This window comes from Thalassophryne amazonica, chromosome 15 (assembly GCF_902500255.1).
Source record: "Thalassophryne amazonica chromosome 15, fThaAma1.1, whole genome shotgun sequence".
NCBI classification, from domain to species: domain Eukaryota; kingdom Metazoa; phylum Chordata; class Actinopteri; order Batrachoidiformes; family Batrachoididae; genus Thalassophryne; species Thalassophryne amazonica.
The window spans coordinates 7,338,097-7,410,185 of NC_047117.1; positions in this window are offsets into that span (position 1 = coordinate 7,338,097).

Genomic DNA, 72,089 nt, shown 5'->3' on the forward strand with positions numbered 1-72,089 from the left:
TTATTAAAAATAAATAAATAAATAAACCCCCTAAGAAATCACATGTACATAAGTATTCACATCCTTTGCCATGAAGCTCAAAATTGAGGTCAGGTGCCTCCTGTTTCCACTGATCATCCTTGAGATGCTTCTACAGCTTAATTGGAGTCCACCTGGGGTAAATTCCATTGATTGGACATGATTTGGAAAGACACACACCTGTCTACATGTAAGGTCCCACAGCTGACAGTGGATGTCAGAGCACAACCCAAGCATGAAGTCAAAGGAATTGTCTGTAGACCTCAGAGACAGAATTGTCTCGAGGCACAAATCTGGGGAAGGGTAGAGCAATATTTCTGCTGCTTTGAAGGTCTCAATGAGCACAGTGGCCTCCATCATCTATAAACAGATGAAGTTCAGATCTTCCTAGAGCTGGCCGCCCATCTAAACTGAGCGATCAGGGGAGAAGGGCCTTAGTCAGGGAGATAACCAAGAACCCAATGGTCAGTCTGTCAGAGCTTCAGCATTCCTCTGTGGAGAGAGAAGAACCTTCCAGAAGGACAACCATCTCTGCAGCAATCCACTAATCAGGCCTGCATAGTAGAGTGGCCAGTTGGAAGGCACTCCTTAGTAAAAGGCACATGGCAGCCCACCTGGAGTTTGCCAAAAGGCACCTGAAGGACTCTCAGACCATGAGCAACAAAACTCTCTGGTCTGATGAGACATAGACTGAACTCTTTGGTGTGAATGCCAGGCATCATGTTTGGAGGAAACCAGGCACCATCCCTACAGTGAAGCATGGTGGTGGCAGCATCATGCTGTGGGGATATTTTTCAGCAGCAGGAACTGGGAGACTAGTCAGGATTGAGGGAAAGATGAATGCAGCAATGTACAGAGACATCCAGGATGAAAACCTGCTCCAGAGCACTCTTGACCTCAGACTGGGGTGATGGTTCATCTTTCAGCAGGACAATGACCCTAAACACACAGCCAAGATATCCAAGGAGTGGCTTCAGGACAACTCTGTGAATGTCCTTGAGTGGCCCAGCCAGAGCCCAGACCTGAATTGGATTAAACATCTCTGGAAAGATCTGAAAATGGCTGTGCGCTGACGCTCCCCATCCAACCTGATGAAGCTTGGTGGGTAAAATCATACATTTGTTCCTTTTGGAGTCTATACCCCCAATACAGTAAGTGACACATTGTGCAAAAGCAACCAAAGTCACATCGAGGAGATGAAGGAGCACAAGGACAAGCCAGACTAAATGTATTATGACATATTATTTTCCATGTCCAATTGTCCATTATTTTCCAGTTCCAGAAGTGTCCACTTTGCCATACTGTACCCTTCAAAGTAGCTAGTAGCTACCTTACTTGCTAATGTAACTTAAATAAGAAATTCTCATCTTACCTTATAAATTCACTTATGTATATCTCTATGGTACTGCAGTGTGGCAGGTGGCTGTTTTTAGGGAGGTTGGGATATCATGGTTGTGTGCCTGGGTGGTGGCCAGTCAGGACTGTGAGTAGTTCTGTAGTGTGGTGCATTTGGCAATGTGCTACACCAGTGCAGATCATATTATTTTCATTGCTTGGGTTGTAGTAGATGTGTCTATCCCCAAGCTATTGGAGATAGACACGGTCATTTCAATGAACTTTATTTGGTATACTGTATTTTCAACTCTTGATCATCCTCTGGATGACCATTACTTGTTGATGCACTCAGATCATGTTTAGAAGACAAAACCTGACATTCTAGCAACATCCTCAAATGCTCCATCTTCCTCGCTAACCATCATCTCTTCGAGCTTCCTTACTCTATTTATCTCTTCACAACTCTTCCCCTCCTCCTCTCTGCATCATGCCATTTCTACTCATTGCTTTGTGATCCATTCCCCTCTTCTCATATTTTGTGTCTCAAGCGAGCTCTATCAACTTTTAATATGACTGTCAGTGTTGGACTTGTCATCTGCCTTTTATTGGCCCTCGCCATAAAATTCTGTTGGTTTTTGCACTTCATCGTGGAGTAGTTATCTGATCAAAATATTAATATGCGACAGTTTTAAGATATATTGAATCAGAATAGATCAGGAGACATTTGATACAACCAGTGTAACAACCTTAAACATGAAGCGGGGTAGGGTGTAGGATCATTGACAATTATATCCCAGAACACAGACAAGTATCCTGAAGCACACTCCTGGATTCAAACCCTGGTCTGTACATTGATAGTCCAAACCTGATGCCATAGAGCCACCTGCCCAGCAACCAACAAACATGCTGAAGGATGGCATTTGGTAGAAGTAGTAGCAAGTCCATTCTAGGCCCTGAGGCCCATTGGATTTATATTCTGTATTGTGAAGCAGATGAGTGTACAACTAACCCTTCATGCGACGCCAAGGTCAGTACCCATTTACAGCCGGGTGGGTTAGGACCATGCAGATAAAAGGTCTTATCCCTGGGCACAGACAAGTAACATGACTGGAAATCAAACCCAGGTCTACACATTGGTAGCCCAACTGAGCAAACTGCTGTAGTTGGTAGAAATAAAATATACTACAGATTAAGTAACTTTTCTTATGGAGTGTTTCATAATTTTAGAGATTATCAAGTACTTGAAAGCACAAAAAAGCACAGCAATGGAATAATTGTACTTTAGAGTTCCCCACTTCTTTGGTTTCTTGGTTTCAGTGTTATTCTTGTTATTCTGGTTGTTCAAGTTCTGATGTTTTACAGTTTATATGAGACAATAAAAATGGCTGCCACAAAGCATTATTGGTGTTCTTTTAAACACTGGCCTCTTGTGCTGGTGTATCTCCTCCTTTTGGCCAATACAATGAATGTTTACAACCATGCATAAACCTTGCTGTGTGTGTGTGAAGATACTGCCACAAGCCCATCCATCTTTAAGACAAAACCATCTCCTGAGGGTGATGTTTTCTCCCTGACTCGCAGTTGGTAATAATGTTTGGGTCAGGGACTGTGTGATCTGTGCGATGCCTAGCTAATGAGCCTAGCTTCAGTCACACACGTAGTTTGGGAATTTAGCATGTAGCTTGCTCAAATGTGGTTGTTTCCAAATGATGACATTGATTATTACTGGAAAGACTTGGTGTCAAACGAATGGTTACTTTGGGAGGCTCAGATGAGGAGTATCGCTTGCATTCAAGTAGGTTAACCTAGGTCAACTGGATTTGCAGCGTGATGGTTATGACAATGTGTGGTACCAGCACATGTTCCCAGACCTGATCGGATCTGGTCGTAGGGCTGCTGACTAGTTACTCTATGCTCGGAACCCGTCAAAATCACATTTTTAGCATATTCAGATTGTATCCAAGATTGATATTTGAAAGTCTATAAGGCACCATGAAATCCTGTTTTTGCAAATCTGAATCAAGCTGCATTTGGAGGTGGTTTGAAATCTGATTCTCGTTGGATTTCTGTGGAAAAAGATGGAAAAAGCTAGATGTAAATGGACAACCACTGTGCGTAACTGAGACAAAGACTGATTGTGAAAACAAACATGATATTAATGACAAACCCAAACAAATTAAAGAATTGTAAATTTCGTGGTTAAGATAGTAATGACTGACAACAATCAGCCATTAATCAATAACTTAAATTTAAAACAATTAAATCCAAATTAAAGCTGAAAAGCTTAAATACCATTACATATTCTTTAATTTTAAGTCCATTGTGATGGTGTAGAAAGGCAAAATTACAAAAGTGATCCCTTTCCAATGGCTTATGGCCCTCATCCAACCATAACAATTAAACTTATTTGATTAAAAAAACCCTCCCAAATCTAACCTGTTTTCCCAAATATTGGAAGCAGTTCCCTAAACATGGACAGTGTCAGCAGCCACAGTGTGTTCACTTTTTGGCTGTGACCTTGGCCATGTTTGTCATGGCACGGCTGTGCAGACAATCTGTTGTTGGTTGATTATTGCTTTTGTTTGGCTGCTTCTTCCTAGTTTAGTGAAAGTCAACAAAATTTCAGATTGTGGGGTTGAGCACATGGAGGTGACTGCCTGTTGACGTGGTTACTGTTATCCACCAGTTCGTTATTGTTCAAAGGGTTGTGGCAACTGTGTTTCATGCATGTATGTTGGAACTCTGAAGTGGTCAAAGTATGTGAGGGTGGTGCAGGATATGTACAAGGACAGTGTGACAGCTTGAGATGTGCTGTAGGAATGATGGATGTATTCATGGTGGAGGTGAGATTACATCAAAGATGGGATTTGACCCTTTTCTTGTTTGCAATGATGATGGGCAGGTTGATGGATAAGATCAGACAGGAGTCTCCAAAGACTATGGTGTCTGTAGATGACATTGTGATCTGTAGTGAAAGCAGAGAGCAGGTTGAGTAAAGCCTGGAGAGCTGGCGATATACTCTGGAGGGAAGGGGAATGAAAGTCAGTTGGAGGAAAATGGAGTAGGTATGTGAAGGAGGGAGAGCCCAGTGGAATAGTGAGGGGCAGAGGTGGAGAAGGTTGATAAGTTTAAATACTTGGGGCCAAATATTCAAAATAAAGGGGAGAGTGGTGGAGAGGTGAAGAAAGGAGTGCAGGCAGGGTGGAGTGGGTGAAGGAATGTGCAGGAGTGATTTGTGACAAATGCATTTACAAAAGTGAACGTTCTGAAGATGGCACTGAGCTCAGGTCTGCTTCACGGCTTAGAGGTGGTGGCACTAACAGAGAAGTGACATTGAGATGGTTTGGACATGTACAGAGGAGGGACCCAGGGTATATAGGGAGCAGGATGAAGGATGCTGAGGATGGAGACACCATACAGGAGAAGAGGGAGGTCAAAGAGGAGGTTTATGAATGAGCTGAAGGAGGACATGTAGGTGGTTGGTGTGACAGAGGAAGATACAGAGGACAGGGTGAGATGGAAACAGACAATGTGCTGTGGTGCCCCTAATGGGAGCAGCTGAAAGAAAATGATGTGGAGCTACTCTGACTCTGACTCTGCTGCTGGAGTGCATCTTCCAACTCTCCTGCTCCACCTACTGCTAATGAACTGTCAGGTGAGCCAGTCGAGTGCTGAGAAACACCAGACTTGATGACCTGCTTGTGGCTACATGAGGTACACATGAAAAACATGCAAGGCAGGTGAACTCTAGGAGCAGGGTCGTGACCTCTGCACTAAACGTTGCAGTCATGCTACCGGGTGCGTGTGGATAAACCAATGTCCGACACTGATGCAGGTGATCATTTCAGTGCATCCTGGTAGAAATCCTTCAGTCTTTGCGTTCCGGAGGTTTAAGGTTTTCTTTATTTTGGTAAGTTGTTTATGCACCTCTGCAGACATCATGGCTTAAATCTGTCTCCGTCTCATGCGAGCCACCCAGATTCTGACACTTTTCTTCGAGGTTCAGCAAGAGCTGCCTACCGCAGACACACACACACGCACACACACACTGCATTTACATATAGCTGTTACTTTTATTTACACTGGCTTAGTATAATGAGTGCGCACACACACACACACACACACACACACACACACACACACACACACACACACACACACACACACACACACACACACACACACACACACACACACACACCTGTGAATGCATAAAGCAAACATCAGAAATGGCTGCAAGCTGGGCGGGAAGACGGCCCCCTCTGCAGCTGGCATGTGAGTGTGTGTGTGCGTGTGTGTGTGTGTGTGATTTATGGAGCCACATGATTCTGCAGTCAGGTGCACGTGTGTGTCACCGAAGAAAAGGCTGTGAAAGAAGTAAACCACAAGAATAGAAAGAGTCATCAGACCCATAGGTCGTCTTATTTTTGGTGCTTTCATGGTGCTATTTATAAAAGGGGTAAAACTTATTTTTTTTCTGTACCAGCTGACTTCGGTAATCACAAAAAAAAAACAAAACCTTGCACAACACTTGATGCAGAATGGCAAAAAAGTCTGAAGCACAGATGAAATTCGAAGTGGTCATGGGGGGCTGTTCTTGGTCCTGAGTGTCCATCTGTGTGTGAACAAAGTTCACTCAAAAAACTGACTCATTGGATTGGATTTCCAGCTAATAAATATATGTAGTCCCAACTCAATTAAATTACATTATCTTGAATGGACATGCTTTTTTTTGTTGGGACTACATATATTTATTAGATGGAAATCCTGCTCATAATTGAATTGAGTTCATCCAATGAGTCATTTTTTGAGGATAACTCCATGACTTTTGATCTGATTTGGAACAGACTTAAAGGAGTCTAAGGTCCAATCCCTGTACACTTCTTTTGCCCTACCACTTTGCCCTTTCCCTTCATTTTACACATTAACGGAAATGTGTAAAATGAAAGAAAAGGGTGAAGGGAGAGTATTGGAAGCAGGCCAAAGTGATCTGAGCTGGAGAAAATTGGTTACAAGTCAATGTCACAGGCCAACATCAAACATGGATCCTATACTGGGGGTTATTTCAATTGGCTATTCTGAAGTATTGATTGCAGATAGACTGCAGACAGACCAAAAAACAAAAAAAAAAAAAACTGATTCATTGGACTGGATTTTTATGTAATAAATATTTGTAATCCCAACTAAATTCAATTCAATTATCTTGCATGGACGTGCTTTTTTTGAGTTGGGGCTACATATATTTATTAGATGAAATCCTGCACATAATTGAATTGAGTTCATCCAATGAGTATTTTTTTTTTGAGTGTAGGCCTGTTGTACAAACCGCAAACTGTCTCAGTGGGCGTGTCTCAGACTAATCATGAGTCTACAAATGTTGCAATGGTGTAAAATGAGCTGTTTCAAGTTTAAAGTTTGCTTTGAGTTTCTGCATTCACAGACATCAAATTGTGCCACAGTGAAAATGATTAACATAAAATCATAAGTATATCTATCTATAAAAGGCGGCTCAAAACTTGATTTTTGCAGTATGTGCAAAACATTTTCTTTAAGAAACCTGTGCTTGCTGAAGTGTCAAGCTGAGGGAATGTTTGCTCAGCGTGCCTTCTCTGCAGAGCAAAAGGGCAGACGTGTGACGCAACTTAATGCAATACATTGCCACGCAGCGCAGAGGTGATTGTGCACTGCAGGGCGACATCATTGATGTCAAATACAGTGAAGAGGTGGAACAATGAGAAATACTTTGCATGTCCAAGTGTGCAGGAGAATGAAAGCATGTGGTTGCTTCTAACTCACAGATGCACTTTGCTTTAAAAAGGACCACATGAAGATGAGTACTTTTCCTCTGAGTTTACACCCGAATCATCCAACGACAGATTGTTAAATGCTTGACTGGATTGTTCGTCTCACCTATAGGGAAGCTTCTCTGCTCAGTGACTGGCTAAGACGGTGTTCCATCCTGCACTTTCAGTGCAACGTGCAAAAATAGTCAAAACTACAAGCAAGAATTTTCTCTTGCATGACGGCAACAAGTCAAATTCAACATTTTAACATTTTAATTAACTCCAAACAGAATGTAAAATCCGGTGCAGCAGCTCCGTCAGTCATGTTCTCTTGTACAACACGGCATGTGCGGAAAAATACAAATTCAGCTAAAACAGTGTGCGTGAGCTTTGTGTCCATCAGATAAGAAAAGATAAACTTAATTGATCCTACAATGGGGCAAGTCACTTGTTGCAGCAGCAAAAGACATACAGTCGTAGAGAAAAAAATATTTAGCGTATATTGCAATGTTTGCTGGTAAATGCGTAAATACTGGTGTGAACAGACTGTAAAAATAGAATATAAGTAAATATGTATAGATATAGTCAAATTATTTCACAGGATAAATTGCACAGATGTGCATGTAATAAAGAACAAAAAAGTGGCGGTAGAAGTGATTAGTAGTGAAAAATCAGCAGGTGGTTATAGTGCTAAAAACATGAGGTATACTTATCCAGGTGACCTATGATCAGGTTGTTCTGGTTTTGTCAGCAAAGGCTGACAGGAATCAAAACATTTATAATAGCACAGCTCCAATTTCACCCCCTACAAATCTCTTCTGTTAATCCCCCACACGCTTTCAAATGCAGTTTATAGACTCTAATATAAAAGCAGACAAGGTGTCCAGGATGATATTAAATGTGTTATCTGCCATAGTATAGTATATCACTTTATCACTATATATATATATATATATATATATATGAGGTCTGTTATAAAAGTATCTGACCTTTTTATTTTTTTTTTTCAAAAACCATATGGATTTGAATCACGTGTGATTGCATCAGCCAAGCTTGAACCGTCGTGCGCACGCGTGAGTTTTTTCACGCCTGTCGGTTGCATCATTCGCCTGTGAGCAGGCTTTGTGTGAGCAGTGGTCCGCCCCTCTCGTCTGATTTTTATTGCGAATAAATGTCTGAACGATTTGGAGCTTTGCTGCATCAATTTTTTCCAGAAACTGTGAGAGACCTCCAAGTGGACACCATTCGGAAAATTCAGATGGCTTTCAGGGACGATTTTATGGGGATCACACAGATTAAGGAGTGCTCCAGCCGGTTTAAAGACTGCCCACAGCTGCTGAGAGCGCGCCGCGCTCCGAGCGCCGGTTGACAGGCTGAAACCCCGCTGAAACAACCAGATCATTTCCAACGTGAAGGCTGTGTTGATCCGGGATGTCGTCTGACTTACACAAAAATGGCAGGAGACGTGGACATCAGTATTTTGTTGACACATTCCACTGTTACAGGAGTTTTTTTCATGGAAAGAAAAGCGGACGGATGTGCCACGGAGCCGTTCATGGTGCGGCACAAAACCACCTCCGTGTTGGTCTCACAGGACGGCTTGAGATGGCTGTCGGTGGGTTTTCAGTGACTAACCGAGAAATTGTGGATAAGCCTGGACATGCCAGAACATGTCCTGTGAGGCTTCATCATGGCGTTGCTTTGTGCCATGCGGCACTGCCGCGATGCGCGGAATTCCTCCGCTCCTCTTTCCATGACAAAAACTCCTGTAACAGTGGAATGTGCCGTTCATTTCCAAACTGGACGCTGTGTTTTATCCGGGACGTTGTCTGACTAGCACAGGAATTGCGGAAGACATGGACATCAGCACTTTTTCGGCACACTGAGACAGACGGGCAGAGGCACGCTCTCAGCAGAAATCCTGAATGTATCATCTGCCAGAGATATCGTTCAGATGAAGCGACTGACTTTTCTATTTATTTTCAGATATTTCGTGCAGTAAACAGCTGCAGAGTAAATTACTGCAGTTCATCCTGATGAAGCCACTGCTTTAAAGCGTTTGGAATGTGCACTGATGCATGTGCACATGGGAAGGAGACTGTGGAAACTCTCTCGTTCAGCTTTATCATTTTAGTTTAACACATGTGCTGTTGCTGCTTGTATTTGACAGCAAGCATTCAATGCAGATGAGCTATGGGAAGAGAGGAAACAAAGAAATGGCCTCATAAAAGCCTCAAAGCAACAGAGGTGTTTATTAGCAGGAATGTAATACAGCATTTAATATCATCTGTTCATTAAATTACTGAATCAATGTGTTTTCATGAGCTTAGAAGGAGTCCATCATATCTACATGGCAGCCGGCCACCCTCATGGAGGCGGCCATGTTGATACGGTAGCCCAAAAGGGCCATACTTTGCTCATCTCAAGAGAAGATAATAAAGCATGAATCCCCTTTGCCAAAAAATGAAAATGTGAAGGAGAACAAAATCATGATCAGTGACGATATAATACAGTGTGCAAACCTCATTAATGACAGAAGACCCTCCACCCTGTAGCTTTAAGACCTCTATATGACAGTCCCGGGGCTTTTTCTATTTGCATGACTGCTAAAACCTTTTGTTAATCAACATAAATTTTGTTAATCAACATAAATTTTTTGCATACTGTTCTCTTAATAAATACTAGGGCATTGCATGTAGGGATCCATGAGCTACCAGGACTATCCAAGACCTACCAGGCTCATGCAGCTATGTATGCAGACATAAAATCTTCTGCAACGGTACAGCTGCAACACGGACGTCATCTGTTGATCAGTAATCTACTTATGTTTTTTTTGCTCTTGCTCAAGTTTGCTGTCATCTGTCTTGGTGCATGTTGTTGTTGTTGCTGTTGTTGTTGTCTTCTTCTCCTATGTGAATTATTGACCAACCACCATCAAGATCTGACCAAAGTATTTTCAGGTCCACTCAGAAGTACTTACCTGAAAAAAGCCCTAAAAAAACCCCCACCATCCTGGGTCGTCACTGCAGTGGGGTCACATGCAAAGATGTTGGTCAGACCCTCTAAAATGTCTTGAGTTCCTGTGGTGGAAACAGGCCTTTTGTTCTGAATGTATATAAACAAATAAATGCTGTTCATAGAAGATGACTCTCTCCGTACAGTTGGGTTCTGCTTGAGATTTCTTCCTGTTAGAAAGGACTTTTTCCTTTCTGTTGTCACCATTGCTTTGTTGTTAGGGGAATCTTGTGTTTCTGTGAGTGCTATAGTAGATACAGATGGTCTCTGCCTTCTTTCTGAGTATCTTGAGGTGATTTTTTTTTTTTTCTGATTTAACATTGGTTTTAAGTTGAATGTTGGCCTTTGGGGCAGCAGTGTGTTTTGAACACTTCTTTCGTCACTGATTGGTTAGAAGGGGGGAAAAATCCAAAACACTATAGCTGTTGCGCTGAACTCTACTGGTGGATCCCATCATCATGTGACATGCTGATAATGGGCGAGGGCTCTGTCACAACAACAGAAGAGAATCTCTGCGTGAGACGACCCCATTAATTAGTCGAAGGTCATCCTCATCAAAGACTGAATGTGGAACGGCCAATCAGCACACATTCAACTCTTTTACATGGGTATTATGCAAATGAAGGCATAAAAACTGCTTCCTGTGGTGACACTGAGTAGAGTGCATGTAAATGTTGGCATGACTAACTCATTGCATAACAGGAACTGCTGAAAAGAGCCATTGTACTTCAGCCCCGGTGTGCTGTGGTTTATTTCACATCATACAATAGGCAGTACAGTATGAGAGAAGGGCCAACTGCAATCACCAAACACACACTGTGCGGAATCACAAAAGAACTTTCTATTCTTTTCACTGCATCATAACACAAAAATAGCAAATCCAAACACTTCAGGTTTTTTGCCCAATGTAACAGGATCGACATCACTTTCCGTTCATCAGTCTGTTGGACATCATGCCCAAAGGCTTTAGATTCATCATGGTCAATCTAGGCAAACATGAGCTGAGCCTTCATTTTTCTCCAAGAGGTTTCCACCTTGTAACTCTTGCACAGATATCATGTTTGCTTAAGCCCCTTTCACACACGGCCAACGTAGAGTTGAGTAATGTAGTGTACCACTACGCTGACTTTATGCAGCCCTACGTCGAGTTTATGCAGCACTACGTGGCAATACAGTGAGGGATGCAACGGGGTTGGCGAAATGGACTCAAACAATTAAACATGTTTTTCAGGATTTTCTTAAAAAGACCTGAAAGTTCACATTCTAAGAAATAAAATGTTGAATTTAATGGATAAAGTTAAGGTAACTTTTTCCACATAACTTTATCAATTAAGTGCAAAACAATATTGGGATTTAAGTAATAATGTTTAATTTAATTTAATTAATTTCAACTACAGTGTTGTTTTGCACTTAATTAACAATGTTATGTGGAAAAAGTTACCTTAAATTTTCAATTAAATTCTTTGCCAGAAAGTACATCTGGGATTCCAGCCTAGATTTAATGTTTTGGTTAAAGAAAACTCTCCTCTATACCACTTTATCATGAAGCTGTTTAACTGGTGATACAAAATGCACAACACACGCTATGCACAATTTAACCAATCACAGCCAGAGAAGCCTGTAACTTCTTTCAGGTTGTCTGGGTGTCTTGGTGGCTTTCCTCACTCTTCTCCTTCTTGCACAGTCACTCGCTTTTTGAGAACTGTCTACCCCTCACAGATTTACCACAGAGTGCCAAACTGTTTGTATTTCTTCATAACTGATGTAAATATAGTCCAAGACATATTCAGTAACTAGGAAATGTTTATGTATCCATCCCCTGACTTGTCTGAATAAAACTGGCAGTTAAACTGATTATTTACAGGTATTTTACCAAAGGGGTTGATTACATATGCAACCCATCATCTTGGCTTTTATTTTTAATTAATTTATATCAAGTTGTAGAGATTTACTTTCAGTTTGAGTCTAAGGAAGGAAATTTCTAAATGTTTTATACTGAAAAGCCTGATTTACTTTTTGTATTTGAAATGCCATAAACAAATTAAAATGCCTGAAACACCAAGGGGCTGAATACTTTTGCAAGGCATTGTCAGTCAATGCAATACTGCATTACTGTAAATCAAGCCTCCGCAATTGTACACGACTTTCTGCTAATAAATAAATAAATAAATAAATAAATAAATCAAGGTTAAAATACACATTACTTAACCATGCATGCTATTTTTATTTATTTTTGCCATTTTGTGTATTGTTCCAACTTTCCCTGTTTGTTTGTTTTTTCTGGCCCCGCCTCCCCACTTCCCCCAAAGAAGCCCCATCAGCCCTTTTCCAGCCATCTTGGAGGACAACCATGTCACACATTAATAATTTATTCTGCCCACTGACTTCTCTCTTAGCAACACACTAACCAGACGTAAGTGGTTCCCGTTTCTGTAATGTGCTGCCTCTGTTGTTCAGCATATGCAGATATGCTTTTTGGATTTTGTGTTCAAAGTCATGTACAGTAAATACTGAAAATTTAACATGACTGGCTAAGAGAAAACCTTCTCCTCAGAATTCCCCAGAGATTCTTGGTTACATCCCGCCTCCAGACTGTGTTGTGCTCTCCCATGTGGGTTCCACCTCCTCTGCACTGCAGACCTACCATATGCTTTCTGATTGTGTTTAGATTTATGACTTTGTTGTTGTTTTCATACAATGTGTTTTTTCCGCTCTGATCGCCCGTCGTGTCTTGCCCCCCCACCAACACCTTGGCCTGTCATGCGGTGTTTCCATGCCAACTCCCACCCCAGGCAGCAGTTCTAATTGGCCAGCAACCATGCCGTGAGGATTTATGAGCAAACAAACAATACAAGATGAATAGCCAAAATGAACAGCTTTGCTCACTCAGTTTGGTCTAATTAGTTACAACAGAAAATTGTGTTTTGAAGTAGTTTAATTTGTCGAGATTATTCGTTTAACCTCTTTGCTGGTCATTAATTTATCTCATTATGATAATTCGTGGGCACTCTGTTTTGTTTTTCTATTTTATTTTGCTTTTGATATTGCGTTTTTTGTGTGAGAAGACTTTTAATCAGTATGTTAGTTTCCATACACAAGTCCTAGGCCTTTTAAGAGCCAGTTGCATTCAGTTTATTTACATAGAAACAAATCACAACATAGATCACCCCAAGGTGCTTCACAAGGGTAAGACCTATCTTTACTGATCCCTCAGAGCAAGCACATGGGCAACAGTGATCAGCAAGAAACCTCAAATATACCAGACTCAGAAGGGTGAACATCTGTATAAACATGTTGCCACCAAGTCTATTACGAGACCAGGAAGAATAATTATATGAATTTGTTTGAGTTACCAAGTTTAAAAGTTTTTTTTTTAAAGTGTCCACTGTCCTGGTGCTTCTGGTTCAACTGAATCTAAATCTGCTTCCATTCTAACTGGATGGCAAAATGTGAGGCATCATTGCTAACTGCTGAGCTAAGATGAAGGCAGGATGCCATTGGTAAGAAATCTCTCTGAAGAATCCATGGGAATGGCTAGAATCACCATCAAAAATAGTGATTACTTAAAGTAGCTTCTTTTGGTGTAACTGAACTGGACTCACCAAGGGTTAGAAGACCTTGATGCTAACCACTGAACTAAGATGAACACAGGATGCACTTAGTAAGATGTTTCTCTAGAGAAGTCTTGAGTGTCACTAGAATCACTTTATCAAATTAGCAATTACTGTAGGACGCTGGTTGACTGGAATGGCCCAAAGTTGTGAGATCTAGATGTGAGCCTTTGAGAAATGATGATGGCAGGAATCCTTGGGTGTTGATAAACTTACTTGATAAAATGAATGGTTACTTGACATGCAAACCTGAGGACTCGGTGAGTGGACAGGGTCAAGGCAAAGCCAATGCACCTCCTGGGTTTGGCATATTGATATCTAAGTTGAATGTTCTCAGTCAAGCAGATGGGTACGGGACAACCCCCAGGCATTAAACAGGTGTAAGAATGACTACACTAGACCTTTTCGTGACTAAAGTACATGCAACCTGAAGTCTAATCCTGGGTTTTGCTAATTTGTGCAGTTACTCCGTTTGTGGTAAATACGTCAGGTTTTATTCACCAAAACACCTTAAGCCAGGCTCACTGCTCTGATGCTTGTGCTTCCAAGAATGTTCTTCCCTCTGGGCACTCATACAGGGCACTTTGGATTTCTACCTGTTTGGACTCATATTCTGCAATTATTAAACAGTAATTATGATATGATAGGTGGATCTGTTTTAGTCATGCTTATAAAGCAAGTAGCTGGTGAACATTCTCCAAAATGTCTGTCTGGTAGATATATTAATTTGAAGTCTTTCCAAATATCACTGACTGGAGTGAAAATATATGTATATTGTACAATTGTACAAATATTTGACTCTTGGATTCTATTCACTAATATTTTCATATTTTTGAATAAATAGCCTATATTGTTTTAAAATAATAACCTACTAAGACACAGTCATCAGCTGTGATGAGGCTGCAAAACAAAGTATGAATTCAAGCTGTGAATGCATTACTTGTTATATTGACAGACAGGCGTGGTCACACTGATCCATTAGTTTAGTTCCAATATAGAGTCAGGCTGATTTAATGTGAGGTCACAGAAACCTCAGATTGTGTTGTCAATGTGCCGAGCACACAGACTAACCTTATGGAAATGTGTGATTAAAATAAGGCAGAGAAGTGACACAATACATAAAAAAAGATTGAACTTTTATTAGGAAACCGTAGTTCAAAAGCAAGAACAAAGAGGAAAAAAACACCAAGAAGAAAAAGAAGGGCCTTTATTGTCATTGCACATTCATGCACAGAGTGAAATGTGTCCTCTGCATTTAACCCATCCTGATTACAGTTACACACATTCCAACCACTAGGAGCAGTGGGCAGCCACAGTCTTGCACCAGGGGTCCAACTCCAGATGTAAAGATGCTACCTTGATCATTGTGGGAGGAAACCGGCATGCCCGGAGAAAACCCACGCAGACATGAGTAGACATGCAAACTCCACAGAGAAAGGACCAGGTGGGACGTGATCCCAGGACCTTACTTGCTGTGAGGCAACAATATCACTAAGCCACTGTGCCGTAGAAGAGATGATGTTTCATGGATGATATCTGAAAAAAAATCATAGAACACTAGAGAAAAAAATTAAACACAAGTTGAATCATTTCTTGCCCAACCCCCACGGGTCTCAATCAGCCAGTAAGGGCTCATTCTCTTCATTGAACCAGCAGGCGGCAGTAATTGCCAACATAAAAATTTATCATATGAGGAATTCTTTCAGGTTATATCTTTATCACTTGGGTGGCATGTTGATTTGACAAAGGTTTTACACTGGATGGCCTTTCTGGTACAAATCCAGGTTATATGGAGAGTGGGCACCAGTGGTCTTGAACCAGGAACCTTCTACTCTGAAAACAAGTGCACTAACCACTTGGCCACCACACTACAGCAGTATGACTTTTAAATGATTTATGTTCAAAGACTCGCATTGACAGTGTTTATAATGTCCATCATGGCACTGATGCCTCTTAATGTCATACGAGGTCTGTCCGAAAAGTAACGGACCTTTTTAATTTTTTTCAAAAACTATATGGATTTGAATCATGTGCACTTGCATCAGCCAAGCTTGAACCTTCGTGCGCATGCGTGAGTTTTTTCACGCCTGTCGGTTGCGTCATTCGCCTCTGGGCAGACTTTGTGTGAGCACTGGTGCACCCCCCCCGTCAGATTTTCATTGTCAGGGAAATGGCTGAGCGACTGCTGCTTTGCTCCATGAAAATGTTTTCAGAAACTGTGTGAGACAGCCAGGTGGAAACCATTCGGAAAATTCAGATGGCTTTCGGTGAAGATTCTATCGGCGTCACAGAGATTAAGGACCATTACAACCGGATTAAAAACGGCCCACACCGGCGGAGGGCGCGCCGCGCTCCGAGCGGCCATTGACAGACTGAAATGACCAGAAACAACAAACACCTCCGTGTTGGAAACCATTCGGAAGATTCAGATGGCTTTCGGTGGCTTTTCAGTCGAGTGAGTATCCGAGAAATTGTGTAACCGCTGGGCATGCCACAACATATCCTGTGAGACTTCCAACACGGAAGTGTTTGTTGTGTGCCATGAGCGGCTCCATCCCGACGCGCGAATTTCTCCGCACGTCTTTCATTATAAAATCTCCTGTAACAGTGGAATGTGGCGCAAAAGTGCTGATGTCCACATTTTCTGCGATTTTTCTGGTAGTCACACCACGTGCCGGATCAACACAGCCTTCACTTTGGAAATGATCTGGTCGTTTCAGCCTCTCGATGGCCGCTCGGAGCGTGGCGCACCCTCTGCCGGTGTGGGCCGTCTTTAATCCAGTTGTAATGGTCCTTAATCTGTGTGACGCCAATAGAATCTTCACCGAAAGCCATCTGAATTTTCCGAATGGTTTCCACCTGCCTGGCTGTCTCTCACAGTTTCTGAAAACATTTTCATGGAGCAAAGCAGCAGTCGCTCAGCCATTTCCCCCGACGAGGGGGCTGGACCAGTGCTCACTCAAAGCCTGCCCACAGGCGAATGACGCAACCGACAGGCGTGAAAAAAACTCACGCATGCGCACGAAGGTTCAAGCTTGGCTGATGCAAGCGCACATGATTCAAATCCATATAGTTTTTGAAAAAAATAAAAAGGTCCGTTACTTTTTGGACAGACCTCGTACTAAATGTAAAGAAAGTCAATCCAACATTGGTCAGAGGGTTAAAAAATACAAAGTTGTATGTCAATGAAAGTGGAAGGGTAAGGTCCAAATTTTGATAGACGTTCAGTGTCCAGTGCACTCATAATAAGAAATATGAATGAAGTTTATTGCAATAGACTTCCTTAATGGTTACTTGGCATGCAAACCTGGGGACTCGGTGAGTGGACAGGGCCAAGGAGAAGCCAGTGCACATCCTGGGTGTGGCAAATGGATATCTATGTTGAATGTTCCAAGTCAATCAGATGGGTATGGGATGCCCCCCCCCCCCCGGCATTAAGCAGGTGCAGGAATGGCTACACTAGACCTTTTTGTGACTAACGTACATGCAACCTGAAGTTGAATCACTTCCTTTTGTGCACATCTCTGTCTCATCACCTGAGCAGGTTTTGAGATTGAGCTACAGAGCTGGCTCTGGACGGTTGGCCAGCCGGAGCCAGCCGGAGCCAGCCCCGGAACAAATAAATAAAGAGACCTGCAAAATGGGAATCAGTGAGAAAACAATCAATGTTGGTGTTGAATTCAAAGTGAAATAGACCAAATGTTTAATCGATGAGGTTGTAGATTTTGGCTTTCTGCTATTTGTAAAAAGGATGAGAGAGGGTGAATAGAAGTGGGGGGGTTTAAACACGGCAAAGATATAGAGACATAAGTCAAGTGAAGTAGAAGCGGTGGTTAATCTAAAGCGAACACGCTGGTAGTCTTCTTGTTGATGTGCTGTTTAGGAACAGTGACCTGCTGAGAAAACAGGATGGAGGAGAGAAAATTCAAACATGATGAAAACATGACTCACAGTGAAAATAAAAGACTGGTGGAGAAGTAAATAGGTGGGAAAGAGGAAGAGGCCTTGTCTTTCTTATCTCTGAATTATACTGTCTCCATCTATGTTTCCATGAGAACTCTGATTGGTTAGTGAGGATGCTTCACAGAAAACATCTCTGATCGTTCTCTCTGTGTCTTTGTCAACATGTATGAATTGGGTGCATTCAGACCGTCTCTTTATCCCGCTAAGTGATCTGTTTTGATGCACTGCAAGGTCGCCACTCCTCATCGCCCTACGCTCTCTGTTGTCTCTGTCACTCCTCCATCTCTCTATCCTTACTGAGGCACAAATCTCACTTTTTTCCTGCCTCCTTTGCCATCAATCCTGCCTGTCACCGGCTGAGCCTGTGTCCATGAGCCAGCATTTAAATAGGCGATGATGGCGTGGCGGTTAATGGAGTTGCAATGGTGAAGGTGCGGTGGTGGTGGTGGTGGTGGGGGGGTTAAACAAGGGGCAGAGATGTGCACAAAAGGAAGTGATTTGGCTCTTTTAAATGTAATGTGCAAACAGAGATTTAATAAAGCACTTCATCAATGTGTATTTGTCTATTAGATATGTTAATGGACCCTTAGGGGGCAGTCATGTAGAAATTATGCAGTAGCCATCCTCATATGTGTCTAATCAACGTTCAGTGTGTATTATTATTTCCACTTTTCCAAACTCAATGGTGTCTTTTTAATACCAAAGAAATGCTTGAGTGCAAACCCCCAGTAGCTGTAAAGGTGATATGAGGTTTGTAATACACCATTAAAATATGTCCTTCACTTGGCAACATCTTACCAGCTGAGAAAAAAAGATCACACACTGAGATGTTTTCAGGTTAATGACTTGTAGAAAATTGATCCATTGGCATAATTACTAAGTGAAGGAAAAATGACTGCAGCGGTGTTTCTTTAGTTTTGGAAAAGCGATACATTTCACAGAAAAGGTGTCTTGAAGTATTTATAGTTGTGTAAGAAAAAAGCTGCAATGGACCATCGTCCATTGCAGTTGGCGTCAAAGCAAACTGTTGACTTTGACTGCAAAGCTAACACAGATACCATTGACAACCTTCCCAGCCAGCAGAACACATGTGGCACATCTGTCTAAAAGACTACTTGGTCTTCAGGATTGTCCCCATCATTACCAGATAAGACTAAATATTCAGTGCACAATTAAATCTCCAGTCAGGGTCTCCCAGGCCACACAAGATGTGGTATGTATCCAAACAGGATCTGTCAAAGGTCACTGTCTGTGCCCCTGAATTATTGTTCATGATCCAGTATTTTCCACAACATCAATGAGTATTCTTATTGGTAGTGTTCAGACCACACAATTCATAAGGACGTGTGCCTAGAGGCTCAAGCATCTTGTAGTAGTGGAACATACCAGTGATGAGTGGAGGTAGGGAGTCCTGTTGAAGGAAGAAGGTAGTCAGTGCACCACATAGGTTGGTCACTACTACTACCCAGGGTGGTGAAATGTTTGTGATTTTTGTCACTTAACTATAGGGACTTAAAACAGTAGGATAGCCATCCCAAGGTGGCCGCTGTAGCCAGGAAGGGGTCAGTAAAGCTTTACATCAGTGTCAAAATTTAAACATGCTTTAAATATATTAAGAAGTATATCACATTATTTGTCTGATCATATGGATTTCAAAAAGGTATAGTTTGGACTATCTAATATTGAATGTTTTGAAGTTATGGGGTAAAAACAGTAGGGGTGTAGGGGTCAAAAGTTAAGGTTGATTCAGTTTTTTTTTTTGTAAAAAGTGATGCAAATGATTGGTTAAGCTTATATAGGATTAATAAATGGAATTGTATGGACTGTGTTGAATGTTTGGTCTTTAAAGTCCAAACAAGAGCAACGCTCATTGGATTCTATAATATATGATGTATGTTACCCAGTAAGGTGATAACTAAGCATGACACACGGTACAGCCCATTCCTTTTTAGAACCCCATTAACTCAACCAATAATTTACACAATTTTTATTTTTATCAGAATTGGAAGCATTTAAACTTTTAACCCCTCCATAAACTAACATTGACCTTTGTCACCATTTTGCCCATTACCCATAACTCCATTACATCATACATAGTCCAGACTTGTTGGGAAAGTGTAGTGACACGGACCCACAACAGGGGGCGTAAATGAACGGACAATGGATGAGCCAAAAAGATAACAATTTACTGTTGTGAATGCGCACAACGGAATACAGACAATCACAGATTTAGAATCCAGTCAAATATACAAAGGTGACGTGTGGGCAGGCTCGAGGATAGAAGACGTCTGTCCAGAGAAGAGCCGGGTCCCACACGATTTCCACTGCCGACCGATCTGGAGCACACTGGAGCCGCCAAGTCCTGAGTCCCCAGGTGGCCACCGTTTCCTAGCTGTTAGACCTGGTACTGCTGGCAGGAAGCAGAAACAGTTTATGGTGGGTGTGTGCACACCCAGTAAAACAGTCAGCAAACAGTTCGGTTCCTTTTGAGGGTAAATCTCCACCTCCAACACAGGAACACAGTTCGTGCAGAGCCTGAAAGTGCTACTTATCTGATTTGGAGTGAGGGGTGAAGAGCGTCACTCCTCTACTAACCACAAACCCAGCTCCCAGCTGAAAGTAGGCAACAGGTACTTCTGCAAAAAATTCGGAGAAAAAACACGTGCGTTCGGCACAGAAAAACGGCTGAGGGTTTTACCTGACGGGTAGAACGATATCTCGGCAGGGAAGTGGAGTTGCTGTCCGGCTTTTATGGATGGATGGAATGATGAGATGATGAGTGGCACCTGCCACTCCCGGCTGTTTCCTTGAGGCGGCTGCGCCCTCTCGCGCCTGAAGCCCGCACTTCCGGCAGGGCGCCCTCTGGTGGTGGACCAGCAGTACCTCCTCTTCAGTGGCCCACACAACAAGACTATCGCTATAAATTATGTGGTATACTTCTCAATATGACTGAAGCATTTTTAAATCTTGACCACTGTTCAATCCTTCATTCAGTAGTTATTTAAAATATCTTGGATATACAATATAAGCATTGGGACAAAAGTTGGACCTTGGCTGATAATCAATTTTTCTCAATAGTAAACCACTTTGTCATTGTTCACAACCAATCCACTCAGTTAGGTCCAACTCGGATCAAACACCTGAGTTATGTTGCAGACTCACAAACGTACAAGATTGAAAAACGATACAAAATATTAGCCAATATTGTATTGACAGCATCCAGACAATATTGCAGATGCACTGGACAGGAGAAGACTAAACAACCATAGTATACTTCGTCATTAAATCTTAGGAGCAACAAGTGGAGAAAACAAAATAAAACAAAAACAAACAAACAAACAAACAAAAAAGCATCCTAGGAACTTTTACTGTAATAACTCGATATTTGGAAAAAAATACCTGCAAATGAAAGTGTTTTAATTTTGCAAAATACATAAAATATTTTTCCAAAACTACATAGCTTCTATGCAAAATGCGCTTTTGCTGTAGTAGAGCTACATACTGTGGGCAAGTTTAAATTCTGGTCACTGTAGTAATTTGTAACACTTCTTCATGTCTGTGACAGCTAAAACGGTCTGCAACGACCTTCTCACCGCTGTGCTGTCCCATTCTCCAGCATGAACCCACAACACTTTTTTTCCTCACTGGATCGTGTTTGTTTCACAGAGATCCACTTACTGTTGCATTTAAGTGAGCTTGTTTTCTTCACCGTGTCTGCTTGTGTCAGCTGTGTCTGGCGCATTCCAGCACCGAGCTGCACATATGAAAAAAAGTGTAGGTTGGTGTTTTTGTGCATGCAGATTTGCATTTGTGCATACGTTGCTGTTTAATCACACATGGGCGAGTGAACACGGCGCAGTCAGGCTGAATGGATTTGCAGCAGGTGGGCTTGAGTGGTGCACTATGGAGAGTGGCACGATCGACGGGTTCTGGCTGCCAGGTGGTTCTGTTGAGTTTTATGGACACGCCCACTCAGGCTGAGATGATGGGATTATGTTTAAGAACAGGGAATGAAAGAGAGGTTTGATCACATTTTGAAGAAACTCAGGAAAAATGGCAACATGTGATGGGGAGGGGGTGTGGGAGCAGGGTAGGAGGGGCTTGGCAGCCAGGGAGGAGGGGAAAAGATGGTCATTAACAGGATGCCAGTAACACCTGATAAAACATATTGAGAGGAATAATAAATAAAGCCAGGTGTAGAATAAACAGGAGTGAGCAGAAATATGAGTTGTTGTGGCCTGAAGATGGGATAAAGCATAAATATGGTTGTGAGGGACAACAGCCTCATGGGGACCATGCAGACTTCCGCTCATTGAGTAGATCCATTTGATCCTCCTTCACCTTTAACGTCTCCCTCTCGTCCTTCTCCTTCTCCTCACAGCATTCTTTCTTATCTTTTAATGCTCCCATTATCCGCGTCTGCCTGCATTCACGTGTACGCTCACACGGTGTGTTTGGGAAGGTGTTTTTGAGGTTGTTTGTTTACCTCGTCCAATCATAGCCACGTCTCTGCATGACCTGCTGTTTGGTCTATATCAGCTTTTCTCCTTTTTCTCATCTTCCTCTGGTCCTCCTCCTCTATCGCTCTTTCTTTGTCACTGCTGCATTTTCCGTTTTCTCCTTTGTGATCTGCGGGGACAGAACTGAAGTATAAAAGTAAGACCGTTCGGCTGCTCCCTTGTTTTGCACTCGAGGTCGCCACAGCAAATCCCAGGTGGATCTGCAGGTTGAATTGGCACAGGTTTTACGTCGGGTGCTCTTCCTGACACAACTCCACATTTCATGGAGAAATGTGGTAGAAATGGGATTTGAACCAGGAACCTTCTGCACTGAAGACATTGTGCAAACATTGTGCAGGTTTCAGACTTTAACGAGTACATTGTTTCAAATATAAGATGACCCCGATCATAAGATGGCCAGATTTTTTCAAGATATTTGTGGAAAATTTTATTCTTTTTTTTTTACATGAAGAAAATGCTTTTGTGTGAAATCAGTGGGAATGAAAGCACTCTGTCTGATATAAACAAACAAACAAAAAACACAATTAGTCACCTGTCAGTCCCTTGGAAATGGCCCCATTTAGGGCTATGGTGAACTTTTCAGACTGTTAGCATTTTTAAGATTATCCTTTTGTGCTTGTCATCTTCTAAATTTACAGTCTGTTACACCACTACTTGGCTGCTTGAGAGTTGTTTGATGACTTTGCTGCATTTATCATCATGAGTTTAACGTTTGCATCATAATTTCCTCTCAGTTGTGTTAGAAATACTACAGCTAGTACAATTGCACTCTTACAGTGGGCAGTAAAACTAATTTGATGTCACCTGCAGAAAAGTTGACCAATAAGAGAGAACTGGAGAGGCTACAAATTTACCTAACATAATTCTGTTCATCAACAGATTTTTCATAATTTGTAATTGCTCAAAATGTGGTGAACGGGTTTTGTCAATTTTTTTGTGGAGAGATGGTCAATCAGTTTTTTTTTTTTTTAGGTGATCTGAATTTGCCCCAAATTAACATGAGCACCCAGTAAAAATACAATGCCATCTTTGATCATGGTAAACATTCCCTCTGAACTTGATGGATTTTGCCAGTTTTAACAGCTGAACAGATATTAACATAAGAACTGGAATAGTATCTTCACAAATTTACACCCAACCAATTGAATTCAAATGAAAATTTCAGTAACTGGGCTTGAGGATTTTTATTTGTGTTATTCAAATTGGTCTTCTCACCATGACTGAAAAAACATTAGCCTTCCACGTTAATTATCAGCTTTCAGAAGTTTAGATGTGACCACTTTGAGCTGCCTAACATCTAATTAGGAGGCTGGTAAATACTGAGCCACTGATTTGTTTTCACTTGGTTTGCTGGCAGAATGTCTGACAGCCAGATGGACCCAAGTCTAAGAAGATGTCGGTACATGAAACAAAGAAATGCAACATAAAAAAAAAAAAAAAAATCCTCTTACCCATCAAGGAAATGGCTGACATTTTGTGCTTGAGTGTTGCTAATATCACAACTTCAGCACTTCCTTTCTGGTGTCACTTAGTGGATATTTTTACTTTTATGTGTAGCCATGTCTCTTTTTGGGTGAGTAATTTAATAGCTCTCTGCTGATCGATCTTCATTCCATCACATCTAGCAGAATGCCCTCACTTCCACATTCTCCTGATCTTTATTCATCCCCAGGTGGCATTTACCTTTTTCCTCTTGCTGTCCTCCCTCTGTTCACTCCCTCTATACATCACCAATTTCTCTCACTCTGGATCTCTTTCCCTTGATATATTACCCTTAAGCAGTGCATGAAAACAAAATAGTTGCTCATTTATTTCAAGGTGGATCTACAGTGTCCCTCTTTGTTCAGCTCAGTGAAAATATGCCCGTTTTCCCACGTTTATCACCAGTTTTTATTCACATAACAACACATGCTAACGTTCTCCTTCAGTTTAAAATACGTGATTTAATGACAGCTCAGTGGAGTTAAATTCTCTTATCTCAGTCAGTGACAGCACGAAAGGGCAGTAACCTGCTGATTTCTTTTTCACCTTTGAGGTACAAAGCAAAAATGCATTTTGATGGCCCAGGAAGGCACACAATGCTTTGAGATTTGGCATGTAATGGGACTTAATGGGAATGGGAATATTATAGCTCAGGAGATGAAGAAACATTAAAACAAAACTAACCTGCAGGCTTCTTTTTCACCACTGGGATAGAAAGCCGAACTGCAAATTGAGGACTTGGGAATAAGGCTTTATGAGAACTGGCAAAAAATATCTGTGTAGGTGAAGGGCAGCAGTAAGAGAACTAACATAGTGACTTCTTTTTCACTTGTGGCATCCAAATCATAAATGCCTTTTGAGGACTCAGAAAGGTATAAAAGGCTTTATGAGAACAGGCAGGTAAGAGAGCATTCAGTATCTAAGTCTGCAAAGGGGCATGATAACTGAACTAACCAGGTGACCTCTTTTTCACCCATGTCATATAAATTCAAAGTGTTTTTGATGACTTTGGAAGGCACATAAAACTTTGTGAAATCCAGTAAAGAACAATCCATGTAACTCTTCTGTATCTCTGCACGCAAACATGGAAGATAAAATAAGTAACCAGCAGACTTCTTTTTCACATGTGGTGCAGAAAGCTTAATTTTTAAGATGTACAAAGGTGTATAAATCTTTGAGATTTGGTAGATGACATGAAAAGTATCCTACTGACGTCTTTTTCACCTGTGGCACATAAAGCCTAATGTAATTTTGACAGCTTAAGCAGGCACATAAGGATTTATGATATCTGGTAGAACAGAGGGCTTGTGACTATTTATTACACTCTAAAAACAGATTGGTTCAAACAACCAAAGATTGTTGGACACATTTCAACCAATCTTTGGTTGTTTGAACCAATCTGTTTTTAGAGTGTATATGCTGCCAACAGAAGCTTTAAGTGTGGTCTCATATTTTTAGGAAACCAATAAAGTGAGACAAGTACAGGCAGCATGGTGGCTCAGTAGTTAGCACTCTTACCTCACAGCCAGAAGGTTAAGAATATTAGATATTACAACAATAAATTTTGGATGAAACAATCAATCTCTGTTTATCCCTTTATTGTGAAACATAGTGAGCTTTTTCCCACTGGATCATTAATATGATACTCTTCAATTGTTCTTTAGAGTTTTCTTTTTTCATGCTACCATTTCCTTCTTCCTACTTTGACTTCCCTCTGGCTACTGTCTTCATGAGGTTATAGTTGGTAACATCTTGATTCTGACGTTTAACTTTTTCACTTTCTCCATCCACCAGGCTGATCTCCTCTCATACTCCCTGCCTTTCTTCTTTTTGCTTTCTCACATGCAGCATGTAACCTTCACTCAAAGCTAAAGAATCAGATGCAGGAAAAAAAAGATATTCAGCACCATTTTCTCCTGAAACCACTTATCTTTCACATGCCAGTGGCCGCACCTCTTTTAGACCAAAGCAGTTGCTGCTGACCTGTATGAATGTGCTCTGACATTTGAGTGGGCCAAGAGAATTTCTTCTTATTTAACCATATATATGTGTACTTATGTAAAAGCCAAGTGGCCTCTCTGTACGTGTATGCATGTGTGTGTGTGTGTGTGTGTATGGCTTTGATCACAGAGACACTGGGGACAGCTGTCCTTTTACAATACTCTTATTGGTCTGGTTCCGACCTATTTATCTGGTTTACTTCAGAGATCTGAAAGCCATAATGCTCTGCGTTCGAATGACATGTTATGTTTTCATGTACCTCGTGTCCGCGCTGAAGCGGGAAAGAATGCCTTCAGTTTTTCAGCTCCTATTCAAAGTAAAACTGCCCAGACTGACTTCTTTGAACACCTTCCAGTCTATTTTACGAAATCACAAATGGGATTCTTTTACTCAATGCCCATGTTTCTAATCCAAATCTGCTTGAGACTTGACTTCATGTGTAATGTTATTATGACCAAGTTGATTGTGTTTTATTCACCACCAACGTTCTCATGTTGATGTTAAACTGTCCATTATGACGTGTGCTGCTGCCTTTCTTGGCCAGGTCATGCTTGTAAAAGAGGTTTCAGTCTCGGTGGAATTCTACCTTGGAATACCTACCTTGTTGTTGTTGTTGTTGTTGTTGTTGTATTTTGGGTCAAGAATGAATGCCACAAAAATGGAAAGTTGATACGACTAATATCTTTGGAGAAGTTAGGGATATGAGGTAACAACAGTGAACAATGAATGTTGATAATTTTAAAATTTCTAGTCTCACACACCATTCCAGCAGGGGGCAGTAAATCATTTATATATTAAAAGCCAAGTGGCCTATGTGTGTGTGTGTGTGTGTGTGTGTGTGTGTGTGTGTGTGTGTGTGTGTGTGTGTATAACTTTGATCATGGACAAACTGGAGAGAGCTGACATGTGCCATTTATGCTTATGTATTTTGGGTTAAGGATGAACATCGCCAAAACAGAATGTCGATAGCTAACAACAGTGAACAATGGATGTTAATTATATTCTGAACTTACACACCATTCCAGCAGGGGGCGGTAAATCATCTGGATATTAAAAGGAAAGTGGCCTCTGTGTACCTGCATGTGTACAACAGTGAACAATGGACATAGATAGTTAATTCTGGACTCACACACCATTCCAAATCATTGTAGAAATTTTGCAAAATTTATTATCACCCTTCAAAAATGTCAGCTACCTGTTTTATAAACACTACCCAATCTAGAGCCCTTGGATCCCCACGGGCAACGCACTAGTTTGTATGAACTGTCATTTATTGTTTGTTCTTCTGCAGGCATGGAGAGTCCACGAGAACATTGTGTACATTATGCACATTTCAAAACCATGTGATTGGATCATTCTTGCATTCCTCATATGTATGTCTGGTCTCATTTTATTCATGTCTTCTGCTGCCAAGATATGAATGTTCGGTAACACTTTACTTGAAGGTATTGTCATAATAGTGACATGACTGTCATAACTGTTACATGACACAGTCAGTGTTAATGTTATAAACATGTATGACTGCTGTCATTAAGTGTCATTCAGTTTTTATAATGACAAGTTGACATTTTTTGGGTTGTCTTGATTATAACAACTTGACTTTAATCAAAGTGACATGACCAGAAGTGTCTTAGTTTTTTTGGTCTTCAGCTGTATGCCAACTGGTCATCTTGTCATTGCAAAAACCAAATGACACTTCATGACAGCAGTCATAAACGTTTATGACATTGACATGATGTTTAGGACATGTTCATGACTGTGTCATGTAACAGTTATGACAGGGGCATGTCAATATTATGACGATACCTTCAAGTAAAGTATTATCGAATGTTCCTAATGCCACAGAGCTCAATGCAGTGTCTACATGATGCAAACATACTTGATGTTACCAGTATCCTTGGTTCGCATTCTGGGGTCCGAGCACCCCTTAGTGGGGTGGGTTTGCAAAAAGTCACAGGGGCTGAGCTCTAAGTTTAGAACTGGTGCACATATTGCATTGTCATAATATCACACTTACTGTACTATCAAAATAAATTTCAAATATCTTTTCTTAGGATGAACAAAAGTTGGGAGGATCATACTGGGTCAGCTATAAATAATTTTTGCAGAAAAGAGTTTTATAGTGAATCACTTTGTTCTTTTGGGATGTGTGTACTTTCCTGTGTGTTGAGGGCTCTGCCTTTCTAAGATGAGTAGGGGGCGCTCTAATAATAAAGGTTGTAAACTACTGATTTTTGTGACTATAATGCCACATGCATCCTATTTCAAGTTTAAATGTTCTTTATTACTTTCCACCAAAACTGATGCATCATAACTGGGACTCATAATATCTGTCTGGAAGTATAATGACGATAAACTCAAAGAAGCTGAAAGCAGGATCACCAACAAAACAAAAATGTCTGAATATAAGTTTGTCCAAAGGGATGCCCCATCGCGGTTCTCTACCAGTAAATAGGTGAGAAGAGTGGGAATGAGATCATCAACAAGACAAAGAAGATATTATGTCAGAAATAATTTATAACTTATATATCTCAGTTAGATATACTTAATTATTCTGGTTCATGGACAGTGTAGACAACAAAAATACTAGAATAATATAATGATGCACTATGTGACTGCACATCCGTTAATACTGATATCCAACTACATGGACACAAAATCTGGTTGAGGAAGGTGACCTCATCACCACCATGAACATGCCTTCAAACAAGGTCTCTAACCTTAAAGTTGCCCCAAAGTGTCTCGTGTGGGAAGACCTGGCAGAACTGTGTAAAAATGGATTAGTGTGAGGAATCATAAAGCGGGAATAGAATAGTCCATGGGCCAAACCAGTTCTTGGCACCACCTAAGGGGCCTGAACAACACTTACAATCCAACCTCAGTATATCAATGCCTATACAAGAATGTATAAGGTGTAGTTTGGACTGACAACGATTTAATGTTACAGAGGTTTGGGGTAAACACAGTGCAAATAATGACACTGGTCAATTTCAAGTTGCTCCACTTTTGTTAAAGAGTGATGCAAATTATTGCTTGAGCTAACAGCATTTTTAAAAGGAAAAGTTTTATGCCGAGTTAAAATGTTACGGGGTAACATAGGCCATATGTCATAGAATCCAATGGCTGTTGACCTTGTGTAGGCATTACTTTGGAGCCCAAACATTCGACACGGTCAAAACGATTCCATTTATTATTTCTATTAACCAATAATTTGCATAAATTTTTACCAAAATTGGAGCAGCTTTAACTTTTGACTTGACAAACTGAAATCAACCTTTTGCCATTTTGACTACATAACTCCATTACATTCGATCACAGGTAGTCTAAACTTCACCTTTTTGGAATCCCTATAATCAATCATATGTTGGGGTATACATTTCAGTGATTGGAGCATTTCTAAATTTTGAATCTTGTATAATCCTTCATTGAGTCCTATCTGGCTATATCTACCACCTTGGGATGGCAACCGTATATTTTTTGGAGGCCACTGTATACTGAGGCTGGGTTGTAAGTGTTGTTTAGCCCCTCAGTGGTACCACTTAAGTGAAAATTGTTTTGTGGTTCATGTACCAGAAAAGCTATATGGAAATCTTGTCCATGTGGTGACAAATATGCAATACTGTCGATAATTTCAGTGTACTTGTCATTGTAGTTACATTTGACATCTTGTTTTTGCAGTTTATTAGAAGCTCAGTCTTTCCCAAGTTAGCTTTGGAACACTCTGAATGTCTCTCTAAAAGGCATTCAACTTTTCTCCATTTTTACTTGAAGCACAAGCTGCATACAGAATCAGAGACGATCTGATCATAGTCCAGGATGAAATTTGCTAATAAATATTGAGAAGTGTTTGACTAACAAATTCTTCTGTCAGGCAGCGGGGCACCACACCTAATCATGAACATGTGCTTCATTAAAGTTTGTCACTGATTTGATTCTTGTCTCTGGCTCGCTGTCTCGCCATGTTTCTTTGGCTCCAATATAATTTCAAACTTTTATTAATAGCTCCTGTGTTCTCTCTTGTCCTCTCTTTCAGCTTGTCTTCTGAGATTTCTGACTCTTCCCCACAGTATGAGGAAGATGCTGGGTTTCCTGCACCATCAGACGCAGGGAAATTAAATCCTCGTGGATCACCACCAAGAGTTTGGTCTATTCTGGAAAATATTGCAGGATACACTGCTGATCTATCCGATGCACATTGTTGCTACAGAGTACCTTCTTCATCCATCAACTAGCATCCTGTCACAGACTCGGAGTCCCAGTCGAGTCTCTACCCAACCACGGGTGTGCACGACTGGACGAGACCACCGTCTTTTCCTGCCTCTGGAGCTGAAGTTAATCTACTGAAGTGGAGGTGAGTGAGTCAATTTGTGCTGTTCTGTTTAATATGAAAGTCTCTGACTTCCCGTTGAAGATAAGCTGTCATTTTGACTCCTGTGCACTTCTGCTGAGGCACTGAGATTCTAATAAGTCCAGCGCTTTGGGCTGAGTTTGACAGGGCAGTCGGCCTTGGCGCTGGCTCACCTGCTGAAGCGTTTTTCAGCAAGTGTTCTTGACAGTACCCACTGGCATTTTAGACTGAAAATCAGCAGTAAGTGAAGAATATTTTTTATTTATTTATTTTGTATCTATTGTTTTTTAATGGTACCACCGATTCTGGCCAAACTATCCTAGCCAATGATATGGGGTGTCTGTTGCCATGGGAACCAGTGCTAATTCGTATTCAAGAGCAGAAAGTGACTTGGAGGTGTACAACGTGTTGAGGGAGAAAAAGGTGTGGAGGACTTCTTGGATTGAATTTATATTCTGTGTTATTTGGTGGGGAAGTGGATCAGTGGTTTTGACTCTGTGTCAAGTTGATGTTTTGTCTCTGCACAACGATGAAATTTGTATTTTTATCAGCAACCTGTATGGGTGCTATGTTTTTGATTGTGAAGTTTATGATTCTGCCCCACTTTTAGTGAAAGTTTCACAGCTAGTTGTGTTTATCTTTTGGTAATGCTGTTGGGTTAAAATCTCTCATCCCAAATGCAGGCCTTGTCCTATTTTTTTTAAGGGGGGAAACTGGGCCATCATGTTCAGTTGACTTTTTTCACGATTAGTACAACTCGGTCAGTCACTGTTTGAGTTCCCATTCAGGACATTTGGACAAGCTAATTAATTTTCATCTAAGATATTCATTGTAAGAAAGTTATTCTCTGTGGCATTTGTATATTTTTCTCCAAGATGACTTTCCTCTCACAGTACATTGACATGGAGATCAGATTATTTAAATGGCAGTACGCCTTTTCCAGAGTGGCAGCTGTTGCCAGGTAGGGGTCAAAGAAAGACTATACAGGGTCAAAATTTAAAAATGCGTCAGTCATACCTAAAAGTATACCACATTATTCGACTGATTGTAGGGATTGCAAAAATGTGTCATTTGAACTATCTGTGATTTATTGATATGGGGTATAAACAGCAAAAATTGTGACAAAGGTCTATTTCAGTTTGTATAGCAGTTAATAGTTAAAGTTGCTCCAGTTTGGGTAAAAAGTGATGCAAATTATTGGTGGAGATAACAAAATGAATACATAAATTGAATAGTTTTGATCGTGTTGAATACTTGGTCTCCAAAGTAATCATCAAACAAAGTCAACATCCATTGGATTCTATTGCATATCACATTTCATTTCATTTATTTATTTGATGGATGGCACTTGATGAGAAAATGAGTCAGAGATAGCCCAATGGGTAATTTTCATCTGTTGTCCCAAGGCAGATGTTCAAAGGGCATTCTGAATGTATACTGTATAGACTGAGGTAGACTACAACCCCTGGCAAAAATTATGGAATCACCGGCCTCGGAGGATGTTCATTCAGTTGTTTAATTTTGTAGAAAAAAAGCAGATCACAGACATGACACAAAACTAAAGTCATTTCAAATGGCAACTTTCTGGCTTTAAGAAACACTATAAGAAAATCAGGGAAAAAAAACTGTGGCAGTCAGTAACGGTTACTTTTTTAGACCAAGCAGAGGGAAAAAATATGGAATCACTCAATTCTGAGGAAAAAATTATGGAATCATGAAAAACAAAAGAACACTCCAACACATCACTAGTATTTTGTTGCACCACCTCTGGCTTTTATAACAGCTTGCAGTCTCTGAGGCATGGACTTAATGAGTGACAAACAGTACTCTTCATCAGTCTGGCTCCATCTTTCTCTGATTGCTGTTGCCAGATCAGCTTTCCAGGTTGGAGCCTTGTCATGGACCATTTTCTTCAACTTCTACCAAAGATTTTCAATTGTATTGAGATCCGGACTATTTGCAGGTCATGACATTGACCCTATGTGTCTTTTTGCAAGGAATGTTTTCACAGTTTTTGCTCTATGGCAAGATGCATTATCATCTTGAAAAATGATTTCATCATCCCCAAACATCGTTTCAATTGATGGGATAAGAAAAGTGTCCAAAATATCAATGTAAACTTGTGCATTTATTGATGATGTAATGACAGCCATCTCCCCAGTGCCTTTACCTGACATGCAGCCCCATATCATCAATGACTGTGGAAATTTACATGTTCTCTTCACTCAGTCATCTTTATAAATCTCATTGGAAAGGCACCAAACAAAAGTTCCAGCATCATCACCTTGCCCAATGCAGATTCGAGATTCATCACTGAATATGACTTTCATCCAGTCATCCACAGTCCACGATTGCTTTTCCTTAGCCCATTGTAACCTTGTTTTTTTTCTGTTTAGGTGTTAATGATGGCTTTCATTTAGCTTTTCTGTATGTAAATCCCATTTACTTTAGGCGGTTTCTTAGAGTTCGGTCACAGACGTTGACTCCAGTTTCCTCCCATTCATTCCTCATTTGTTTTGTTGTACATTTTTGATTTTTGAGACATATTGCTTTAAGTTTTCTGTCTTGACGCTTTGATGTCTTCCTTGGTCTACCAGTATGTTTGCCTTTAACAACCTTCCCATGTTGTTTGTATTTGGTCCAGAGTTTAGACACAGCTGACTGTGAACAACCAACATCTTTTGCAACATTGTGTGATGATTTACCCTCTTTTAAGAGAGTTTAATAATCCTCTCCTTTGTTTCAATTGACATCTCTCGTGTTGAAGCCATGATTCATGTCAGTCCACTTGGTGCAACAGCGCTCCAAGGTGTGATCACTCCTTTTTAGATGCAGACTAATAAGCAGATCTGATTTGATGCAGGTGTTAGTTTTGGGGATGGAAATTTACAGGGTGATTCCATAATTTATTCCTCAGAATTGAGTGAGTCCATATTTTTTTCCTCTGCTTGGTCTAAAAAAGTAACCGTTACTGACTGCCACAATTATTTTTCCTGATTTCTTATAGTGTTTCTTAAAGCCAGAAAGTTGCCATTTGAAATGACTTTAGTTTTGTGTCATGTCTTTGATCTGCTTTTTTCTACAAAATTAAACAACTGAATGAACATCCTCCGAGGCCGGTGATTCCATAATTTTTGCCAGGGGTTGTAAGCATAACACGTGGTGGATGGTCTTTTTTAAGGACCTTCTTTTCTTGGCCCTGGAACACTGAGGCTGGATTTTGTTGTTTGTGCCACCTTAATGGGTACCAACAGCCTGTTTGGCCCGTGGACTAATTGGACATAATGAGCCACATATGATGTGTTCTGTTCTTCAGCCAGCTGTTGAACAAATGGGAAACGTGCATTACTATGGATCCCAAAGACTAGGATTGAGAAACACTGCTTTAAGTTACAGAAGATTGTGGTACTTTGTAAAACCTCATAATTTAACTTAAAAAAATAACTGATGCCAACTTTTTTTTTTACTTAATAACGATTGTTCCTTAAACTTAAAAAAAATAGTTGATGCCATTTCATTTTTTTTTCCAAGTAATTACTTTCAACATTTTTTTTGAGTTAGATTAACTTTTCGGGTTGTATTGCCTTCATCATACAGAGTGACCCAACGAGAAATAAAGCCTATCGGATAGGATAGATGCTCAGGAATGTTAAAATGCTAAAATGCTGGAAAGAGTTGCCCTCCACTAGAGCTACGTGACCGCCGCAGTATGCCGTTACTAGTCTGATAGTCTCAACTGGCCAATGTTGGAGGCTTGATTTGATACACCACCTTTCCTTGATCCCTTTGACATGAAGAAATATGAAGTCTCAACGACACACCAGGAGAAAGTGATGCGACCTCAGAGTTATGTCGAGTTTATATAGGCTACGTCAACTGATGTCACAAACCTTGAGTTGACGATCAGCTCCACCAAGTGACTTTACTGCTCCGTAGAGTATGCGACCAATGCGTCTGCCCTCCGACGGCAAAAGTTGAACTATGTCTTGTAGTAAGTCAGTGGACCGTCGCCAAATGTCAAGGTCCACCAGCACATCACTCTCTGCTGAGCTACGTCGACCTGCATTGAAGACAGGAAATTTGGACCCCTGGAGCCAACCTTCTATCAGGTTTCACAGAGATTTTTGAGAATCTGCTACATTGGGCAGCATCAGCCACTTCATGTCACAGTGTGAACGGGCCCTTAAACGTTTCGGTAGTTCTGAAACAGGCTTTTGATGTCTCATCTCAATTTTTCAGATAGTCTATCTGACTAAAAACCATCTAATCTCCTCAGAATGTGTTCTCTGTTATAATTGCTGCATTCTTTTTGCATATTAAAATCCCATTAACAAAGAAAAAACGTCGACTGCTTCAGGCTTCCTCCCCACACTGCTTGTGGCTGTTGATACTGTTAATGGTGTGCGGCAGCTCATGCATGATCAGGAATCCTGCATTCTGCTCTGCAAACAGATCTTTGGATGTGCCTTTCAGTGGACACACAGAATAAACAGGTATTGTGTGTTGCACCCTTCAAAACCCTAAGAACAGACTGATCTTAGCTGACTCTAACCGTGTTTTGGTGTTAGGGGATGAACCTGGCAGGAGGTGGAGCAGCTTTGAGTGGAATGTGTTTCGACTCACAGTGGTTGAAGTCGTGTGCAAAGCTGCAGACGTTAAATATGTGCCACAACCTGATCAAACACTGCAAAGCCCATTCAACACTCAGGGTAGTGGCAGCTTTATTACTTGGAAGGATGAATGTTCTACCAACATGTGCAGCTGCACATTTAAGCTCTTTTTGTCAATCTCTTGATACTGATCATCTGCTTTCCCACAGATGCAGTGTTTTCTTGTTTTCTGCAAAAGGGCATCTGCAGTACGGCTGATTTTTAAGACCATTATGCTGCCTTCTCATGCTGGCTGGAGAAAAACTATTCCGTGGGTCATTACAGCAGTGGCAGGCGGTGTGTGATGACCTGAGATGTGGTAATTTTGCAGCGTTAAATGGGCAATAAATTGTTTCTCTGATAAAGTGGTGTTTTGCACAATGTTTGATTAAAACAGAAAGATCTCTCTCTGATTGTTACTTAACTTCTTGTAATATTTAAGATGGCCGACAGCCATCTCAGATTGTGTATCTTGTCTCTGTATGGGCTGCTTTCCACCCATGGATGATCCCATTCAATTAGGAGGTTCAGAGGTCAAAAGTCAAGGTCATAGCACAAAGTTAAAATTTAGGCTCAATGCAGTTATCCATCCATCCATTTTCTATATTTGCTTACTCCAGTTAAGGATCGTGGGAGGCTGGAGCCTATCCCAGCATTCATAGGGTATGAGGCAGAGTACACCCTGAACCGGACACCAGTCTAACACAGGGCCACATATTGACCAACACATTCACACCTGCACGCACACCTACGGACAGTTTTAACTGCATTAGTGAATAGGTTAGACAAGAGGAAAATTTCCTACGGGTGTTATGGTGGATCAGTGGTTAGCACTGTTGCCTCACAGCAAGAAGGTCCTGGGATCGTTTAACACCTGGTCCTTTCTGTGTGAAGTTTGCATGTTCTTCATGTGTTTGTGAACATTCCCTCTACTTCCAAAGACATGCAAATTAGGTGAAATGTAAACATTAAATTGACTTTAGGGGCATGTGTGAACGTGTCTGTCTACATCTGGCTGAAGCCCTGTCCAAGGTATACCCCAGTGCTTGCCCAAAGACTGCTGCTATAGGCTACAGTCCCCCCCCGCCGTAACCATTAAGGAATGGAATTGTCTAAGGTTTGTAAATCCTGAATTATATCTGTGAGTGACCCTGAAGGTCGCTCAAGCTTTGAAAATTTACATTGGCTACACAGTGACCAATAGGATCATACTGTAGTTTCTATCAGGCACGAATGGGAAGTCATATTTTGGTTTTCAAAATATACAGTCAGATTTAACCTCAAGTCGAAAATCAAGGTTACTTGATTTTTGAATGTTATCAATGGCTTAGCGATGGCATGGTTCCATCCATCCATCCATCCATCCATCCATCCATCCATCCATCCATCCATCCATCCATCCATCCATCCATCCATCCATCCATCCATCCATCCATCCATCCATCCATCCATCTTCCATTTTCTATACCTGCTTACTCCAATGGTGGGTCCATGGTTACAGTTAGACATAAATAGAAAGTCCTACGTGGCTGTATAACATGCACCTGCTAATTTGAGCTTGACTGACTTTGAAAATATTCAAGGTCACACCCAAGTTGCTGTACTGAAGCAACATATATTTTAGAGTATCCTGATGGTGGTGGTCTTTCCACTCCCTACAGTGTCACTACCACAGCTTAGTTACACCTTGTTTGAAGTTGATTCTGTTTCTCTGATATGATGCTGCACGTCTCTGCACCACAATAATTCTTGTTTCACTGTCCTTAAAGATAAATCATCATCATCATCATCATCATCATCATCATCATCATCATCATCATCATCAAACCTTTATTTAACCAGGAAAAGCTCATTGAGATTGAAAATCTCTTTTCCAAGAGAGTCCTGGCCAAGACAGGCAGCAAAAACACAAAGTTAACACAAACAAAAGAGACAAACAGGATAAGACATACATTGATACTCAAGAAACATGTTGTTCAACATCTGGTTTGCCCCTGCTGCTTCAGTAAGTGGTTGAAAAGTTGAGACAGTTATATTTTTGACAGCTCATATGGTGTGTGGGTGCTGATCTCACATCCAGTGGTTCTGGAATTTTCCATCAACCTTTCACTGAAAACAGTAGATTATCCAGGATACCGTCTGGCGCAGGCCACCATCATGTGACTGTGGCATTAGATTGTGCACTACTCAGCTTCTGCAGATCCAGAAATGACTTTTAATTTTAAATGACTCTGGTTGGATTGAATGGCACTGATGTCTTTGGCAATTGCTCCTGGTCACAGAAAGTCAGCGGGTTGATTAAATGCCAAGAAAACTCAACACTGGTTCAAACTCTAGCTGACTGGGATCTGACCAATTCACCGAAACTCATCACCTCACTGAGAAAAATGACATTTTTTAGGGTTGGGGTTGCTTTGCTAACATGTCTTGAACCAGTGACCGAACACAACTTTGATGACTTTGAAGAATTTGATGTCACATCTGCAGAGAATCCTGCAAGATTTTGTGTTAAGTGTTATTTAGCGACGCCCGCATTAGGTTGAACACCTGCACCATGATGGAACGCCATTTGCCATGCTCTCAAGATCAACATTATCTGCCTCAATCTTGTCCAGTAAAGCACAAATGTGTGTTGGGGTCAACCCTTCGAGGTAGTCAGGGCATCAAATTTTAAGCATGCATTCCACAGATCTTCTTGATGATTAATACAGTGGTGAGCTGTAGTAAGCTCTGGATCGATTCTTCCTCTCGATCTTTTGCACCAGTCCATATTTTTTTTATTATACACAAGTTCTCCTGCATAAACTATGGAACAGTTTATGTTGCCACAGTCAAATATAGCCAATAATGCAGTTTCAAGAGTATTATTATTATTAGTACACTGTCAGTCCATGCTGTCAGTCTGCCAGGCATCATTTCTTGACTCACGATTGGTTAACAGATGATGGAAAAACATAGGACAGCTAACAGTAATCACGGTGACTCCAGTGTGATGTTTATAGCAACATTATTTCCACCTGTGATGTTTAAATGTGAAACCCAACAGGAAAATGAGCCGACTGATGTTAATTATAGATTCAAAGGACATAAAAATCTGACTCGGAGGCTGCTGACACCTACGAGGGCTGTCAATAAAGTAACGGCCCTTTTTATTTTTTTCAAAAACTATATGGATTTCATTCATATGTTTTTACGTCAGACATGCTTGAACCCTCGTGCGCATGCGTGAGTTTTTCCACGCCTGTCGGTGACGTCATTCGCCTGTGAGCACTCCTTGTGGGAGGAGTCGTCCAGCCCCTCGTCGGAATTCCTTTGTCTGAGAAGTTGCTGAGAGACTGGCGCGTTGTTTGATCAAATTTTTTCTAAACCTGTGAGACACATCGAAGTGGACACGGTTCGAAAAATTAAGCTGGTTTTCAGTGAAAATTTTAACAGCTGATGAGAGATTTTGAGGTGATTCTGTCGCTTTAAGGACTTTTCATGGTGCGAGACGTCGCACAGCGCTCTCAGGCGGCGTCATCAGCCTGTTCAAGCTGAAAACCTCCACATTTCAGGCTCTATTGATCCAGGACGTCGTGAGAGAACAGAGAAGTTTCAGAAGAAGTCGGTTTCAGCATTTTATCCGGATATTCCACTGTTAAAGGAGATTTTTTTAATGAAAGACGTGCGGACGGATCCGCGCGTCGGGACACAGCCGACACGGTGCGGCGGCACAGGAAAAACACCTCCGTGTTGAAAACCATTTGTAAAATCCAGGCGACTTTTGATGGCTTTCAACAAGTGAGTAACTGAGAAATTGTTTAACAGCTTGGGCATGTTCCCACTTGCCCGTTAAGGTTTCCAACGGAGGTGTTTTTCCTGTGGCGGAGCGTCGCGGCGGCTGCGTCCCAACGCGCGGATCCGTCCGCACGTCATTCATTAAAAAAATCTCCTTTAACAGTGGAATATCCGGATAAAATGCTGAAACCGACTTCTTCTGAAACTTCTCTGTTCTCTCATGACGTCCTGGATCAATAGAGCCTGAAATGTGGAGGTTTTCAGCTTGAAACAGGCTGACGACGGCGGCTGAGAGCGCTGAGCGACGTCTCGCACCGTGGGAAGTCCTTAAAGCGACAGAATCACCTCAAAATCTCTCATCAGCCGTTAAAATTTTCACTGAAAACCAGCTTAATTTTTCGAACCATGTCCACTTCGATGTGTCTCACAGGTTTAGAAAAAATTTTGATCAAACAAAGCGCCAGTCTCTCAGCAACTTCTCAGACAAAGGAATTCCGACGAGGGGCTGGACGACTCCTCCCACAAGGAGTGCTCACAGGCGAATGACGTCACCGACAGGTGTGGAAAAACTCACGCATGCGCACGAGGGTTCAAGCATGTCTGACGTAAAAACATATGAATGAAATCCATATAGTTTTTGAAAAAAATAAAAAGGACCTATACTTTATTGACAGACCTCGTATTTCATTCTCGACTGCAAATTATGCTCTCTGCAGAATTGGGTATAGACCACAATGAGGCCAGCGATACATTTTATTCCAGCACACTGAGAAAAACTCAGAATATATTCTATATTTTAGCACTCCTGAGTCAGTTTTTTTTTTGAGTGTATCACTCAAAAAGCTTGACTCATTGGATGAACTCAGTTCAATTATGGGCAGGCTTTCCATCTGATATGTAGCCCCAACTAATATAGCAAAGGCTCCTGATCTGGCTGTTAAACCAGCACATTTTTAACAGTACAGTACATTTTAGTTTTGCTTATTAATGGGCCAATTTTTGTCCAAGATTAAAAATGAGAATGCATTTAAATGCAATTTGACTGGAATATTTTATAGAATTTGTCTCATTTATTGCATTAGTATGAGGATATTGATCATTTGATTATAAGTAATTTAATTATATTTTTACTTAAGAACATCTGTCTTTGGCCACAAACATTTTACTGGAATGAAGCAAATCAGTTTTCCCCATAATCCTCTTGTGCGCGTGTAAACTGCAGATCATCAGCAACATCTTTTTAGTATGCAGGATGTTCGTGTGATCCTGTCAAGAAATGATTAAACGGTTTATCTACCAGGAAGCCGAGGTTAGTTTACTGCGTTCACCTTGAGCAGCGCACAACAACATCAGCATTTATCCCTTTGTGGGGGTTCAAAGTCGATGATTTGTGCCTCAAAAGTAACAGCCCGAACTTCCAATCCACATCAGGAAGCAGATAAAAGTGAGTAATAACGACATCAGCTGAGTTTTAAAAATGGAAAAGCGGCACTTGTCAGGATGTATTCATTTGAAGGGCCAACGATCCACCAGATCTGGATACTTATGCTGCCATGAGCCCACAGGTCCATGTGGCAGACGGGTATATGGAACACAAAACAATCATGCTTTTTGTTGGGATGGGGCGCATGGAATTTTAATAATTTGATCATCATTGTGAAGCCTTCTAATTTTCTTAAAGTTTTAAAAAATGATTTGGTCAGTTGATCCAAGTCATGGTGTTTCTAATGCCTGAGAAAAGACAAACTCCAACCCCTCGTCCGCATCATGACACCTGGGTAACATATCAAGTAGAGGATTGCCTGTTGGGGTGAAATATGGTGGGGACCTTGTGTGCACCGTGGCCACTATGGTAACCATGAAGGTCCAATAGGAAACCCTGAGCACAAGACAGTGAACAGGGCTGTGGTGAATCGAAAAGTTCTCAGGCAGAGGAGGTGATGGTTTGTAAACCAGCTGCTGTGAAAATGGATGAAGGTTGCAGGAGGTCCCCAGACTGCTATCGTCTGGTATTTCCCAGCCATCGAACCACATTGTTGTGCAATAACATTTCCCATGTGCAACATGGTCCAGGAATCAACCAAGAGACAATCATCCTCCCCAAAGCAGTGGCAGATGTAGAGGGGGGTTTGATGGGGTTGCACCTTCGCCTCCACCCGAGCCACTGACCAAATGTGTGATTAAAAGCTGGGAAATCTATTGTATAAATGCTGCTGCATGGAGAAAGAGATATTCAGTGTTTAAAATAAAAACTGTGTTAAGAACGATGACTAGAGAGTCATTATTTAGCTTCCCAGATTGCATAGGATGCAGCTAAAACTCAACAGATTTAAAATATATTCAGAGGAGGCACTTCACCTCACCTCCATAGTAGAGGTCTGCCGTCTGCTTTTAGCACACCCAGCCAAGTCACCACCCCGCTCCCCACCTGAAGTTAAATTTGTCCATGCATGTGTGATATTCCCATTTGATGCTCTGACTAACTCAATGTTTCCTCGTTTACTGGAGAAAATTCAGGCAGAATATGTTGATCTTGATGTGACACACCGAACACACACCCCTCCCCCTTTACCTGCAGCTAGATCCGCCCCTGTAAAATGACCTGTTCTTGGATCTTTTTGCCATAACAAAATCATTGTTTTATCTGTCTGTGTGGTTGGTACTCCAGCGTTTCTGTGAGACAGCGCTGTGTCTCGATGATGGTTGTGATGTGGTTGGAAAGTGTAAAGTGTGCCTACATCAAAGCTCCACTGTTCAGTTTACATCTCCCCAGTCACTGTGCCAATAGCTGCTGTGTTCGGTGCAGAATAAGTACAGTTTCCTGATAGCAGGAATATGTGCAATACGTTCCTTTCTGAGTAATCCTCATCACTACTTCTCCCAGTTTTGTTTTCCTCATTTTGTCGTTAGGGTATTTGTCTACATTCTGAGTACGGATGGTAACTTTTGATGCTTTGGGGCGATAGAACCTCTCTGAAGGATGGTTGCAAACTGCAGAGCAATACATCAAAGCACAACGTCTCACAAACTTTAGGTAATGTGGCTTCACTGATAGATTAACTGATCAGCTAATCTGAGCTAAAATCAATCAAACAGGTGAAGAATTGCATCCAGTTAATTTCATTACCATCCAGATATAAATCCAATTTAAATACGTGTAAGAGTGATGTAATTGTGCTCATTGCGTGTCTCAGCCTTTGAATCACAGTTCTAAACTCTTGTACTCACTGAGTAGCCTTTTTTAGTATTATTTTTGTTATTTATCCTCTTAATCGTTTTTCGAACCCCATTTTTGTACCCACACACTATCCTTCTATTCATTTCAACCCTGCTGACCATCGTCATGACAATATTAAATGATGCTTTTCACTCATTTGGCAGTGCTTCCTTGCAGCCTGTGTTGATATTCACTAAACATTCAGTTGACTGAGCAGCTCTCTGAGAAATCCTGAACATTTTGATTGTATATAAAAGTCAGTCGTGTGTGTCTGCTTATCCAAATGACTGGCCTGTTGCTAAGCAACAGTATCCATAGCAGCCTGTTCATGATCAAGACAAGGATGGGACAGGAAATGTCCACACATGGACCTTCAAAATTAAAAATCCCCATTCCTTCCTTTCTTTGTTCCGTTGTCATTAATTTGTTCGTTCATTCCTACCTTCCTCCCTTCTTGCAATGTCCAAATACTTAGTAAACACTAGCAACCAATGTTAAATACATAAAAATGTTGATCAGGCATGATCAAAGTTCAGTTAGAAGGAATCAAGTTGCTTTAATGTCACTCAAATATGTCTTTGATGCTGAATCAAAGACAAAGCATTTATTTGTTGTCCAGCAAACATACTGTCATAGGCAGAGCACTCGTAAGTGTCCACAAAAATCTCACACCCAGGCATCACCCCGGAACACTGCTAGTATGATATAAAAGCCAGAGTTTGGCGAAATGTTGCATTGACTACTCTGGTTCAGCGGCAAGATCCCTGGAGGTCGCCCTAATTTGTTTCATCACCTCTTCACCTTTCCATCTGTGGATCTGCTCAGTTTTCCTTTGCATTCTGCCAGTCCAGACTGCCAGATCCTCCCAAGGCTTTTGAATGTTAGTGAGAGGAAAAGTCCCTGTGCACATCCTGCACATGCCCAGGCTCTCTCTGCTTGGCTGCTAGACTCTAACTGCCTCTTCATTTGGGATTTTCCTTTCTTCTCCGGTCTAGTGAGGCCCAAGTGGTGCAGTTGGGTTTCCTTATCTCAGCTGCCGTATCAGTCCCTGGGCATCTTTGTGCTATGTGAAGCTCCTGTTGGAAAAGTGAGAGGGAGGTAAACAGTGACGGAGGGATTGCTGTGTGCATTAACCATGCTAATCTCATTAGTGTGGCCATGACTGAATCCTGTAGGAATCTGCCACCGCTGCCACGAGAGATGGAGGAGCTCGTATATTATTAAAGCATTTGCTCTGTTGCAGGGAGAGATGGAAGTCGGCAAAGACTGCAAGGAATAGAGTGAGGACTGTGGAAACACAGAGATATTTATGCAAAAACATTGAAAGAAATACATTTGTGCAAAGCAGAAAAAAACCCCGCCGCAAGTCTTGATGTATTGGAAATGTTAGGGTGCAAGAAGATTCTCACAGTTTGTAAGCACACAAAGAAAGACGTCCTGTGTTTAATAGCCCAGTTACAGCAAACAACGACTTCAGTAACATTCTCAACGAAAATCAAACATGATAATGTTGTCTTATGTAATGAACGACCTCATTAGCAAATAATGACTGACTATCTGCCCCCCCCCCCCCAAAAAAAAACATTAATGGCAACACTTAAACATGAGCAGATATATGGAACATAAGAACAGTAACCTTCATTAAATGCTGCAACATCAGTAAATGTAAGAGACAAAAACTACAGTATATCAAGAAGCTTCAGGCTGTAGAAATAAAATGACAGAAGAATCTTCGAGTTTGACATGAAGGAGAGATCTGGATTGAGGCCAAATGCGAGAAATTAAATTTTTTGATAATTCAGGATGAAAAAAATGAAAACTGTATCAGAGAGATTCTTAACTTTATTAACTTTTTTCCAAACTTTGATTGATTTCACTGCAGGCATCTTGGGCATTTTACATGTCTTACCAAAATCATGTCTCTGGGTCTTCAGTTTATGAGATTGGGAAAAGCCTGGGAAGGGTTCACGGAGTCAGGAGGTTGCTGGAGGGAAGCGTTTGATGATGCTGATAACTTTGCGTGTCTAATTTGTGCTGATGAAATATAGAATATAGTACATGGCTCAGCAAAGGACACCAAATGTGCTGACATAAAGCAAGTTGGACCTGCATGCTTGCTATGAAGGTTTCTTGTCTATGAGGTGCATTTAAGGCCCCCCCAAAACAAAAAAAGGTGAGCTCCCCTGAAAGCCATGGTGTAGTTTGCACACTGCTTGTGACTAACCTTTTCTGCTCACAGACACTGGTCTGTGCCCTTGTATGTCATCATTTTGACCCTTAGACTTTTGAGACTAAACACCATCAGTAGAAGACTAAATTTGGGGTCACTAAGCCTGCTCCTGGAGATCACCTGCCCCACGTTTTCCATATGTACTTGTTGCAACCTCATCTAATTAATCAAATATAGTGTTTCCTACCTGACTTAGTTCATTAGCAGCAGATGGGGCAGAGAGATTTGGATAATGTGTGAAGTAGGCTTTGTGACCCCTGATGTAAATAATGTGTTGAACCATGGCAGTATTGTTTTGGGAAAAACAATAAGGTTAGTGTCAAGGGCCTATTTTGCTGGAACTTTGTGTAATTAGTCTGAAAGGTCTGAGTGATTCATTAAAATAAAACAAACCAGACCATGAACTGGGGCAGTTTTCACACCTCTTGGACCAAACAAATGTTCAATCAGGCCCGGTGTTTAAGCACACTAAAATGTACCCAAATGTTAAGTATTACTAGAGCTCTTGGTGCAATTCGTTTGTACATGCATTAATGGTAAATGTCCACCAGGTGGAGTCATTGCTCCATTTCAAGAACCTTGGGACATGACAATAACCAACCTGTTGCTTATAGTAGTAGATGATCTTCAAACTATATTACCAGTGAAATGTTTGGACACGGTGTTGTAGTTCATTGACTGGCCAATTGAGGCTGGCTCATAAAGTGAGCACATTGCTATTGGAGCCCCTGTTAAAATGTCCAACTTTAGAAGAGAAAAAAAAGCATATTTACACCCTGGTACAAAAAATAGTTTTGGTGTCTTTCGACAGCTGTCCGGGGTGAATTTTTTTTGTCATGCACAGGTCATGCATTGTGTCAGCCACACTCCACTTGTTCATCTGAACATGGGTTAGTCATCACATGAGCAGAGTAAGCACAGCCACTATGACGACGCCCACCACATCAAATTTTGGGCTTGATATTGGCTCTTCCAAGTCTCTACAGAAAGCCTGCCTGTGTTCTAAAGCAGGGTTTGTCCAGCATATATAGAGTCTATTCCAAAACCTTGCCCATCACTGTAGTGATGTTGAAGAGCCCTGCCCATCCACAGTGATGAGCAGGAGGCCCTGACAGGGCATCACTTTTTGACGTCTGATAAATGAGAACATGTTGAACTGTCCAAAACAAACCTTAACCTCCTCCTTAATCTGTCCCTCATCCATTCTTGTCAGGAACCTTCGTCCTTCCCCCTTTCATATCTGTTTTCCATCATCATGTTGCTCCTCCTGCTATTCACTGACATTTTTTCCCTTCCTCCCCGTCTCTATCAGTTCATCACATTCTCCCAGGAGGAGTGTCATCTTGTTTTCGCCGCTCCATTGGTCTTCTAACCCCTGACTTTTGGAATCGTAGCCTGAGCAGATTGTTGTTATGTTGCATCGTTTATTGAAGTCCAATAGTTTAAATTGCTGCTACATCTCTATTAGAGACGTGCATGTGACAGACCGTGAATGTGTTAAATGCAGCTTAATGAACTGTAGTAAATGTTGCCATATAGTGAGACAGAATTTAAAAAATGAGGCCTAAATATGGCCTTTAATTTCAATTGATTTAGTTTAGACAGCACCATATCACAACAAAAGCTGCGTCAAGGTGCTTTGCACAAGTAAAGTCGAACCTTACCAACCCCTAGGACAAGCACACAGGCAACAGTGATGAAGAAAAACTCCATCTGATGATACTGAGGAAGAAACCTCAAGCAACCTAGACTCAAAGGGGTGACCCTCTGCTTGGGCCATGCTACCAAAAAGGTTTAACAACATGATTTAAACATTTCAAAACAGAAAATATCTTTCTTTGTGGTTGATTTAATGATGTAAAGCCTGGTTATAACTTTGATGGACAAGTATCCTGGAAGCTCACCGTTGGAAACAGTGTTCTTACTTCTGAAATCCATTGAGACTTCAGGAGTGTGTCCATGCTGAACTGGGATATTGTGTTATTGTGCTATGCTCATGTTTTATCTACAGCTGAATTTTTAACATGTTCAAATTTTTCTTTTTTCTGGCAACACCTCGCACATATTTTGGGAAACCCTTGCACTTCCGTGGAGGCTATAACATTGTGGTATGTGACGTGACATCACATGGAGGTTTGTGGGAGCTGCCACTGATATGCTAAAGTTGTCCTAAACCTAACCAATCATTGCTTCAAGCTGTGGCCTGACATGTCTTGATGCAGGTGCAATTCCGCCATGCCATCGTGCAGTGATGAGCCCTGTCCATCTCATGACATGGATAATTTGGACCCTGTGTAGATTAGAGAAGATAAAAAATAAATTTAAACATGTGCACCTAGTTCTTGTTTTTCAAAGGCATTAATGATGTTTGCTAAAACAGTTATTCGACCCTGGCAAAAGAACAATTCAGAGATACGATTAAAAGCCTAAAATTGCCACGATGACTGTATAAAAACATCTGACCACAAGTGTAATTTCCACATGTGCTTGCTTTGCGTGTGCGTTTTGTTTTTATTTTTACCTGAAAAACAACTCCTTTTATTTTGCTTCTTTACATAGTTCTTTAAATTGAGCAGTTTATTTTCAAAATAGGTTTTCGTTCTCATGGTTCAATGGAACCTAGTGGTGCCACTTGTTGGTTGAATGTTTGTTTATTTATTTATTGTAGTTGCCTTTGGCTTGATAATTCAGTGCATTTCGGTAAAAGATTCACTGTCACTTAAGTTGTAATTGTGGAAGTCAAGCCGAGTGAAAAATTAATTATTTCTGAAAATGTGTTGAATGCGATGGAACATGTTGATGCAAAAGCAGGAACTTCTCCTGTTGGACTGGTCCCTGCAGGTCTGTTTTTCATGGACACCCTCTTTTTGTGACGTTCCTATTTCTTTTTGTTCATTTCCTTGGCTCCCGCGCTCTCGACTCCTTCTCCGTCAACATTTCCCTTTGTCTCATTTCATTTTGCTCACTTTGTCACTCTGATGACTTCTTGTCATCTCCCTGACTCCCTTAAATTATTCTTTTTTTGTCTATCTGCCTTTTTGATTTCTCCTCTCTTCCCTTTCTTTAGGTGTTTCTGTCTCAGGTGCATTGGTGATATCTTTTCATTCTCTTTGTGCCGTTATCTTTCACGGGTCAGTCCGGGGCTCGAGGCTTATCTCAGTGCTACAGTCCCATCTTTATGTGGAGATGGTGGTGAGGTGTACGACCTCTTGTCATGTGAAACGTGGCCTCTCAAACCATTGATTTTCCCCCAAAAATGAAAGATAAGTAATATATTTCTATATGTAACATTTTTTGGTTTCCTTCGGTTTATGCCACATTTATGATGTCTGATGTTTTGGATTGCTTGAGGTGGGTACTGCTGATCTTTTCTTCCACCCTCAGTGGCATTGCATCTTCCATCTCTACAAATTCAATTTCAGTTTCAATTCAATTTATTTTCATTTATATAGCGCCAAATCACAGCAGAGATTGCATCAAAGGGCTTCACACAGGTAAGGTCTAAGCTTACCAACCCCCAGAGCAACAGTGGTAAGGAAAAACTCCCTCTGAGGAAGAAACCTCAAGCAGACCAGACTCAAAGGGGTGACCCTCTGCTTGGGCCATGCTACAAACATAAATTGCAGAGCAATTCACAGAACAAGTCACCGACGAATATACAAGAAATGCTATTGGCGCACAGGACAGGAGGATCGCCAACACGAATACAACTCCCATCTTTGGATGGAGCTGCACCTTAAACAGAGAGAAAAAAAAACGGAATAATAAAAAACAAAACAAACAAAAAAACCCCCACAAAGATTTCAAAGAAATCTACATGTCAAATTCTGCCTTTCACCTTGAGCTCATTATGTAATATGTCTCCAAGGACAAATGATTCATCACAAGTGTTAGAATTATATTGGAGTCATATCTCTTTGTAACTTCTGGTGGATTTCCAACAGACAAAGGGGAATCCCCGCTGGCACAGCAAGTTGAATTATGTTTTCATCTGGATTTCACATTGGAAATACTGGAGCACAGACTTCTTATGTCAGTCAATCAATCAGTCAATCAGTATATTTATTTCTATAGCCCTTTAAAACAGCTAGATGGGGTCCAAAGTGCTTTACAGTAAAATCAAAGATCAAGAATTGACAAAAATAAAAGCAAATATACCTTAGAGTTAAAGAGGCACATAAAAACAAAAGATGCCACAACACCACTAGGTAATAAAAGCCAGTTAAAATAAATAAGTTTTGAACTTTGATTTAAAAAGTGCTGAGTCAGAAATGATATGTAAATTAGGAGGTAACTTGTTCCACAGTCTGGGTTCAGCTATTTCAAAAACACCATCACCTCAGAGTTTGTATTTTCACCTCAGAACATCTATAAGTTGACCAGACACCCGCCACGTCCTACTGTAAGTGCAGAGAGTTAAAAATTTCAGACAAGTAGGAAGGTGCAAGGCCATTAATAGCTTTAAAAACAAACATTAAAATCTTAAAATCAATTCTCACTTGAGTGAGTAAAGTACAGGTGTAATATGCTCACTTCTGGAAATGTTTATTAAAAGACCTGCAGTAGCATTTTGCACAAGTTGGAGGCATGTAAAAGAAGACGTTTACACATAACAACAAGAAGTCACGAATGCCACGAAGTACACATTCTTGGCCGCTGATCACGAATGTGATGATTCGGGGCAGAGGCGTCAGGTGTCCTCAGGAACTGCTGCAACCTGTTACCACACGTTACAATTAATGGCACGTGTTGCTGGAGAATTATCAGGAACCATTACGCACAGTCAAGAATAGTGTTCCGCGTTATTGCGCGCTATTGCACGTAACAGCGCATCGTTAAGTTCTGTCACATTGTGAACGAGGTGAATTGTCTCCACACACACACACCCATATTCCTCCAACTGAATTCAGATCGCTCCAGTTTTTCAGAAGAACTTTGTGACTGTATGTTGGACTCTGTGCCATGGAGTGGTGCAGAGAGGAGGGAGAGGAGACGGACATAGCCAGATGTGTGGCTTCATGCAGCTCTCGTCTCGCGCATTTTCCCAAACATGAGGCACATGCAGCAGGTGGAACACCTGCAGGAGCACGCTTAAGAGCACTGAAATGAGACTTTTAGCTGATTTGGTGTCAACAATCAAACTGAATGTGGTGCAGCAGGGTTTAATTGTGCACGCGCTTCTTCCTCCACCGGACTGGAGGAGGTGCAGAGATGCCTGGCTGCACGTGAGTCTCCTCTCGCTCCTCTGGTTGCTCAGACTCGTTCTCCTGCCCATCAGTTACAACAGCAGGTGGGACACCTGCAGGAGCATCCTGAGGAGCTTCAGCAGGAACTGTGGAACGACATTTGGGGCCGAGTTTAATTGTGCGCACGTGACTGAAAACTGATTTGTCGTGGCGCGCAGTGAAATGTGACGCCACGTTACACGTCGTGTCAAAACTTGACAGTTTCCGTGTCACTTCGTAATAACGCGGGACAGTTTGGGCTCCAAGAACCATCACAGGAACCACTACGAACGTTGTCACGTTCTATTAAGGATCACTACTCATCAAGACGGATCAATACGCTCAGTTGCGACCTCAACAACGTGAGACGAAATGAGGGTGGTGTGTGACATTCGTGGAAGATTTTTTGACAGGCAAAAACATGCTCCACGAATATCAAGAATATCACGCACCAACACGCACTATTAAGAAACCTATTCAGATATGTTAAGTCACATTAAGAATGTCAGGAATGTGTCATGAATGACAGAAAAATTACATTCGTAATGCGTCTTGGTTATGTGTAAACGCACCTTAACACCAGCATAAAGTGCGCTACAGTAATCAAGTCTGGAGGTGATGAAAGCATGAATGGCCGTCTGAAGATCACATCTACTGAGAAAGTGCTTTATTTTAACCAGGAGATGTAGCTGGAAGAAAAACTTGCTTTTGACCACAGAGTTTATCTGTTGATCTCAAACAGCTGTCAAATGTCACAAACAAATTTTTGACAGCTGGTTTTAAAAATTAGACAGAATACCAAAGTTTGACAATACAACATTCAGCATGCCAGAATGTCCAAACACAAGGATGTTTTGAGACAGCCACTGCTTTACATCATGAATACAATTAAATAATGAATACAACACATCGCTTCCATTAGTCCTCACAGGCATATACATTTTAAGATCATCTGCATAAAAATGAAAGAACAGGTTGTGCTCAGCTATAATTGACCCAAACAGCAAAATGTACAATGAAAATAGAATAGGGTTAAGAATAGAACCCTGTGGCACTCCACAACAAAGAGGAGCAATTGACGAGGAATCATCATGGGAAAAACTCCTCTCAGCCAAACAGCATTTAAACCACTTACTTGTATGTACAGTACCATGAAGGCAAACACGATGATCTAACTGGGAAACAAGTACTGTGTGGTCCACAGTGTCAAAGGATTCTGTGAGGTCCAATAGAACCAACACAGCAGGATTCCCTGCATCCACAGACAGAGTGATGTCATTATGCACTTTTAAAAGTGCTGACTCAGTGTTGTGTCGTGATCTAAATACGGATAGGAATTCTTGAAAAATATGATTTTGTATAAAGTACATTAACTGCACACTAAGCCACATTATCTTAGATATTTGTAATTAAAATGCCCATAACTGACAAACACGGTGGAATCCACAGCAGCTAGCTGCCACTGCCGAGCACCGCCATGGGCCTGGCACGAGTTTTCAGTCAAAGCAACTGCAGCTCTTATTATTCATAAGATTATGGTTTAAAATAACTCAAACAGATGAATTATTTAAATATTACCTATTATTATAGTTGTCATGAATGAGGAAATTAGCTATCGAGACTAAAACCAGTTTTTAGTCAAAGATGTAAACATAGTTATTTCTGATGGCCTCAGAGTGTTTCCAGTTTCACTGGACCGCATCAAAACATAATTATGCTGCTAATCTTTAATTTACAGCAGAGTAGTCTCTTTAAAGTAATCCGAGAATAATTTAGTGCCTTTACCATATTTTTAACGATATGTTTTGGCCATTTCATTCATTAGAGCCGCATCTCGTGAGGTTCATTTACTGTGAAGTCGTCCAACACACACAAAAATCAAATTTGACAGCAATTCTACCAGCAGTCCTGCCTGTGGGAGTTTATGTCAAGAAAGAGAGAATAATCTGAAAAAAGAAAATGTCATAGGCATCAGTCAGCGTAGACACACAAAAGCCAGTGTTGCCACGGCAACAGTGTAACATTAACTTACCGCCATTTATGGCCAGTGGTGATCAAGTCTGACTGCCCAAATCACATTTATTTGGATTAAACAACCAGAGAGGCTCATCAAAAATATTTTCATATTCTCACTGAGTGAGTCATAGATTTGCAGCATGCGTTTGTTGTGCAGATATAGTCGGGAACTCAAATATTTGGGAAATGATATGGTTTTTATTTTACTTCAAGAGCACAGTGGAGCTGGACTTAAACAATGAAAGACAAGTAGAGTTAATTTTTTAATGTTTAAATCAAGGGGTTTAAAAATAAGCAGCCCCTCCAAAGTCAGAGACCATAACTAATTGAACAAACACAATGTAAGGATTTTTGTTTCTACAAATTCTACAAATAATTCTTCAAAAATTAACAGTCGGTATTCTTGAGATAACAAAACATTTCTAAGCCAGTGAATATATCTTGGACTTCATTTCCATCAGTCATTAAGAAATTCAAACAGTATGGCGCTGTGTGGTACATCTTCTGTTCAAGAAGGAAACGATGAGGGAAGCCACTAAGAACCCTTTATAATCCTAAAGATTTATAGGATTCTGAGAATGTGATTGGAGCGGCTTTGCATTGTATAACCTTTGTCTGTTGCATCACCAGCTGTACAGCTTCATGGTGGCTTGGTGGCTTCCCTCACTAGCGAATTACTTAAAATAAAAAGTCCAAACATACATAAACTTTCTTAATTAGGTATCAAGTGAAAGTGTGCATTAAGATTTTTCTCAGTAATGTACGAGGTCTATTAGAAAAGTATCCGACCTTATTATTTTTTTCAAAAACCATATGGATTTGAATCACGTGTGATTACATCAGACATGCTTGAACCCTCGTGGGCATGCGAGAGTTTTTTCACACCTGTCGGTTACGTCATTCGCCTGTGGGCAGTCTTTGAGTGAGGAGTCGCCCACTCTCTCGTTGTTTTTTTCATTGTTTAGGAATGGCTCAGAGACTGCTGCTTTGTTTGATAAAAAAATTTTCAAAGCTGTAAGGCACAACGGAGTGGACACCATTCGATAAATTCAGCTGGTTTTCGGTAAAAATCTTAACGGCTGATGAGAGATTTTGGTCTGGTAGTGTTGCCGTAAGGATGGCCCACGGTGCCTGACGGCGATCTGCGCTTCGAGGCGGCAGCGTCTCACCGTTTCAAGTTGAAAACTTCCACATTTCAGGCTCTGTTGACCCAGTAAGTCGTCAGAGAACTTTCAGAAGAAGTCGGCATGAGGAATTTATTCGGACATTCCATTGTTAACGGACATTTTGTAATGAAAGAACGTGCGGGCGGAGTCGCATGTCGGGCCGGACCCGACCGTGGGGGGTCGCGACAGGAAAAACACCTCCGTTGGAAACCTTAAGGGGCAAGTTGGAACATGCCCAAGCTGTTAAACAATTTCTCAGTTACTCACTTGTTGAAAGCCATCAAAAGCCCCCTGAATTTTACAAATGGTTTTCAACACGGAGGTGTTTTTCCTGTCGCGGCGCACACAGATTCACCGAGTCGTCACGGAAACGACTTGGCGAATTTGCGCGCACGTCTTTCATTAAAAAATGTCCTTAAACAGTGGAATGTCCGCATAAAGTCCTCATGCCGGCCTCTTCTGAATCTTCTCTGTTCTCTCACGACGTCCTGGGTGAATTAAGCCTTAAATTAGGATGTTTTCAGGTCAAAACAGGCCGACGATGGCGCCTGGAAGCGCTGCAGGACGTCCCGCTCCGTGGGAAGTCCTTACACCGACAGAAACACCCCATAATCTCTCATCAGCCGTTAAACTTTTCACCGAAAACCAGCTTAATTTCTCGAATAGTATCCACTCGGATATTCCTCACAGGTCCAGAAAAATGTTTGATAAAGCAACGCGCGCCGTCTCGAGCAGCGTGTGAAACAAAGGAATTCAGCCGAGAGGGCGGGACCACATCTCACTCAAGGCCTGCCCACAGGGAAATGACGTCACCGACATGCGTGAAAAAACTCACACATGCACACGAGGGTTCAAGCATGATTGGTGTAATCGCACGTCATTCAAATCCATATAGTTAAAAAAAAAAAAGTGTTGGTTTATTGTCTAATAGACCTCGTATTTAGGTATTTAATTATTTTTTTTTAAAACAGCAATGCTATGTATTACTTTTATTAATTGTAAGATGATGTTTTTGTTCTTACTGGAATAACTTTAATGGTTGATTATGTGATTGTCCTTTTTTCATAGGAAAGCTTCTGTTTTTATATTTATTTTGATGCGCATTATGGTTGATCTTGTGTTACTTGGAGCTCTCTGGAATTTTATGTGATTTTGGGCTTCATAAAATATTAAATTAACCGACTTGTACCTGACGGAGAGGACAGCCGGAGCGTTGTGTGACTGGAGAATCAAGCTGATGTTTAAAAGTTCTGCAGTAAGACCCTGGTAAGGTGAAGACAGTACAGGTGAAGACATCTGACCACATCCTACACCAACTCTTTTCTTTGCCCAGGTCTGTCTTACCTTGACATCTTTTCCACTCTTCTTTCTTAATTTTCTCACCTTTCTCTTTATCTTGTCTTTCTTCATTTTTCTCACTGTCTCATTTTCCCAGCAATTATCAGCGTCTCTCCTCCCAACCCCGTCGTTGCCCATCTCCCCCTATCTGACTGCTCGGTGATTCATTTGTCCATCGTGGCATTAATTCATATTAGGATAATGATTCACCCCGACTCTCTCTCTCCTCTTATTCCATCCTGATCTCATTTCACAAAATGCTTACAACTCATATTTCTGCCACGAGCCATCCCTCTGCTGCCTCCGTTGTCTTCCTCCTGTCTCTGTTTTCTCCTTCAGTAAAGCGTAAGGAGGCGATACTCGTGAGCAACGTTCAACCCCATTTACAAAGCATTAAATAACATTCAGTCACATTCCCCGGGCTCTTAATTGTGTATATTTTGTGAATAAGAACCCATTATAAATATTTTGTGTAATAAAGGATTGTTAAATGAGCATGAGATTGATAATTCATCTACTATATGGTTATTATACACAGAATCATGCAAACTTACAGTATCACCCAAATATGAAAGCTGTTGACGGCTTTGGGCTCGTAGTCAGACCCGTTCGGTCTCTTCACCTCCACTAGCTTAACAGCTGGTCAAGGTCATTAGCTCGTAACCTTTCAATCAGTTTTTTTTAAATGCTGTTTAAATATTTACGGAGTACGTTCATGTCCGACTTGGTTTTTCTAATCGTGTTTTTTTTTTTTTTTTTTTTTGCTTCCTGGTTTGTAATGAAAATACGCATTGCAGACCAACTGGCATGGTAACCGGTGGGAAAATTTCCAGCCGGTAATCAGCCAATCAGAGCGTGCATTGCGTTGGAGCCATATAATAATGCTTCATATTCTCCTTATCCAATGATCTTCTTGCCTTACCTGCATGTATATTGGATTAATAATTGTACATCATTTCCAATATTGCAAAAAAAAAATAAATAAAAAAAAACCCCCAAAAGACTGAGAATCCTCATTGAGAAACAATAACTGTTTCTATCAGAAGGATAGATTTTATTCAAAATGATAAGCAGGCTTTAAACTTTTAACAAGTTTATTATAGAGGCTTATGCATGTGTAATTATTTTAGAATAAACGTCTAAACACTTATAATCTTGTTAATATAATAGCATTAATAAGCATGTAATAAGGACTTATTATTAGTTAATACTTGTATGCATTTGCTAACATATATTTAAGTAAATTATATGGACTCACTGAGACACATTAATTAATTAAGTTATAGCCTTTTATTACTATATACCCTTAATAAGAAATTTATAAGGACTCAGTCTTTTTATTAAGTCACACTTATGTTAATAAGAATCTCATAAGGACTCATTAGGGCCTTATTATTAACACTTGCATGCTTTAGTTAACATGTTAATAAGCATGCTATAAGGACTTACTGGGACACATTATTAATTACCAGTTATATCCTTTTGTTACCATATATCCTTAATATGTATCTTATAAGGACTCAGTGTTATTATTAAGTAACACTTTGTATAGTGTTGACAACATATGTGAAAGCTAGAGCTGGTAGTCCTGGAGAGCTAGGAAGATTTGAAAGTAGCACCTCCTCTAGGTTGCACCCCCCTTCCCCACCCCCCACCCCATCTTCTTTAGATACAATGCAATGGATGTAAATATTATTTGAAATCTTTCAGTGGCTTCTGTAAATATTCATATCTATGTGGTTTCCTTTTTCTAAAAGCCTTTACAAAGTGTTCCTGCACTTATGTGTCAGTAAGAATGCCTGGCCTTAAATAGAAATGTGCTGTGAGACTCATTCCATATCTAAAAGCAAAGATTCATTCTAACCTTTCAGATTTTAACTTTTCACTTTGATTGGTTATGGCGAATTGCACAGGTTGTACTGGGTGAAACACATTAGCGGCTTTAATTTAAAGTGCAAAATGTTCTGCACATCTGTGACCTTGGTGTCATTTTCGATAACAAAATGCTTTTTCTAAAACGTACCCTACACTTTTCATTTTCATCTTAATAACTGTGATCATTTTGGCCCATCCCATACCTTTATATTTTTGTTGAGTGTACATATGCAAAGGATGACCTTCCCCATCAGTACGCAATACCAAAGGCATTTACAGCCAAATTACATATTTACAGAATGTTCTCAACAAATACATATCTCACGTTGAGAAAGCTGAGGTTGTTCTGAACATTTTGATATCTAACACATGGTGTTCAGCTGATTCAAAGTATCTTAAAAGGGAAATTACTGAAGTTATGGTAAAAATCAACAAAATATACTTAGACCCCAGAGATTTAACTGGATGCATATCCACTACAACAAGCAATACAACTTGAAAGAAGAATCATAGCTTGTTGTGATTTGCAGTAGATTTAGTTTGGGTTACAGTTTGCCTTTTCCCCAACTTCAGTTAAAACTGAACATGTCTTGATGTGAAAAAGGATGACTTCTGCCATGTCATTCATTATCAAAAGTTAAACTCATTTCAAAGATAAATTTGTTTTATTGCCATCCCGTTTCATGAGGATTTCCTCGTGTATGGAGCCCAGGGTTGCTCCTGCAGAGTTCAGTGTTCATTGTCTAAAGTCCTAGGACCTAGTCTGGGATCTTGTTGCAGCAATTGGTGTTCTTGATCAGTTATATCCTTATGCAGTTAATTTTTGCTTGGCAATGTTCAGCCGCACACTCGTAGTCAAGCTTTGTTATGCAGCAGTAGCACCCTGCACACCTTTGTATTCCTTTTAATGCTTTCAAGTTCATGTTGTAGGTCATTTGAACAGAACACAATAAGGGTGTGTGTTTCTCATTGTTAGCCTCAGGCTTTATTGTTTTATTCATCATTTTCAATGTTGGAGGAGTGGAGTAACCAAGTCTCTGCTTACAAATGAAAATTCTACAGCAGTCATCCATACTCTGGAACATCCCAATGGTATGGCACAGTATTAACTGGTGGCAGTGATCAGCAGGTTTAGCAGCCCTGCACTTTGGGTCATGTTTGGTGGGACACTGCCTAGAAAATCAAGCGTATTTTTTGAAAGTTCTGTTTTGGTGTCCAAAAAAGGTACAACATTCTGGGCATGGAAAGGATCCCAAACAATTCTCTTTTGATGCTGCTGGTGTAAGCCCAACTGAAATAGATAAAGATTTTCCCCCAATAACCACATTTGCAATTTTGGTGTGTTCAAAATTGTGAAAGGTGAGGAAATCTATACTTTTTGGGAATTATCAGATTATTGAGGGTCAGGCAATTGCTGCTGTCATTTCTGTCATTCCTTCTTGTAATCACCATTTTGGGCTGTCGTAAGGCTTGCCATAAATTACATAATTTGCAATATATGTGCATCTAAACCATTGAGCAACTTAAGCAAATTGGCGAAGCCAGTTTTTTATAGGTCAGGAAATTGGGAACTTAACAACTAAAACTAACTGAAACCCATTTTCTTCACTGGTGATCAATTCTATTAGTTTTACTTCTACCAAGGGAATTATGTCAATTAGCGGGAGGTGTTTGAAATAGTATGGAAATACTGATGAGATGTACATTATCTCTAAATGTATCTGCTGTTTTGCATCCTATAGGCTGTGCTGTTCTTAGTGATTTCTCTAATGTGTAGACCAAAGGATCAAAGTTCACCCCAAGGTTTTAACATTATCATTGTGAGATTTAACACGAGTCAAAGGTTAACGTTAGCTGGTAAAACTGATGTCTGTATTTTACATGACCAATAACCATCATCTTCCTCTTGTCAGTATTTAAAAGTAACACTGCTATTCCACAGGCTGCCTTTCTACTACGATTGCCCACGATTCAAAAAAGTGCAAAAAAGGGATGAAATGGCTTAATCCAGCTTGGCTTCTAATAGGCTGGATTCTAAAGTGCAGACATGGCAACTGGATAGCTTATAAAGTAGAGACCTGGCAAAAATAAAAGTAAGGAGTGGTGCCCTTGGCCAGAACCACAACCAACGCTCCTTCAAATTTTTACTCTAATGGAGCACGATCAAATAAGTTTCAAGTCATACTCACTAGGAATATCCCGATTAAAGCCGTTGGGACATGATTGGAACTGTTAAGACTACAGACACCTGGACGTTACCACACACTAGTGAGAGTTTTCTGATTTGGGATAAAACATTTTTAACAGTTTAAAAATTTTACCCCGATTTCAAATCTGGTGCCGATAATGGCCGTAACTACTACGTATATCAAGTTTGTTCAGGATTGGCAAAGATGGATCACGAAGTTACTGTGATGCTTCAAAATGCACCCAGATCTGCTTTTTGGGATGAAACAGGAAGTCACTGTGTTCTGTGGAATGACCCCATGAGAAGTTGTTGGACATTCAGTTTTTAACTGAAGGAAGGCAGTCCTCTAAAGTCTTAGAATGTGCGAGATTATCTGCAGTTATTGGCATATACATCTAAGTGTCGTCGGTGTAGCAATGAAAAGTAATCCCAAAGTGCAGCAATATCTGTCCAAGAGGTGCCATATAGAGGAAGAATAGTAGTGGGCCTAAAACAGACCTCTTGCTGATGAACATCCACAACCCTCCACTATGAGGAATTCAGGAACAGCATGTTTTTTCAAAGGCACGTCCACATAATCACCATTTTTTATTGCCCACTTTGTGCTTGTGTTACGTTCAAGGGGATTCTGCATATGCCTAAAATTACATGCACAAACCATTTGGTGTTGTCATAGTCAGTAAGTCAAGGATTATTGTAGCACCACTTTTACTTTGATATTTTACTTGTTATTTAAATAATTATGCCAGAGGCAGAACTTTTCAGCCAACCATCATATATATCTTATCTGGTACTGTGTCATGTTTCTGTGCCCCTTCTCTCTATTCCAGCCTCTTTTTTTTTTCTTGAGCTGGTGCCTCCTCCTCCTTCAGGGTCACTGCCATCCATCTAACAAGCAGCAGATTTTTTTTTGTCACGGTCGCCCCAGAGAGCAAAAGCTTGTACACAGACAGACACGACGCCCAGCCAGACTCCCCTCAGCACGATGCACGGTCTGGGGATGATAGATATGTGCGCGTTTGAGTTTCTGTGAGTGCATTGGAGGGGGTGTGGTGCATGTGAGCACTTGCATAAGTGCCGCAGAAACCCTGTAGGCCAGCATGTTGCAGATATAAAATGACAAATCACACTTATCACCTTAGCAGAATCATTAAAGGGAGCTGGAGGCTTTCGGGTGGTGGCAGATTGCTAACTTGCGGTTGCATTCAGTTGGACTCAACTAAGTGCATGTGTTTAATTTAATTGCCTTAAAGGTCCAGCTTTTAGAAGAAATGACCTTTACAGAAAGCCTCACATTATTCACAAGGGGGGCAACAGGTTGGCAGCATTAAACGTTTATTTTCTGGACCACAATTAGCCCGGCAGTTTTGCATCTTCTGACCACATCTTCTAAATAGTCAGCCTGTGGTATGTGATGGAGGGGCACAAACATGTCAAATCAGGCAGCACAAGAGAAAGCTGTAAGTACAAATAAACTTTATGAGTTCTGGTTGTGTTGTTGATTGTTTTGCGGGGTATCGGATTGATAATGCTAGAGTTTCAATAACTTTGTTCTGATTGTTCTGTTCTGCAAAGATTTTTAAATGTGGCATATTTACGTAAAGGAGAAGATGTTTTTAGTGACATGAAGTGCAGTCATTGAGGTGACGCAATTAAAACGTCTAGGTTGTTACAGACAGTCTTGTTGGGAAAGTGTAGGGACACGGACCCACAACAGGGGGCGTAAATGAACCGGACAGTGCAATGAATGAGCCAAAGAGTAACAATTTACTGTTGTAAATGTGCACAACGGAATATAGACGGAAACAGAATTTAAATTACAGTCAATTACACAAAGGGGGCATGTGGGCAGGCTCAAGGATAGGAGAGCACAGTCCAGAGAACACCCGGGCCCCACACAATTTCCACTGCCACCGGATCTGGAAACACACAGGAGACGCCAAGTCCTGATCTCCCCAGGTGGCCACCGTCTCCAGCTGTCGGATTGGTACTGCTGGCAGGAAGCAAAAAACAGTTTATGGTGGGTGTGCAGCAAAGCAGTCAGCAAACAGTTCTTTTCCACTTGGAGGGAACACCTCCACCTTCAACTCTTAATCACAGTCACGCAGGAACAATAACTTGCAGTGCCTGTATGACTACTTATCCGAGGAGCGAAGAGCGTCATCTCCTCCCAGCTTCCAGCTGCTGACCAGTCAACAGGAACACCTGCAAATGTTCAGAATGATTGTACGGCACAAACAACGGCTGAGTGTTTACCTTCCAGGTAGACTGATATCTCGGCAGTGAGGTGGAGATGCTGCCCGGCTTTTGTGGTGATGGCTGATGAGTGACAGCTGGCAGGGGTGATGAGTGACAGCTGTCACTCCCGGTTGGTTCTGCAATGCGGCAGCGCCCTCTCGTGCCCGAAGCCCGCACTTCGGGCAGGGCGCCCTCTGGTGGTGGTGGGCCAGCAGTACCTCCTCTTCAGCAGCCCACACAACAGGACCCCCCCCCCCCCCCAATGGGCGCCTCCTGGTGCCCGACCAGGCTTGTCGGGGTGCCGGGTGTAGAAATCAGCCAGGAGGGCCGGGTCCAGGATGAAGCTCCTCTTCACCCAGGAGCGTTCTTTGGGTCCATACCCCTCCCAGTCCACCAAGTACTGGAATCCCCGGCCCTTCCGACGGACGTCCAGGAGCCGGCGCACCGTCCAAGCCGGCTCCTCGTCGATGATCCGGGCAGTAGGCGGCGCTGGTCCCGGAGCACAGAGGGGTGAGGTATGGTGTGGTTTCAGTCTGGACACATGGAAAACAGTGTGGATCCGCAGTGAAGCTGGGAGTTGGAGTTTCACTGCGGCCGGGTTGATGATCTTGAGGATCTTGAAGGGACCAATGAAGCGTTCCTTCAGTTTTGGGGAGTCCACTTGCAGGGGTATGTCCTTTGTTGATAGCCACGCTTCCTGCCCGGGCTGGTATGCAGGGGCCGGGGAATGCCGGCAGTCTGCATGGGCCTTAGCCCTCATCCGGGCTTTCAACAGGGCAGAACAGGTGGTGCGCCACACCCGACGGCATCTCCGCAGGTGGGCCTAGACCGAGGGCACACTGACCTCTCCCTCCACCACGGGAAACAATGGGGGCTGGAACCCCAGACACACCTCAAACGGGGAGAGGCCGGTGGCAGAGGACACCTGGCTGTTATGCGCGTACTCGATCCAGGCCAGATGTTCACTCCAGGCCGTCAGGTGCACGGATGTCACACAGCGTAAGGTCTGTTCCATTTCTTGGTTGACCCATTCTGCCTGTCCGTTAGTCTGCAGGTGATACCCGGACGAGAGGCTCACAGTGGCCCCCAGTTCTCTGCAGAAACTCCTCCACACTTGAGAGGAGAACTGGGGACCACGATTGGAGACGATGTCTGTAGGTATCCCATGCAGACGCACGACGTGGTGGACCAGAAAGTCTGCTGTCTCCTGGGCCGTAGGGAGCTTCGGGAGGGCCACAAAGTGGGCTGCCTTGGAGAACCGGTCCACTGTCGTGAAGATGGTGGTCATGCCTTGGGACGGCAGGAGGCCCATGACGAAGTCCAGGCCGATGTGGGACCAGGGGTGATGAGGCACAGGTAACGGCTGGAGGAGTCCCTGTGCCCGTTGATGGTCAGCTTTGCCCCTGGCGCAGGTGGTACAAGCCTGGACATAGTCCCAGACGTCGGCTTCCATGGACGCCCACCAGAAGCGCTGCCAGACCACTGCCACGGTCCTTCGCACCCCTGGATGACAGGAGAGCTTGGAACCATGGCAGAAGTCCAGGACTGCAGCTCTGGCCTCTGGTGGGACGTAGAGGCGGTTCTTCGGTCCATTTCTTCGGTCCGGGTTCCATGTCTTCTCCACGTCCCAGGTGAGGGTGGCCACGATAGTGGATTCAGGAATGATGGATTCTGGCGTATCCGACAGCTCTGTTTTGACTTTGTCTTCATGGACCCGGGACAGGGCATCCGATCTTTGGTTCTTGGTCCCGGGGCGATAGGTGATCTGGAAGTCAAAATGCCTGAAGAACAGTGACCAGCGGGCTTGCCTGGGGTTCAGCCGCTTGGCGGTCCTGATGTACTCCAGGTTCCGGTGGTCCGTGAAAACTGTAAGTGGCACCGCAGCTCCCTCCAACAAATGTCTCCACTCCTCAAGAGCCTCTTTCACCGCAAGGAGTTCCCGATTGCCCACGTCATAGTTCCGCTCTGCCGGGGTCAACCTGCGTGAAAAATAGGCACATTGGTGGATAACATTGTCGGACTCTCCGCTCTGGGACAACACGGCTCCTATCCCTGAGTCAGAGGCATCCACTTCAACCATGAACTGGTGGTTAGGATCGGGCTGCACCAGAACCGGTGCAGTCGAGAACCGGTGTTTCAACTCCCTGAATGCGGCCTCGCACCGAACCGACCAGGTGAAGGGGACTTTGGAGGAGGTCAGGGCTGTCAAGGGGCTAACCACCTGACTGTACCCCTTGATGAACCTCCTATAGACGTTCGCAAAGCCGAGGAACTGTTGTAGCTTCCTACGGCTGGTTGGTTGGGGCCAATCTCTCACCGCCGCAACCTTGGCCGGATCAGGGGCGACGGAGTTGGAGGAGATTATGAACCGCAGGAAGGACAAAGAAGTGCGGTGAAACTTGCACTTATCGCCCTTCACAAACAGCCGGTTCTCCAACAACCGCTGCAAGACTTGACATATATGCTGGACATGAGTCTCAGGATCCGGGGAAAAGATGAGTATATCGTCTAGATATACGAAGACGAATCAGTGCAGGAAGTCCCGCAAGACGTCGTTTACCAATACTTGGAACGTCGCGGGGGTGTTAGTGAGGCCCAACGGCATGACCAGGTACTCAAAATGACCTAATGGGGTGTTAAATGCCATCTTCCATTCATCTCCCTTCCGGATCCGAACCAGGTGGTACGCATTCCTAAGATCCAACTTTGAGAAGATTTTGGCTCCATGCAGGGGCGTGAACACTGAATCTAACAGGGGCAACGGGTATCGATTGCGAACCCTAATCTCGTTCAGCCCTCTGTAATCAATGCATGGACGGAGTCCGCCATCTTTCTTGCCCACAAAAAAGAAACCAGCACCCATTGGGGAGGTGGAATTTCAGATCAGCCCGGCAGCTAATGAGTCCCGGATGTAGGTCTCCATTGATTTGCGCTTTGGGCGTGAGAGATTGTACAGCCTGCTGGACAGGTACTCAATGCCCGGGATCAAATCAATGGCGCAATCATACGGACGCTGCGGGGGAAGAGTGAGTGCCAGATCTTTGCTGAAGACGTCAGCAAGATCGTGGTACTCCTCGGGCACCGCCGTCAGATTGGGGGGGACTTTAACCTCCTCATTAGCTGTCACACCGGGGGGAACCGAGGATCCTAAACACTCCTGGTGGCAGGTTTCACTCCACTGAGCCACAACCCCAGATGGCCAATCAATCCGGGGATTGTGTTTTATCATCCACGGGAAGCCCAAAATCACGCGGGAGGTAGAAGGAGTCACATAAAACTCAATCTCCTCCCGACGATTCCCAGACACTACCAGAGTTACTGGCAGTGTCTTGTGTGTGATTAAAGGGAGAAGGGTGCCATCTAGTGCCCGCACCTTCAATGGTGAAAGGAGCGCCACTAGAGGGAGCCCTACTTCCCTTGCCCATCTGCTGTCCAGCAGAGTCCCTTCTGACCCCGTGTCCACCAGTGCTGGGGCCTGAAGGGTTAGATCCCCACACAGGATCGTAACTGGGAGACGTGCAGATAGGCGTGTACATCCCACGTGAATGTTATGACCCACCCTTAGCCCAGTCTCTAAAGGCGAGTATTGTCATTTTGGCCATTTGGGGCAGTTTTTATGTATATGCTCCTTTGAGCTGCAGAGAAAACACTCCCCACTGGCCAGCCTCCTCATTCTGTCATCTGATCTCCCTTTGGCCCTGCTCGTCTCCCTAGCAACGTCAGCAGGGGAAGCTGTTGCCACACGGAGCGATGAGGCTGTGGAGCGTGGGTAGGGCGGAACCTTTTTCGGACCCGGAAGGGAGAGGGATGGCGCGTGCCCGGCCACGTCCTTCGTCTTGCCGACGGCATTGTTCTAACTGATTGTCTAATCGTATAACTAGATCAATAAGCCCGTCCAAATCCCGCGGCTCGTCCTTAGCCACCAGATGCTCCTTTAGGACCAGAGACAGTCTGTTTACAAAGGCGGCGCGGAGTGCAACAGTATTCCAGCCGGACCTCGCAGCCGCAATGCGGAAGTCAACTGCATACTCAGCTGCACTCTGACGCCCCTGTCTCATAGACAGCAGCACCGTTGAAGCGGTCTCGCCTCTATGTGGGTGATCGAACACCAGTCTGAACTCCCTCACAAACTCAGTTTACACCGTTAGGAGCCGTGAATTCTGCTCCCAAAGCGCCGTAGCCCAGGCGCGTGCCTCACCTCGAAGCAAATTAACCACATAAGCCATCCGGCTCGAGTCCGACGCGTACATGACGGAACGCTGTGCAAAGACGAGTGAACACTGCATTAAGAAGTCTGCGCACGTCTCTACACAACCTCCGTACAGTTCCGGGGGACTTATGTATGCTTCAGGGGATGGTGGGGGGTTCCAGTGGAATGTCTGTATGCGGCACCAGGACAGCAGGAGGAGGAGCTGCAGCCGCGCCCTGTGCGCACGCCTCCACCTCCGCGGTGAGAGCCTCCATCTTGCGATTGAGTATATTGCTCTGCTCAGTCACTAAGTCCATCCGAGCAGTGAAGGCGGTTAAGATGCACTGCAACTCACATAACACGCCTCCTGCTGGCGCCTGTGCACCCTGCTCTTCCATTGCTTGTTCAACGGATGGTTGATGCCCCTCGGAATCCATTATGTTGGCTGAGATATCCTGTTGGGAAAGTGTAGGGACAAGGACCCACAACAGGGGGCGTAAATGAACCGGACAATGGATGAGCCAAAGAATAACAATTTACTGTTGTAAATGTGCACAACGGAATACAGACGGAAACAGAATTTAAATTACAGTCAATTACACGAAGGGGGGCGTGTGGGCAGGCTTGAGGATAGAAGAGCACTGTCCAGAGAAGAGCCGGGCCCCACACGATAAACACTGCCACCGGATCTGGAAACACACAGGAGACGCCAAGTCCTGATCTCCCCAGGTGGCCACCGTCTCCAGCTGTCGGATCGGTACTGCTGGCAAGAAGCAAAAAACAGTTTATGGTGGGTGTGTGCACACCCAGCAAAACAGTCAGCAAACAGTTCTTTTCCACTTGGAGGGAACACCTCCATCTCCAACTCTTAATCACAGTCACGCAGGAACAATAACGTGTAGCGCCTGTATGACTACTTATCCGAGGAGCGAAGAGCGTTGTCTCCTCCCAGCTTCCAGCTGCTGACCAGTCAACAGGAACGCCTGCAAATATTCAGAATGATTGTATGGCACAAAACAACGGCTGAGTGTTTACCTTCCAGGTAGACTGATATCTCGGCAGTGAGGTGGAGATGCTGCCCGGCTTTTGTGGTGATGGCTGATGAGTGACAGCTGGCAGGGGTGATGAGTGACAGCTGTCACTTCCGGTTGGTTCTGCAATGCGGCAGGGCCCTCTCGTGCCCGAAGCCCACACTTCGGGCAGAGCGCCCTCTGGTGGTGGTGGGCCAGCAGTACCTCCTCTTCAGCGGCCCACACAATAAGTCTTGCCACTTAAAAAACAAACAAACAAGTAGGGCTGAAACTATTAGTTGAGTAACTCAAATAATTCAATTACACAAAATGTTAGAGGCAAATTCTGTGCCTCTAAGCTCTGTTTAACATTGTAGTACATATGCCAGGCCTGTGTGTGGCGCTGTAACGTCCCCCCAAAAAACAGAAGAAGACTAGAGCATGCGCATACGCCATGTAAGAGCTAATCTCTAGCACCAAAAGCTACAGCTTTCCAATGCGACACAAAAGAGTAAAATAAATCCTTGTAAGAGAAAGAGGGTCCATGCTTATAATCAGAAATAGGCTTTCTGTGCATTGAAAGTGAAACTGACTCCAAATATGACTAAATGAAGTACTTTTATTTATTTTCAGAAAGACACACCGTTCTCAAAACGGTACATGAAAAAACAAATGGCGCTCGCCTTTGCAGACGTATAGCGGGACACACTGTTGTCACTGTTATGTGTCGACGCGGGTTGAGGAGCAAACCTGCCAAAACAACCAGAAAGCGGTTCCAATAAGAAAACAATTTATTTTCCCCTTTCTGTGCAATACAAAGTGTTCAAACGTAAATGCGTCTGTCTGGCGGAGTGAAGGACGGCGCGCTCTCCAGCACCCAAAAGCATCGAAGCCCGGCACTTCTGGACCCACGTTCACCGCCAAACACCCCCCAGGTGGACACGACAAACCGACTCTGCGAAGGATAGAAAAGGTGAGGTAAGTCAGCAGCTACAACTAATATCCTTCAAAGGCACACACTATCAGCAACACATTCAGGTCTGAATTTAAGCTTTATGTAAATGAGCAGCTTCTCACAACAGGTGGAGGATCATCTGTCCACACGCCACGGCAGTGAGAAGCAAGCTGCACAACTCTCATCAATATTCACATATACTGCGTAACAAAATACCAAATTACTGTTAACAATTATTCAGACAATCAAATCACCTCTGATGTGTGCTGACAGCATGTGTCCCTCACCCGTCCTCCTTCACAGGCACGATGTGTCAAACCCAGGCGCGGTCCTCAGCGTCTCACAAACGAACATCACAAGGTCGAGCTCCCGGCAATTCTGCTTGAATCACACATTGCCCAAATGCAGAACGCCATCCCACTATCCGCCTCAGCTGAAAGTCTTCAAGGCTGCACGCGAGCACCATCCACAGGCGCTGCACACCACGCCGATGAGGGCGAAGGACTCCTCTGCCAGCACCCTCTCCACAGACAACAAATCAGCCTGCACACCACCTGGAGAGCAAAGAAAAGAAAAGAACACCCAAATGTCCAGCCAAACCCCCCAACACACAACAGTCTCGTCAGGGCGAGTAACATCAGATCTTAAAATTCAGAGTTTGTTGTATGTGCTCCCCCCACCCAAATAAACAATTGCCAGTACTCACAAACGTATTGAAACATCCTTTGTTTATTGTTTCAGCATTCTAAAGAGACACCGAGACAGAGCGAGGGAGGGAGAGAGACAGAGTGTATCATGTACTTTTTTGAGAATGCACCGCATTTCCGAAAATAAACAAATGTACTTCATTTAGTCACTAGCTGGAGTACCCGGCGCTGCCCGGGTTAACCTGTTTTAGACATAAGCCAAATGCCGATCATTTTAATCAAAAGAGTTGCCCAACATTTGTTTTTGTATTGCTGATGTCTTATAAATATAAAAGTTAATGGGCTAAAGTTTGTCCAGCAGAACTATAAGAGGTGGACTCCCCAAACTAAGTGGAAATACTTGGTTAAAAGACAAACACATTTGAAGTCCTTCATGCAGACTTTGTTTTGCAATCAAATTTATAACAAAATTACACACAAAAGGTAGGTAACAGTAAATGTAAATATCAATGAATCAAAATTGAGGTAGTGGTGTATTTCACTGTTTTAACATTGCAATTTTACAAACATAAAATGAATGTATTCAGACAGGAAGGCAAACTGGGTTGTACAGGACAGTCAGGCTTAACAGCTGAGAACATAAAGTAGCTGAAGAAAGGGATTAAATAAACAGAGATGGCCAACACATATACAGGGCTGGAAATTTGAATCTGCCTGGTCATACCCACAGCCTTAGCCTAAGCATGTTGTTGTTTTTTTGAGTGTGCTGTGGCTGTGCTGTGCTTGAGTGTGCTGTGTGCTGGACCAGAGACCTAGCTGTGCTGGTCAGCAGACCAGCAGCAATGCTTTATACCTATAGCTGTGTGGGCTAGGCTCAGCTCAAAGCTGTATAGCTGTGGGTGCTAGGCTCAACTCAGCAGCAGTGGCAGCATGAAAAACACATGGTCCAACACTGTATGGTCTTACATAAATGGCTATTTTGGGGTAATTTTTAGTTAATCTTTTAAAAAATGGTACCAGTTTGTTCCCCACGTCATGAGGATTCAGAATATATAGTTTTTAGGGCTACATATTATAGTTTGAGGTGGGTGGAATTAGAATTCTGACCGCTTTATAATTTTTGTACTCAGGCTTGCTTGATGACAGTAACAATAAAAGATAAAGAGAATAGATTAAAGCATTATTTTTTGGTTACGTTCAACTTTAAAAAAATGGTACCAGTTCGTTTCCCATGTCATGAGGATTCAGAATATATATAGTTTTTAGTGCTACATATTATAGGTTTGGAGACAGACAGACAGACAGAATTAGCCCTTTATGTATATAGATTTGGAGTCAGTTTGGGTAAATCGTCACACCCTCCCAGAGCCCAGTTTTTCACAGGCTGTGCTCACGTTCATGTGCAGCCTGAGTGACTGACAATTACACCGACCGCCTGCGCTTACGGCCCAGTGTAACAGTATACCTTCCTCCCTGAATATCTTCCCCCTGGGGGAGGAAGATATCCTAGGGGGACGTTGTCCTAGGATATCTTACCCCCTGCATAACAAGTTTGCTGCAGTATTTTCACACATTTCGTTCTCCATTCTGAAGTGTCTGATCCCTTTTTTGGGTAAATTCTCTCAATTCACATGTACAATTTCTTCCCTGCTCATATATTATTTGACCTCCCCACTTATGATTGGGTAGCAGGTAAGATATCTTGACCTGGATATCTTACCCCACCCCTGCAAAGCAAGTCTGCTGTAGCATTATCACCCATTTCATCATACCCACATTTATACATAGTGGAAACAGTGGAAAACAACATTTTCATTCTCCATAAAGAAGTGACTGACACCTTTTTGTGTAAATTCTCTCAATTTGCATCTAAAATTTCTTCCCTGCTCATGTATTATTTGACCTCCCCACTTATGACTGGGTAGTAGGCAAATATCCTGAAGAGGCGCTTGACCAAATCAGACCCGAGCAAAAAGAAGGGAAATGTATATCAAATGTCCAGTTGAAGCATAACTGATTAGTAAGAAACAGTATTTTGCCAAGACCAATACTCTGCAGGTGCATCATGGACAGATGTTCTATCATATTTCACGTTGTCAATCAGGGCCACATATTTGTAGAGTATATTTGGAAGCGGGATTTAAAGATACTTCAGAATAGGAAATGTTACGATTGTAGAAACCTATAGATACACACAGAAAGAATATCAACATTGTTCACCGTCAGTCAAACTGTGCTTCATCTGGGACCATAAGACATCCATGAAATATAGAGTTTAAAGGTTGCTCTATCCAGAATGGGCTTTATCAAAGTTTGGGTAAGCTTTAATCAGTGCTGCCCTGTAGGAATGTTGCCTTTCAGGGGTGGAGGGGAAGATTTCCAGGGTGAGGGGAAAGATATAATGGGAAAGATATCCGGGGGGAAGATACACTGTTACACCGGTATCAGGGGAGGGCTGAGCTCCTGACACTGGGAAAGATTCAACCCTGTACAGACATGAAAAAATAAATAATTACCCAGGAAAACGAAGGAGTGGCTCCGTAGAAAGCATTTCAAGGTCCTTGAGTGGCCAAGACAGTCTTCAGACTCCAAAGGGAGTTGAAAGTCCGTGTTGCCCAGTGACAGCCCCAAAACATCACTGCTCTAGAGGAGATCTGCATGGAGGAATGGACCAAAATACCAGCTACAGTGTGTGCAAACCTGGTGAAGACTTACAGGAAATGATTGACCTCTGTCATTGCCAACAAAGGATATGTTACAAAGTATTGAGTTGAACTTTTGTTATTGACCAAATACTTATTTTACACCATAATTTACAAATAAATTCTTTAAAATTCCTACAATGTGATTTCCTGTATTTTTTTTTTCTCATTTTGTCTCTCATAGTTGAAATGTATCTATGATGAATATGACAGACCTCTTTCATCTTTCTAAGTAGAGAACTTGCACAATCAGGGGCTGACTAAATACTTTTTTTGCCCCACTGTCCCACTGTAGTATCCTGTTTTGGGTTTTCCATTAGATAACACATATAATATGTAAATTGTCTTCCTATAGTAAACTAGTAGGGTGAACTTTAGATAGATACCTAAAACATATTACATCATAGCTTCTGTTTCTATAATAAATTAACCATATATATATATATATATATATATATATATATATATATATATATATATATATATATATATATATATATATATATATATATATATATATATATATATATGTGTGTGTGTGTGTGTGTGTGTGTGTGTGTGTGCAACAAATCATGTTGAACCACTGGTAACTAACACGACGTTGCATAATTTGAATGGTAGAGCTACATCACACACCTACAAACCTGCTGTCTGAAAGAGGCTACATGATATGAACACTATTTGGTCATGTGAACCTATAATAAAAGTAAACATTGGAGGTTACAAGGGAACCCTGTAACCCCTAACATGCAGTATCTGTGAACTTTAGTATGTTGTTTTGTGTTTCAAGCTCATGAAAGCTGCACGTTGCTGTTTTCGATGCACAGAAATCGACTGGTGTTCGTTAAGCTGTGACCTTAAGGTGAAAGATGCAGCAAATTAAGCAAAAGAGGACTACAAGCATTAAAAGAGAGAGGAAAAAAGGAAAAAGAAAGGCAACACGCAGGGAACACTGATATAAAATAGATAGAAACTAATAAAGAAAGCAACACTGCAGAACATGTGTCAGGGGGTCAGATAATCTATAAACCTCCAGCCTTTTGCTTTTAATCTTAGGTGGAAAAACATCACACAAAGATTAACTGTGCACATGCACATTTTCGATCTAATGAAAACTGTGTGTTGCACAACATGCTGCAGCACTTCAGTTGAATGCTTTATGGTATTCAGCCAAATGATACAAAGGATAAATGACATTTTTTGAAATGTTATATACAGCACGCCGTTCAGCTTCACTGTGCATACACCAGAAAAAAAATCTTCTATGCACAGAAAGGATTTCTTTCTTTCTTCACTTTCTATACCTGCTTCTTCCAGATCATGGTCATGAGCCTACCTCAGCTGTTATTGTGTGAGAGGTGCAGGCTGCACCCGGGATAGGCAGCCAGTCAATCACAGGACCACAAACAGACGGACAAACACATCCACAGCCTCAGTCACACCTACAGCCAATAACCTGCATGTTTTTGGATGGGGGAGGAAGCCGGAACCCCCAGAGGGAACCCACACAAACTACGGGGGGAACATTCAAACTCAATAATGGAAAGGACCAGGTGGGAAGCAAACCAACGACCTTCTTGCTGTGAAGCTACAGTGTGATCCACTCATGCACAGTGCCACCAAAAAATGTTTCTTTTTGTTATATTTTGTTGAGAAATTTGTTAAAAATCCGTGTTGGTGAGCATTTCACCTTTGCCAGTATAATCCATCCACCGGGCTGGCGTGGCATATTGGACTGTCACAATGGAAGACCACTCTAACTTGTACAATCGATCTTGAAACAAGATCTTTATTCGATGAAGAAGTGTGATGTGGCATCTCTGAGTTGCTATGGTTACAAATGGTCTGCAGCATCTAATATTAATCAGTACATGGATTATCTTGGCAAAGGTGAAGTGCTCACAAACATGAATTTTAACAAATTTAGGAATAGAGAAATATGCCTTATGAGTACATGGAAAAAATCATAAATCTTTTAATCATATGTATGAAAATGGAAACAAAAACAAAAGGTTTGCATTGCTATTTTAACTATTAGAAAAAAGGTGAATCTCATCTGTCCATACATGCTCCAAATGTTCATAAAAGTTATAAAATTCACTTACAGTGGGGCCAAAAAGTATTTAGTCAGCCCCTGATTGTGCAAGTTCTCCTACTTAGAAATAAGAGAGAGGTCTGTAATTTTCAACATAGGTACACTTCAACTATGAGAGACAAAATGAGAGAAAAAAAAAAATCCAGGAAATCACATTGTAGGATTTTTAAAGAATTTATTTGTAAATTATGGTGGAAAATAAGTATTTGGTCACACACAAACAAGCAAGATTTATGGCTCTCACAGACCTGTAACCTCTTCTTTAAGAAGCTCTTCTGTCCTCCACCTGTTACCTGTATTAATGGCATCTGTTGGAGCTCATTATCTGTATAAAAGACACCTGTCCACAGCCTCAAACAGTCAGACTCCAAACTCAACCATGGCCAAGACCAAAGAGCTGTTGAAGGACACGAGGAAGAACATTGTAGATGTGCATCAGGCTGGGAAGAGTGAATCTACAATAGTCAAGCAGGTTTGTGTGAATAAATCAACTGTG